Source organism: Alnus glutinosa, chromosome 4, assembly GCF_958979055.1.
Source record: "Alnus glutinosa chromosome 4, dhAlnGlut1.1, whole genome shotgun sequence".
In the NCBI taxonomy this organism is placed as follows: domain Eukaryota; kingdom Viridiplantae; phylum Streptophyta; class Magnoliopsida; order Fagales; family Betulaceae; genus Alnus; species Alnus glutinosa.
Genome location: NC_084889.1, coordinates 22,696,182 through 22,768,260, shown reverse-complemented (window position 1 = coordinate 22,768,260; position 72,079 = coordinate 22,696,182). Strand labels below are relative to the sequence as shown.

The following is a 72,079-nucleotide window of genomic DNA, read 5'->3' as shown; positions in this document are numbered from 1 at the left end:
ATACGAACAAAACATAAAAATACGAAATCTAATCAATGGCGAGGCTTCATCTTCAACTTTTGTTGAAGTTTTAGCCTCTCATAATAAAAAATAAAATGTTAAAGTTTATTAAAAACTAAAAATCTTACAAAGAAAAAAGAAAACATACAAAGAAGAAGACTCTCGGTTGGAGGCTGCAGGTTTGCGCCTCCCCACACCCACTCTCCATTTTTCACAAAAGAAAAGCTCCTTTTTACATGGTGCTGCTAAGGATAGAAAAAAAAAAACCAAAAATGACGCATCTACCCTCACTTCCCTCTTTTTTTTTTTCCCACTTTTCTTTTCTTCTTTTCTTTTATTTGGTCCCACGCATATTGGCTTTATTCAATTTTTTTTTTCTTTTTTCATTTCTTTTTGGGCTTCTACAAAATAGCTTCTTCCTTTTTATTTTTCTTTTCTTTTGGAATTCACACAAGCTGTAATGCCCCAGATTTTATTAGATTTGTTTTTAAAAAAAAAATGAAAAATATATAAAACTTCTTAAGTAAGTTAAGTAACTTAATCAACAAGTTAAAAAAATAAATAAATAAATTAACAACTTGTTGAACAAGTTGTCTCCTTCTTCTTTTATTATTTTTCTTTCTTCTTATTTCTTTGTCTTCTTTCTTCCTCTTCTCGCACGAACACAGTGAGACATGGAGAGAGAGATCATGAGATTGAGAGATGAGAGACAGAGAGATGAGAGACAGAGAGATGCGAGACAGAGAGAGAATGCGAGAGAGTGAGAGATGAGATACTGAGAGAGAGGGAGAGTCAGAGATCAAGAGAGAGACGAGACAGAGAGAGAACCTGACCTCCGGGAGGTCCGATTTTTCTGGCCAACCACGATGGGTCAGAGCAGAGGACGCCAGCAGAACTAAAGGACATAAATTCTGGCAAGGCAGCATGATTTTCAGCGGAACCCAGACCCAATTTTTGGCGAACCTGTGCGCTGAAACCCATCAAACCCACGAGACCTGTGACCCATGAGCTGAACCCGTGACTGTGAGACCTGAGAACCCGATCCTCCATTAACGAACTCCGGCGGTTCAACAAGGGTCGAGGCGGTGGGCGAAGTCCGGTGGCCGGAGGATGAGATTTTCGGCGAGACAGAGCTGGGTTTTTCCGTGGGTCGTCGGAGGAGGCGATTTTCGATGACTTGGAGTGCAATTCCAGCGAGCTTCAGTAGGATTTTCCAGCGAGTCTTAAGTCCAGAAACTATGGGTAATTTCTGGGTTATCCTCGTTAGTATGTGTGGTGTTTTTCGGTGTTAATCTTTGGTTTTAATCCGTATGGCTAAAGCTTGGAGTTTGATCTTGTGTTTTTCTATTTTTTTGGACATAGAATTGATTATGTGTGTGGTGTGTTCTCTGTTGGTGGAGGTTTTGGATGGCTGAGCCGTGTGTGTGTGTCTCAGCAGTGGGTATGTCAACTGATTTGGGGTTGAGATTGGATTAATTTTGAGATTAGGTCTTGCTGGTCAGTGATATGTGTGTTGATGGTCGATTGGTTTATGGTTGTTTTCTGTATATGGGTTCTTTTTGGATTTGGTAGAGGTTGGCTCACAGTGGATGGGTTTTAGTAGATTTATTAAGTTTTGACCATGTACTATATTTTTGATTTACTGATTTCGGATGAAAGTGAGAGGTTGTTTTTAAAATTAGTAAAATATGATTTTTGTTGTGAATTGGTAATTGGGAATGGTTGTGATGACAATGTTTTCTAGATGATCTTACTGAGAATTTTTATGAAAGACTTTTGGTTAGTGACTGATTGGGTTGAAATCTCGTTTATGGAAAATTCTGTTTGGGTTTCAATATGTTGAAAATTATTGATCCATTGCTTAATTTGAAAATAAATTCTGGGTTTGCCTGAGAAGGTTGGTTTTTCTAATTATGATTTATTGTTGGATGATTTTTAGGGTATTGAATTTCTGCTTAAGGTTTGAGGATTAATCATGTTTTGGACAAATTAATGAGAAATGAGTAGATGATTGGATGATGTTTATGTTTGGATAAGGTTCTATTTTGTTGCCATAAACTTTAATGAGTTCAATTCAATATTGGTTTGTTTTGATATGAAGTTTTAAACTAAGGATTAGTAAATTCAAGGGAGTTGTTGTTGGAGAGTTTCTGCGGGTTGGGCCAAATGAGTTCATATTAAAATTCTTAGAGTGTTGATAATTTAGTCACTAAGTAGTAATGTGGACTTATGAATATTGATGAATAATATAATTTGGAGACCTCTTGTTATGTGTTATGTTTACTTTAGTAAAGTTGTAGGCTTCAAATTTTGGAATATTCTTCTAAGCTCTTTCTTTCAATTTATTTAGGTAAAAGCTCGACCTCGATGCTAATAACAAGTTCAGGAAATGGGATACAACACCGAAAAACCCCCAACAAGATTTTATTACAAATCTTTTGAAAAAGTGTTGGGGAATTTTACAAGCATTTACTTATGTGATTTTTAATGCCAAGCTTTTATTACTTATATATTATTATTCAAGAATTTTGTGCATAAAGTACAGTTATGATTAATAGCATTTTAGAGTTATGATTTATGCATAATTACAGAGCTTTTCAAAGTTATGGACTATGCATACTTACAGTTATGAATAAGAGCATTTCAAAGTTATGATTATAGAGCATTCTAAAGTTTATGATTTATACAGTTTTGAATGAAAAGAGGATCTAAAGTTTTAAGTCTGCACATGACTATAGTTATGAAAGCGGCTCTTACAGTTTTAAAGTAAAGTATACAGTTATAGTAGAGCCTACAGTATTACAGAAAACGTTCATGTGCAGTAATTGTTTAACCCTGAGGCACTACTACAGTTATGATCGGTACCATATAGGGTAGCATGGCAAGATACCAAAAGATCGTATGTGCTACCGGCTGGGGTTGGCCTTCACCTAGGGAAGATCCCCAACCCGGCGACTCTTCTCTGTGATGACAGGCTGAGTCTATATGTCCTTTGGACAAAGCCAACGTGCTCTGCTCATGGGAAATAGTAGTGTAGAGTCTATAAAGGGATAAACCACAGTTACAGTTTTAAAGAGAATATAAACGAAAAGAATTTACTGGATCATTATAAATTTCTTATGCCATTACTCATATTCCTCATTCACTTACTCATAAATTCTATTTAATTGTTCATTTTGTTATTTTCCATAAACTGTCATTCTTATGCCATTACTCATTTTCCTCATTCACTTACTCATAAATTCTATTTAATTGTTCATTTTGTTATTTTGCATAAACTATTATTCTTATGCCATTACTCATATTCCTCATTCACTTACTCATAAATTCTGTTTAATTGTTCATTTTGTTATTTTGCATAAACTGTCATTATGCATGACTAAAGATTATGGCAAGAAGATTTTACAGCATGTTTTATTTTCTTGGTGTTGTAATTTCCTTACCGAGTTGTCGAACTCACCCCTTTTCCCTGAAATTTCAGATGACCCAGTTAGACGAAGTTATTTCGTTGTAATGGAGTAGACCTCGCTAAGAGCAATAGATCGCTGTGGACCGACCCAACATTTATAGTGTATAGTATGTGACTTTTTGGAGTTCATAGCTTTGTAAAGAACTATTAATAGACAAGAATAAGAAAATAGGAAGTTATAATCTATATGTTGTAAATGCAAGCTTCCATTTAAATGTTTTTAGCAATCAAGTTCGCGTTTCCTTTATATCCTAAAACGGGGGCGTGACACAAGCGTCTTGGGCAGAGATGTGCTCGAGCCAACAGATCAAAATATACTTGTTTTCCCATTTCTTTACAATTCCACATAAAAATTGTTATTTTCTCTCAATGACCTGCAAAACACTAAAACACCAAAACTAACAAAAAAAATCAGAAAATAACAAAACTAAAAGTTTAGGTTATACAAATTAAAGGGTATAAATATACAATATTTGGCACTCATCAAATACCCCTAAACTTTCATTTTGCTAGTCACTTAGCAAAACAAAATGAAAAACAAAATTAAAGCATGAAACATAAGACCGATGTCGTGGGAGAAACGATTGCATTTAGCATATGCTATAAGCCTTTTAAACCCTAGGATTCACTAGTGGACGAGTGAAGTCTCATGAGAGTTTGCACGAAATAATACCCACAAACATTTTAAAGCACTATGTTGTTGACAAACAAGGACTTCCACACACACACATGGTTCAGATATCATGAGTAGGTTTAATAAGGTGAACATCAGAATCACATCATCAAGACATAAAAAAATCAATCAACTCATAGCTGAAAAATTGAGACAATACATGCTCAAATAAGTGTAAGGTGAGATTAACATAGACTCATGAGGTTTTAATTTTTCTCAAAGCTTGTGTAACCCAAAATTCATAGGAATTCTATCAGATGAAAACAACCAAGGCTTAAATCAAAATGTGTATTTTTTTTTCCTCTTTTTTTTTTTAATTTTTTTTTTATTTTTTTAAATTTTTGGTGTAGGCTATGCAATGCTTGACTCTCTTAAGCTTTCTAATTGACCTATGTAATGAGTGTTGGGCTAGTGACTCCTAAACCAAATGGTTTTAGGGCACTAGATGTAGAAACATCTCTAAGGGCTTAATTACTCAAGTAAAAAAGGCTACGAAGCCAAACTAGCCATACAATCAACCAAATTAGATTTCTCATCTTTTTAAGCGAACGCTCAATGCTTAGTGAGGCAAGAGGCCCAGTTACTCAATGAGAACTCCAACTGATGATATTATTATTATTGAATTTAAGCTGAGGTTTCATCAACAAATCATCCTACAAATCTCAAGACACACACATTCCTCAATTTAAATCTCATACCTCATAGACCCTATGCAAATGTGCTTGTGATAAACAATTCAAACAAGTGAAGTTTCTCTAATTCAACAGATGAGTCAAAAGATTCAGATTTCTAATGAAATACAGTGTTTAGGATGTTAAACAAACCAATGATATGCAAACCACACTTGCGATGTAATCATGCTCAATCAACAACATAACAGAATTTTTTTTTTTTTTGAAAATTTTCAAGAACAAAAAAACAAATAAAAATAGAAAAACAAACAAATAGACAAAAATTTTTCCATACCCCCAAACTTGAATTACACATTGTCCTTAATGTGTAGTGTAGAAATACGTTACCAGAAGGGAAGGAAAATCCGAGTGTGAAAAAGGTCAAGGCATCCCCCAAACCTAAACACCAAAACACCTGTCAAAAACTAACATCAATATTGTCTTATAGGAACAAACATCAAAAGATTAATTGCTGTCAAAAATAAAATGACAAGAAATAAAATGAAAAAGGAAAGAAAGAAAATGTGCGGAAAGTAAAATGGAAAAAAAAATTTACAGTGCTTTCCCCGATCATTTGGATGTCCAAGCAATCCCTTTCACTCTCTTCTTTAGAATTTGATAGCCCTCTGGAAGAATGTTTCCCCATCTCAAGTAGCCTACTTGCTTGCTTCGAAGGATCTTCTTAGGAAGACGGTTCCTAGATTTGTGACTTTCTGTGCATAGATCCTTGACAAGTTTATTATAAGGTGGCTCTTCGAGGCATTGAAGAACTGAAGCTTGGGGCTCATGAAGTGTCTCAAGAGGGATTGTGATGAAGGAATGAGCTTCAGTACTCACTTCCTTGTGATGTGGTCTTTTGTTTACCAAAATATATCAATAATAAAATTTACCACTCGTAATAGAACGAATCCTTGTAGGATAAGGCTATAGAAAGGGTGTCGAACCTTAAGGACTGCGTAGGTATTATTATCAAGCTTATCGAGATTAAATATAACTTAATTTAAAAGATGTTTGATTTTTGTTTTCTAAAAATAAATGCATAAAAGTGAAAGACATAAATTTAAATAGAATATGGATGAGATAAAGAATAGGGGATTAATTTCACCACTCACCGTATAACAATGGTCAATCATAAATTAACAAGGAAAATTCATACTATGCATGATATAGGGCTCGTCTCACTCGTGTAGTCAAGAAATTACCTTTAAAGAATAAGTATAATCCATCTTCGGTTGGCATGGACCGTCCACCTAACCACTAAGATGTGGTACGACCCGTCTTCCCTAGGCATGGATTAGCTACGTCTTTAATAGGATACACACAATCAATGGAATAGTATAACCCATCTTCGGTTGGTACGAATTGTCTACCTAAATTACACTAAACTAGGGTGTAGTACAATCCGTCTTTCCTAGGCATGACCTATCTAATCCTCTTGATAATATATCAATTAAAACCGTTGTATAACAATCATTCACATAATCACAGAAAATATGAAGGATTGAGTTCAATCAATATAAAAGACTTTTTAAGACAAGATAAGAAATTCATAATGATTGAATATAAACATTAAAATCAATTCTCACAGTTATACAACCATCATGCATATAGAAAATCCCAAATTAAAATACAATTAAACCATTGTTACTTGGAAAGGGCTACATCAACACCCTATTAGGAATTTAGCTGCTCATCGTAGTGCTGGGATGGCCTCCTACCATGTTCTTCTCCTCTTCAACTTGTCAGGCCTTCAAGAAGAATTTTCTGTCTAAATCTAAGCACAAGCCCAAGCACAAGCACACTTCTCTTGAAGCTTAGGGGTCTATTTATAGGGACTAGGAAAGGCCTAGAAGCTCTTGGAATTCCATAAAAATCGTCTCTTGAGTCTTCTTGTCCAAGTAGGAGATTGAAACTTCAATCCAAGTAGGAAAATGATTCCAAATTCGTCCAGAATTATGGTCTTTTATTTCGGGGAAATTTTAGCATAGTAAACGTCTGAATTAGGGAAAAGGTATGTTTGACATATTTGTTTCATTTTTTATTAGCTTTCCAACGCCACCATTTTCATTGCAATCTAATAACTGACACAAAAGTTATGATCCAAACACTGAGACATATGCAGAATCCAAATTTGAATCCAATCCGATTTTGACTCTTAGTGGAGAAATTCCGATTTAATCCTTCTCTTGATTTGATTAAACTTAACCACATCATATAGGTCTTCTATTATGATTGGTTAAGCTTAAACATATCTTCTAGGTCTTCTCAAAGTGTGCTTTAAGCCCAAAATCAATGGAATTAATTACATCTTTATTTAAAACCTGAAAACATTAAAATAACACAAAATCAAACAAATAACAATGCTAAGGAATTAATATATATAAGTTAAGGGGCTTGAATGTGCAACATTCGACGCTTATCACCTTGTCATTGGATAAATTTGGAGTTGACGGGGGCTCAATTTGCTCTAGGTGCTCAACAGACTCTAAGTGCTCTTCTTTCTCTTCCTCCTCAGTTGCTGATGAAGATGTGTCAGGGAATGATATCTCAGTGGTTTCCCCATTCTCAGGTTGTATCTTAGGAGTGGAATCCAATAAGGCCTTAGCTTGCTCAGGTACCATGTCAAGGTCCGGATCAAATTCAAATTGAGCAAATATCTCTTCCAAAGGATCTTCCAGACTTGGCTCATTAACAATTTCCTCAACAACTTCTTCACTCCCAAGTGTGGTGGTGGCTTGGACATGCTCATGATGAGGATTGTTGGACTCATCCTTATTAATCATGTAGTGCCTTTCAGCCATCAACTGACTTTGAAGCTCTTCTTCCTCCATTCTGTTGAACTCATCAACCAGGCGATCAAGCTATCCTTCCAACCTTTCCATCGCTGAAGTGTTGGCCATAGTGGCATTTTTCACGTCACTAATAGATTGGCCTGTGAGATGCATGAAGGCCTTGAGAGTGTCTTCCAATGATGACTATAGTTGTGGCACTTGAATGGTGGATTGGCCAGTTCTCTCCATAAATTCCTTCAACATGTCTTCCCATGAAGATTTTTGAGGAAGATGATCATATGATGAAGGATGGAGGGCTTGGTTTTCGAACTGTGGATATTCAGGATAGTGCAGTTCATGAAATCGGGGAGCACAATTTTCCATGGCTTGAGCTTGCCACGAGAAATCAGGATGGTTGCTCTAGTCCGGATTGTAAAAATTTCAATTTGATTCAAACCCCAAGATGGAGACATTGATGTTCACTTGCTCATATGAAAAATTGCAGAATTGTCCCCAGGATGGACAATTACTATAACTATGATAAGGATTGGAGCAATATGAACATGGTTCAAATGGGTGACAATTCATGTTTCACCCTCACTGATTAACATGCAAATATCCCACCTAAAACATGAATCAATTTTTTTTTTTAAGAAGATAAAATAAATAAAGAATAAAAGAAAAGAAAAGAAGAAAAACAAACAAAAGATAAATGTAAAAACAAAATACAAAATACAAACAAAAACAAACCAAAAGGAAATTGTATTTTTTTTTTTTTTAAGACAATAAAGCAAAAACAAATAAAATACACGGAACCAATTTCTTTTTCTTTTTTTTTGGTTTTTTTTTTAAAGAAGATAAAATAAACAATAGTAAATAATATAAAATCAAAAATGAAAACTAACACAGAAGCATAAAACAAAACAAAAATACCAAAAATTAAAAACTAAAACTTAAAAACTCACAAAATGAACCAAATATAAGTTTGGCAAAATTTCAGGTACTGATCCGTTTTGATATAGTCTGCGGATGTGCACTTGAGCGTAGGATGGGTGGGTTCGAGCGCAGGTGCGCTGATGTGTTGATGAAGTTTCGCCAGAACTGCAAAACAATGATTAAAAAAAAAAAAAAAAGGGGGACAGAAAACTTTTTTTTTTTTCGTTAAATAGTGAAACAGAAACAAATAAAAATAAAACAAAAAAATTGCCAGAAGAAAAATAAAACAAAAGTATACCTAAACTAGTTGAAAAATAAAATCAATTCAAATAAAAAATCAATTTTCACAAATTATCAAATTCCCCGACAATAGCGCCAAAAACTTCTTGTGAGTTTTAAATTACTCACAAGTGTACGAATCATTTGCAATATATATTTGAATTTTCTTTTTCTATTTTATTTTCTTTTCTTTGGACGTTAAAAATATTCTCTTGCATTTATTTTTTAATGACACTAAATTAACTTTAATCAAATATTTACTCAAATTTTATACTTTAATTATTAAATAATGTCTCGGACATTACAAAGCAGGTATCGAGCGGCTTGTTGGAAAGACTGGTTCGTCTATAGCCCTATGCACCATCACCGAGCCACACCCAGGCTACCATTAGACTACCACCAAGCCACTCGAGGACCACCATAAAGCCACCGTAGACCATCATCGAGCCACCATCGAGCCACCATTGGCTATTACCGAGCTACCCTGGACCATCACTAAGCCCCCCTCGGACTACCACCAAGCCACCCTGAACCATCATCGAACCACCCTTGGACCATCACCGAGCTAACCCCGAACCACTGCCGAGCTACCTTGGACCATCGCCGAGCCACCCTCCAACCACCACCGAGTCACCCCTAGACCACTGTCAAGCTACCATGGACCATCCCCGAATCACCCTTGGACCATTACTACTAACCCACCCTCGGACCACCATCGAGCCATTCTAAGAGCACCGTTGAGCCACACTAGACTATCACCGAGCCACCCTTGGACCACCATTGTGCCATCATCGGACCACCACCGAGCCACCCTCGGACCACCATTGAGTCACCGTAAACCATCACTGAGCCAACCCTGGACCACCATCGAGCCATTCCCGGACCACCACCGAGCCACCCTAGACCACCGTCGAGCCATCCAAGACCATCACCGAGCCACCCTCAGACCACCATTAAGCCACCCTTGGACTACCACCAAGTCACCCCTGGACCACCACCAAGCCACCCTAGACCAAGTCAAGCCACCCTGGATCATAACTGAGCCACCTCCGAACCATCATTGAGCCACCCTCGTACAACTACTGACCACCCACATACCACCACCGAGCACCCCAAGACCACCGCCGAGCCACATTGGACCATCATTGAGCCACCCTCAAACTACCATCGAGCCACCCATGGACCACAGCCGAGCCTTCCCAAACTACCGCCGAACCACCACTGAGCTATCATTGGATGACCACCAAGACACTCTTGGACTACCCTCGAACCACCACCAAGCAATTATTTTATATTAATATTTTTATATTGTGAATAAAAATTAATTTTTATAAGTTAATATGATTAAATAAAATATAAAAAATATCTGTGACTTTCCTTACACGCCAAACGTCGTAAAATGTTTTTTATGAAAAATATTTTTCTAAAAATTAATTTCTCTAAAAATATTTTAGCCGAATCAAACTGCAGATAAAAATGAAAAAAGTTGTAGTTTACGTATAAATGTAATCCCAACGAACCGCCAAGATTAATGGGTTGACTAATAATTCCTACAGAACATGCTTGGCAATTTTCAGCAGGCTGACATTCTACAGCACATGCAGGCCATTTCCAACAGGCTAGCTAACGTGCATTTTGCAAATTAATTAGCAATTTCCCGGTTTTAGCTGGAGAGATCGATCTTCTTTGAAATTCAATCATTTGACTAATATATTAAAAAAAAAAATTGACTAATATAAAAATTAAAAATAAAAAATAAAAAAAATCCACATCCAAGCTAGTTGATACTTCTCTGTGAACATCACATTTGAGCTGCAATGGACTCAAAGTTACCCCATCGATCTTAAAATGTAACGTAGATGAAACAATGAAATTTATGAAGATAAATTTACGTCTTTCTAATAGCTTAAACTCTAATACCATGTTAAATTATCGCTTATTCTAAAAGTTTAAATTGATAGGAAAAAGAAAATTTGATCATTTAATCAATGCTTTAATACTTCGTATAGGCTTAAACTCATTTTTAATAGGTGAGACCCGACATATAAAATATTTAATTGAAATGTGAGATAAATGATCGAAGAAGACATTATCCGAATTCAAGACTTCTGCTTTGATACCAAGTTAAATCATATTTATCTATCACAAAAACTTAAACCGATAAAAAAGAGGTAAATTTAATGGTTTAATAAAGACTTTAATAATATTAATGTCCATGAATATTAACAAATTAAAACCAGAGAAGTTGTGCAACTGGATATTACAATAAAGTACAAGTTGATATTTTTAAAATCCTGGGAAGATTATTTTAGAGTAACGCAAAATGCGAAGAATTAACTAATAACGTAGTCAAATATATATTGAGAAAGCTAGTGGGTTATTTTTGTTGTAGCTAACGGGGTGACAGCTACATACGTACAAAGATTCTAGCAATTGATTCAAGAGCAGAAAGGAATTACATAAAAATAAATAAATAATTATGGGTGAAAATTCAAGTTATTCTTATATATATATATATATATATACATGTGAGGATATATATTCAACTAAAAAAGAAACGAGGTGAATCAAAGTGAAATTTTACCTTAATTAGCTCCTAAAGAGAGCTGTTTGAGGATGTAATTAGGCTGAGATTACCCTTGGACACACACGCAGATACGGAGAGAGAAAAATAATAATAATAATAATAATAATAATAATAATTAATAATTTATCCAGCCTTGCATTTTCGAGAAGTCCATTAACACTACTTTAATAATTAAAGAAACTTAAGTGATCGAGTAAACCACCTAAGAATTATTTACATCCCTAACCAGAACTGTTCAATGTGTTCATACACTAACCTCTGACAAAGTCAAGGTCAACCTATGGAGCTTTGCTGCTTAATAACTGAACCCATAATTAATTAATTAATTAAAGAATATACTGGATGGGTTGAGTACCCAAATTAATTGAGGATAAGACAAATGAATGTGCGGATTATTCTTGTATAATTTTTTTTTCTCTTGAGGAAATACATTATACGGAGTTTCAGTTAGTCATGAATGGTATACATTGCTTCCACTAATCGCTTTATAATTAGATTAATTAGAATTTCAAGGCTACTTTTGAAAAGCTGATTTGATAAATGCATCGATCGACCTTCAACAAGGTTGATCGATCTCAGCTTCTTTAGGCCCTCGAATAGGCTTATTATAATAAGTTGATTAATAGCTAGCCCTTGCAAAGACTTGAAATTTATTATAAACAATGACCAATAATGAAAGGAGGAAGCTGGGAAGCCAACAATCTACTCTTATTGAATTGCTCTAGGAGAATATAATTTGAGGTGAAAAAAAAATAAAATGGAAAAAATAAGACCAAGACCCGTACCCACCTGCCAGTATGACCTGGATTAATGGGATATATAATGGAGACCAAATAGGCCAGAACATAAATTTCATATAAATTAGTTCGTAAATTTTTTTTAAAAAGGCGCATATCATTTTTAGAGATTCATTCGAAAGAAATTTATGTCGGCATTGCGATATATATATATATATATATATATATATATATATATATATATAGGCTTGTAATGAGGACACCTTTTTGAGTAATCAGTTTGTTATTATGGCGAGTCCTTTTTAATGTTTAAGTCGCTATCATTTTCAAATTTTAAGAAATTTGTGCGCTGAGCAACCCCTTTGTGAACTCGACAACCTTACGTCAAACCAAACTCAAGCTTAGATTTTAAAGCTAGCTACATATTATGAATACGTAACGATTTAAGAAAAAATGTTAGTTATGTTTGTGCTATTATTTTAAAAGAATTAGTTAATATAATTAAGGCTTTGTTTGACAAAACATTGTGCAATGCAGAACAGGATAGTGGGTACGTTGTTGATTTTAGAATTAGTAAAAAATGATAGATATAATATAAAGTAAAAAAAAGTTTAAATAGAAAAGTGAAAAAATTTTGTATTCTAGTGGATTGTTTTTTTTATTTGAATAGTAAAAAAAGTTATTGATGTGACATAAAAAGTGAAAAAAGTTGGAATGTTTTGATGTTGATTGTTATTGGAAAATGTAAAAATAAAGTGAGAAATTTTTATGTTGTTTGCCAAACAAGGCCTAAAAGTATTTTTAGAATTTCTAATAAAGCATACTTTCACCTAATAACTAAGCAATATAAAATTTAACACTTATGGCTATTTTTATAAACCACATGGCCATGCTATGTGGGCCACTCCTCATCTTTCGAATTTGGGATTGTGGTATTACATAATATATGATAATTCGTGTTTGAATGTTGGGTACAAATTATATGGAGGTATGGACATAAAATTATATATATAGGGCAACCCTAATTCAATCTATTTAATTAAATAGGTTAAATTTCTTTATCCTAATTAACCCGTTAATTTTGTGTTTGTTTGTGTCCGATTCGCAATTTTTATAAAAAATTACGACCTCCAGTAATACATAAAATAAATTAAAAAAAAAACATTTATTAATTAATCCAACTCTTGCATTTTTGAAATATATTACTTTCATACAAAATCTGGGCAAGTGCATAAACCTCCTTCAGATGAACTACGAACTTACACCACGACTTAACCACTAAGCGTATACCACCCTCGATCTGAACAAAGTCAAGGTCAACCTATAAGGAGCTTTGCTATATATATATATATATATACTTAAGAACTGAATCCACCATACAGTGCTAAAACGTGCTCTCTATTACATACACATTTTCTTCCCACCTAACAATGTCAGCTCCTCAAGGACCACCTTCATACGCTTCTCAACCCACCGGAAAATGGTCCACCGGCCTCTTTGATTGCTTTGAAGATTTCTCCAATTGTAAGCCCTTCAATTCTAATATAATCCTACTTTTCTTCTTGTTTTAATTGTAGAAATTAAATAGTATGATCTTGTTTTTGGATTATTTCTATACTGGTGCAACATGCATAACCTGAAACTGATCCAACGGGTTAATTGGTTCGAGTACGTAGCCTTGGTGTACGTCTCATGAAGCATTCAGTCTGTGGTTCGACTCCATTGACTGTAAATAATTCATGGGGCCATGTCCGCGTATAAAAGTCCGAGCTTTGCACGGTGTCTCGACGATGCCCGGAATAGTCCAGTTATTAAAAATATAAAAATGCATAACCTGGAATTCGTCTCAATTGAAAAATATATGTGATCATCTTTTGTTATTGTGAAGGTTGTATTACCTGCTGTTGTCCCTGCGTCACCTTTGGTCGCACTGCTGAGATCGTGGACAGAGGTCAAACATGTGAGTAAATATATATATATATACATACTACGTACAAAGATGAAGGGATTATATATATGGGGTTTGAGTTAGAAGTTGATGAATGTGACTGAATAACTTGTGTTAATTTTTGCAGCTTGTCTTTGCGGAGGGGTAAGCTATTACGCCCTTTGCCATTTAGGTTGTGCATGTTTGTACACATGCACATACCGAACCAAACTGAGAGCCTTGTATTCGTTGCCCGAAGATCCGTGCGGGGATTGCTGTGTCCATTTTTGGTGCACTGCTTGCGCGCTTTGTCAAGAGTACCGCGAGCTCAACAACCGTGGATTGGATCCTAGAATAGGTCTATTTTTTTCTTCTCATTTTGTTTTTATTATATGAATATTAACGTACAGTAACACATGTTATAATCTGATTGTTATTTTTGCACAATTACATGTATTTAACAATAATTCTCCACTTTTTGTTCTAACTCTTTTTTCTTTTTTTTGACATTGGATGTGATACAGGTTGGATAGCCAATGCTCAGAAAATGAATGTTGGAACCACAACGCCTCCATTTGTTGCACCTGGCATGACTCGCTAAGGCTTCGATCTATATATTGCGGTTCTTCATTCATCGATGCTTGTTTTCAATCTGTCGCTAGTTGCTCTTCTTCTTTTTCTTTTCTTTTAGTGTACGTAAAACGGCGTGTGTTTGGTTTGTGGTTTTGTATGCTATTAATTAAAAGAATAAATGTTTATTATTGCCATTGAATGGGTAATGGTGTTAAACGGAGGATTTTTCTTTTTTGTTATTTTGACACTACCAGTAATAGTATGGTTAACTATCTTGTGGATCGAGTACAACTTATTTGGATTAATCTATGTTTATGTTTCTGTATTTTATTACGTAAATCTACACTTGTCATTCTTGGATGAACCAGCACACTAGATTTCTGCGTTAGCACCGGTTGTCAGATTAGGATCCCTTACAATTTTTAAAAAATTGTTGATTTTCAAATTATGCAATTTAGGCCGTTTTCAGGTATCAAAACGTTTAAAAAATACCATGCACATATTAAAAATGCGGCATGCTACATCTCAAAATTGAGTATATTTCATTAAGTTTTTGCTCTTTATGTTGTAAAAAAGTTTCGTGCAAAAAACTGTTGATTTTTCACTACAAAAAAACATGGGAATACTAACGTGTAAAATTCTACACGTGAGTGACTACAGTAATGATATAATTATTTGCCGCGTTACTGAAATCTATAGTAACGTGTAAAATTTATTTCGTAACTTCATTGTAACGTGAAACATTTTATGTGTTACTGAACAATAACGCAAATATATACGCATTACTATACACTAATGTGGCAAATTTACGCGTTACTCTAGAGTATCGTGAAAATTAACCCATTAGTTAATATATGACCTACTAACATCATATTGTGCACGCTACTCAATATATAGTAACGTGCATATATATCACGTTACAATTATAGTAACGTGTAGTTTTATCACGTTACTATCTTTGCCACGTGTTAAAATTGAATATTTATATGCATATAAACCCTAAACCTCCCTAATTATGCATATATACATATATACCCTACATAATCGTAATATTGTATATATATATATTATTCATATGTATTTAGTGTTCGAGTTGGTAAATTAAAAGTATATGTTTAAGCCTTTTTATAATTTTAACTATTTGTTATCTCATATTTATATTTTGCGATTAATATATTTCCATTGATTATCAACAAGCATAATCATTAAAAATGAAAACACTGATTACAATAACAAAATACAATCAACCTTTGTCATATATACAATCATTTAGTCTCCACTCAAAAAATAAAACTATTGTTTTTTTTTTTTTAAATATATATATAACTATTCTGGACTGGCGGTTTGGTCATGACTATCTACATCAGTAGCTGTCATCTGACTCGTACTAGCAGCACCATGGTCTGGAACCGTATCAAGCTAAACCGTAGCACCTACGAATGATAAAAGAAAAAAAAAAAAAAAAAAAAAAAAAAAAAAAAAAAGAAGTTAACAAACAATATGATATAATACCCACAGAAGATCTCACAAGCTGGTGAGGTGCATCACCTATGACAGGCGGGAGGGTATCCTGAGAAGATGCAGCCGTCAAGGTATTGTGTCTTAAATGAGACAGTAACTCAGCCTCGTGGTTCACCAACAAAACAGCGAGCCGTTCCTCTGCGGCCTTGCGCTCTGTCTCTAAAACTGACTGAATCTCAACTGTGTGCCTTTCCCGTTCAGCCTGAACAGCAACATGAATCTCAGCTGCACACACTCTCCGTTCAGCCTCAATTATTAAAGCGCAAGCTTAATTGATTTCTTCTTGCGATGGCTGGGTGGAGTTCCTAGGACTCTGAGATTGTCCTTGTGTGGGGGTATAGAATGTTTGCGTCATCCCCAAGACAGGCCTAACATTTTTCCCAACCTCTCTAACCCTGCTCGAGTACTCGAGCTTATTCCCAAAACTGATGGCATACGCATCGCGCAGAAGCCAGTGCATCGTCCCTTCAATGACAGTATCCGATGTGGCAGGGTCATTGGGGATTAGATGCTTCATTCTTTGCTGTATTAAATTCGTGACGTCATAAAAATGTCAATTGTAAATAAATAATTAATAAACAAAAGAACATTTTACATACACATCTCTCTCGCATTACTTCGTTTGGATAGGTTCCATCCTATTTTTTTTTTTGTGTGTGCTTTAACAAAAAACTTTGCACAGGTCGGAGGAGTGCCGCCGGACTTTTGTGACTGCCAAGAAAAAAATATACCATTAATTAGTTATTGATATATATACATAAATTAAATTTGGTTTACATACATCATTGTGTGACACTCTAGCAAAGCTCTTGGTGCCACAACAATGCGGTGTATCGTTTCGACGTCGCAAACCCTTGATATGAGCGGAGTACTTCTACACAATTAACATTTCCAATATGTTAGTTATATGATATGCACAACAACATGAAATTAGGAAAAGTACAGAAAATAGTAATAAAGTACTCGATTATAACCCACGCACTTGCCACGCCTCGTCACACGATCTGGCCAATAACTTTGTCACGTCTTGGGGGTCCCACCCCATGAAAGGCTCATCCCTTATTCTGGCCCGTACTATCTCGGGCATTTCGCCCAGTTGAATTTCAAGATTTTTCTTTTTTTGGCATCTCCAAGTCCGCATCTTTTGGCTAATGTTCTTGAAACTTCATTTTTTACTTTATCAGGATCAAATCAAGGTTGGATGTAGAACTCTGTCTGCACAATATAAAATTTGACATATTAAATTCTAGAAATATTAAAAAAAAAATATACAAAAACAAAAACAAAAGCAAAAAAAGGAAAAAAGAAACAAACAAATAAATATAGATTAATAATGTGTTACGGATACGACATACCATCAACGCCTCCCATAGATGTTGCCTCCTAATAGGGTCTACATTCCCCCATTCGTCCCGCATATGGACGAATGAGCCGGTCCTAATTAACTTGCCACAATTTCGTCTGAATTTTCCGGCGCTGTAACGCCCTGCCTTTTATATATTTAGAAAGCAAATAAAATAGTATTGTAGTAATATTTAGCTTCCGGTTATCTATATATATATATATATATATAGTGTACTGTTACTTTTTAGAATGTCACTTTTATGATTCTAGAAGGCCCAGTTCTTGACCAATGGAAAGAAAAAGAGTCTAAAAGCTTATTTGTCCTTTCTATACTAAAGTTTCTAGAGAGTACTCAGAACACATAAGTTGTCCCTCCTTTTTTATTCTTTTGTATTAGACCGAGTAATATATATATAAATGTACTCATTTGACCTTCCAGTTATGTCATTTTTTAATTCAAATGGAATGCTTTTTTTAAAAAAAAAACAAGGATGATAAAGTTCGATGAGCCTTACTTTTCCACAAAAGGCACCTTAAGGGAAGAGGTTTGCTCAAGGCTTATAAAGCCCACAACCCAAGTATACCTTGGCAATGTGAGACTTTTAACACGTCCCCTCACGTGTAGGGCTATTGTCTAAACACGTGTACAACGGGAGGAAAGGCCCAACATTGTCCAAGGCCTTAAAGCTCTGATACCATGATAGAAAACAAAGAGAAGACAAAAAACAAAGAAGAACACAAGTAAACTCAAGAGCTACATCTTTACTGATTCTCAATACACACTTCAGTTACAAGAGTGAATAATATATAGGGCTGTAAAGGGAAGCATATCCCATAAAACATGGAATGAAATATGCTGGAAACATGGAGTGCGTGAATCAAGGGAGTTGGGCTACTGTCAAGCATGGAGCTGTTGTCTTCTGTTAGCTTGGAACATGGGTTAGAGCTGCTCAGCTTGAGACGGTCTAGGCTGCGTGTAGAGTGGAATGAATCTTGGATTGAAGGGTTGCTGTAGGCTATGTTGTAGGCTTATTTCATGCCTGTCTTGAGAGTCCTTTGCAGATGATATTTTATCCTCTAACACTCTCCCGCAAACTGATGGGAGGAACTTCCAGGAGTTTGTCTTCTTCGGATTATAATCATCATTTTTTTTTTTAACTCGGGTCTGCAAATTACTGTACCTCAAAAGCCAAAGCTAGACCAATTATGGGCCAAGATGATAGCTAAATATGAGCTAAAAGAAAAGAGCCAACAAAAGGCTTAAAATGAGCTTGGGCTTTAGACATTACTTCAAGCGAGAAATTTGCGTAAAAAAAAAAAAACAATCAAAGAGCTTAAATGGGCTTGGATTTTAGACATTACCTAAAGCAAGAAATTGAGCCAACAATAGGCCAAAAGAGCCAACAAATTTCGTAAATGGGCTTGGGTTTTTAAACTGTACCTCAAAGTCATAATTATGGCCATCAATGGGCCAAGGAAATAGCCTCCAAATGGCTTAAAAGGGCTTGGGCCTTTGAACATTTGCCTCAAGCTATAAATTAGGCCAACAATGGGCCAAAAGGAAGATAGGCTTAGGTTTTGAACATTACCACAAAGCCAAAAATAGAAAAGAAAGGCCTGAGCATTTTAACGGTACCATAAGGCTAAAGATTGGGCCAACTATGGGCGAAAAGGGCTTAGGTTTTTTAACATTACCTTAAGCAAAAAATTTGGGCCAATTATGGGCCAAAGAAGGATTTTTCTCCTCAAACACTAGACGTGTTCATGTAGACACGTTATAATCGCATTTATCTCATCAGCAACAAGGATGAATCTAGAAAGAAGGCCTCAACCATGTAATTTACTGACAACATTATAGAAGGCACAAGACATGAAGAGTATCACGTGGAGACACTTTGTCCTAGCCTCCTAGGGGAACATCTCACTAGCTTCAAGAAGGCCACTTTTGAGAAGATTGGACTCCATATGTGAACCATCCTGAACCACTGGTTCTTTGAAGTCTTCTCTCACCCATGTGAAAATAAGAGAGAAGAGAAGAATGTTGAGAGGATATAAGAATAAAAATGAGAGATATGTGGGCAGAGCATTTTGGGAAGCACTGGGAAAGGTCTGTGTGTTGGTTTTCGGTGAGAAGCAGTGGCTAAAGAAGAATCAAAACACTAGAAGTGTAAAATGAAGACAAAGAAGAGGGATGAAAAGAGCTAGAGAAGCTGAATAGCATAGATGTATGATTTGAGTTTTCTCTGGAATTGGAGTTGGCTATTTTGTGTGTTGGGTGCAGAGGAAGAAGAGGCCGTTGAAGTTGGAATTGTGGTGTTTGAAGAAATGCTTCAAAGAGACGTGGAGTGGGATGAGAGGCAGGCCTTATTTTTTTCTTTTCTTTTTTTGTTGAGCATTGGTTGGGGCAGAATTGTCTTCGGAGTTGAGACGACTGTGGGACTAAGACTCGGAATGGCTATGGGTGGCTATGGGTGTTGATTAGAAGGGGACACATCAGGAGACATGCTTTGATACCAGTGAAAATAAAGACAAGGAGATGGAAGCTTGTAAAGGAATAAGAATAGAACACGAGCTTGCTGAGACGGACAGCGACAAGACTGGGGCAAAAAGAAGATGTGATGGGAGTGGCTTAAGACCAGCTTGGCACATGGTGCAATCTTCTGCAACAGCTAGTGACTTTTGAAGTGTGCAAGTATACTGTTGAAGAAGGCTTTTGAAGTCTTCCACTTGCAGCAGAGAGGAAGAGGGTGACTTGGCTGCGGGACATGTTGGGCTCAGGGGCTGTGGCTAAAGTATTTGACAGAAAGACGCAAAGAAGCTGCAGGAAGAGAAAGAAGACAACGTTGGTCGATTTTGAATGCTCTGATACCATGATAAAGTTCGATAAGCCTTACTCTTCCATAGAATGCACCTTAAGGGAAGAGGTTTGCTCAAGGCTTATAAAGCCCACAACCCAAGTATACCTTGGCAATGTGGGACTCTTAACAAAGGAAAGAGAAGGGGGACTTACAGAGGTGGGCATGAGAGAGAAAGGAGGTGTTCTAGATGTTTCCTTTTGTAACACAGCCTCCAATCTCGACGTATACTAACTGAAAGCTACTACAGAGAAGAAGGAAATGCTTGCATCTACAACTATGGAGAATAGGTATGGCAAAAAAAGACAGGTATAACTACTAAAGTTTGGTTCTTAACCATTTTGGGTTGTGTTTTCTTGATTCTGATTGGCGGGAAATGGAGATTATTTTACTGGTTTTTCTTGCACTATGAGGGATGATTTGCAGATAGCTTCTGCACTAGACTAGGAAAATTACTGAAAGACAAGTTTGGGGAAGTTTTGATTTCTAATGGTGCAAAACAACGGCGTGAGATCCACTATTTATAGAATCATGAACAGTCCGATCAAATCCAGGTGTTTTAGATCGAGGGTTGAAAATATCAGGTTTGTACGGACTATCGGCGGCTGCGGTAAAACATTCGGTCTGCAACTAAGTGTTATTCAGAACATCTAACTTCATCCTTTTCCTCATTCATAAGACCTGGGCCGGTTCTTGCTAAGATGGAGGTGGACTGTGATTTTTGTTTTAAACGTTGGGCTATAATTTTCTTTTTACGTGGGCTGTAATTTTTCTTTGTTTTAGGCGTGGGCTGTAATTAAAAAGGGAAGTGAATATAAGTTTTAGGAACCCACGTATGCTATTATATTTTTATAAAAACTAGTTCTTCCCCTTTTTTTTTAAGCCTTTTTATTTAGGAGCTAATTGTATCTCTACATAAATTAGAATCATCAATGGAGATGATGATTTGCTAAAAATCATTAATAATTAAATTACCCAATATATATATATGTTATTATTATTTTCTAGGCGTTATACTTGGTTAAATTAGAAGTCAATATTTATTTTCAGTATGAATTATTGAATTGCAGCACTATCTTCTTTCCTGGTGGGATCTCCCAATACAAAGCCGGGTTTGTAACTATTTTGTATTGATTGTCCCCATCGGAATTTGTGTCTAACACATGCAAATTATTTGTTAGCGATATAAATTTCAACTATATATACGTATAAAAATATTTAATATATTAAATATATGCATGCAGGCCCTGCAAACCCTCTGAACCACGCGGCGGCACCCCAACATCTAGATGCTGTGTCTCAGCACCACTAACGTCCGGCAGAACCACGTCCGGCAGAATTACATAGACAATTAATGACTTCCTTGCATATATAGATTTGTCCAGGTGGCCTAGCAGGGGTGTGAAGGCATACCCTGTCTATATACATTCAACAAGGTCTAGATGGTTGAAAAAAGGCAAGAAATTTTGTTATATATATAGGGCACAGGCGATACTTGCCAATGGATCATTCTTGGAGGTGCAACAAGAGAGCATTTGACGGCACTCAAGAACGAGAATGTGCGCCTGACGTGCAAAGTGGTGATGACATCCTGGGACAGTTGGAGGGGATGGTATTTGGAGATGAGAGCGCACAAGATAAAAGAAAAGAAGCTGAAGAAGGGACAATTAGCAGAAGCTGCAACTGACGATGTCGTGTGGAAAAAGAAAAGTGTTTTCTTCCGATTGTCATACTGGAAAGATAATTTATTGTAGCACAACCTTGATGTCATGCACATAGAGAAAAATGTGATGGACAACATACTTGGCACAATTCTCAACATCAAAGGGAAAACGAAGGATGACCTCGCAGCCCACCAAGACTTGCAAGAATAGGTTTGAGGCCTGAGTTGCATCCGTTCACCAGCGATGATGGTAAAACCAATATGCTCGTGGCTTGCCACACAATGTCTAATGAAGAGAAAACAAATTTTCTAAAAGTGATTCGAAATCTAAGGGTGCCCGACGGATATGAATCTAATGTTTCTCGATGTGTATGCCTTAAGGAACGTACGATATTAGGCTTGAAGAGCCATGATAGCCACGTAATAATGCAACAGCTTCTCCCTATTGCATTGCGCCGGTCACTGCCAGATAACGCGGTTAGATCTCTTGTTGAGATGTCTGCATTCTTCAGGGGCCTATGCTCAACAAATTTAACACAACATGGACCGACTAGAGGATGACATATGTGCCACTTTGTGCGAGATGGAACAAATATTCGCCCCCAATTTTTTTACCAGCATGGTTCATTTGGTCATTCACCATGTTTGTGAGGGCAGACTAGGGGGCCTCGTACAGTATAGGTGGATGTATTCGGTGGAGAGGTAAAATATTGATTCTGTATATTCATTATTTTAATTAGTATGTGTTTTTTATTTATCACAATGACAAATTGGCCGTGATTGACTGATTTTAAAATGTAGGAGCCTCGGGGTGTTCAAGTCTAGTGTGCGCAATAAAACGGCTCCTGAGGGCTGCATTGCAGAAGGCTACTTAGCAACCGAGTTGGTGACATTCTGCTCGAGGTATCTGGAAAACGCACCAACCTTCCACAACAGACCCCAACGAAATCCTGATGGTCTGAAGGGGGCAGGAACACGAGTCAGCCTCAACCGTACTTAGTTGAGCCCAATTCACCGATATATTACGTTCAACTCTGACTAGTTTCTTCAAGACGTAAGCTAAAAGAAGTTCTAGCATATGTTATATTCTATAATGTTGCAGCCTGGAATGACGAATAATAGATAATGAATTTAAATTATAAATTGTAGGATGTACATGGATATGCTTAGGCGATCATACGATAGAAGCCGAACTATGGACGATCAGTTGGAAGCCCAACATCATCAGCATTTCTTCAGTTGGTACTGTGACTACGTAAGAATAATGTGATGTTTAGCTATTACATGTTTAACGTTTGGCTTACCATTTTACGTAATATTGCTCGCAGGTCGATCAATTGGACAATCAACATCGGACGGAGATAAGTGACAAGCTAGTTATGCATTGTAGGGGCCCAAAGGAGACAACAGTTAGGTACAACAGATACGTGGTTAACGGCAAACTGTTTTGGACTGTTGCACATGGTGCGGGTAAGAGGACTTAGAATAGTGGCGTGTGTGTGCTGGCCGTTGATGGCTTAAAGTACTAAGGAAAGTTAACAGATATAATCGAGGTCGAGTACTAAAATCGGACTAAGTACGTCATGTTCAAGTGTGATTGGGCAGACACCACAAGGGACAGAGGGTACAAGGTGGACGAGTATGGCATGGTACTAGTACTTGTCAACTTCAATTGCCTTATCCATAAGGGAGACCGGGAGACTAATGTCCCGTATGTGCTAACTTCACAAGTTGATCAAGTATTTTACGTCAAAGATGAAAGGAACCCAGGCTGGGCTTGTGTTGTGCAAACTAAACCTAGGAACGTCTACGACGTTGGTCAGGGTGATGGATCTCTTGATGCATCTGACAACTACCATGAGTGTGAGCCGTTCCTAATAACCAGAATTAATGATAATGATCCTAGTGATGATTTTGACCACATCCGACCAAACTCAGATCCAATCTTAGTGTAAATGATTCGATAAAACTTGACTGGTTTTCTCTTATTTATTTCTACATTAATTGGCAATTGTTAACGAATTGGTGAATCATTAATAATACATGTGGTAATAATTAATGTGTGCATTAGGTAAGCGATAAAGTTATCGCATTGTCAATCAATTAAAATCAATTCATGTTTGTGTGCATTATGTATAAATATATAATATTAATTTGGGTGCATTGTGTATTTCGTAAGTTAACCTAGCACTTGACAGATATTCCATACCTCGTTTGAATGTTAGATCGTCTGCTTGTAGCAATTCAGGTAATAATTAATTACGTTGATGATGTCATTTGTTTGCCACATTGTAACTTACATATACACACACGGGCTGCCACTAATTCATGCATGACCATTGCACGTTCTCCAATTTAATCATAGTTTTGCATTGATTATTAATTAGCATTAATATATAGAGTTGATGATATATATGGTTGATCGCCGGCAGCCTCCATTCCCGCACTAAGTTGCCAACTAATGCCATTACTCTCACACCTGAAAACAAGAAATATTCATATTCCCCTGCCTCCTCATAATCCTCTCTCTCTCTCACTCTCTCTCTCTCTCTCTCTCTCTCTCAAAAATGGCGAGTCAGACACTCCATGGTTGGTGGTCTAAACATGATCTGGTCTACATAGATGACGACCCCTTCCTCCTCTTTCCAACCCAAATGCCTTCACTAGACTTAAGGTACGTTTTCTTCCTATTCTCTAGCTTCTTCTTTTCAAACAATTATCAAATTTAGATACTTTTAATTTCTCTGTTCTCATATAACTATTTAATTTATGTGGTACGTAGAGGTTATTCTTCGTTGGATTGGCAATATGACTTGCCCATACCAGAGAGCTTCCTTGATGCTGTTCCTCTGGCGGAGTGCTTCCGTACAGACCCTCTTTCTGCTCCCATTGATGTTCTGCAGCCAACCACAAGCGTAATCCAAGGTGACCGGCCAACACCATATATAATTCTAAATACATGTTCACCTTTTTCTTTTTCTTTTTTAATAGTCTATCCATTGTATTGTAGATGATATTTTGTGTGGTCATGGAGTTTGGAATGAGATAGATGGTGGGTTTGAGGCTGAGAACCGGGCTTTAGTGTTGTGCAACAATTGAAAGAAAGGCACGAAGGAAGTGAGGGCAGAGAGATGAAGAGGTTCCGGGAAGAGAGATGCAACAGTAGTTCTAGCTTGTTATCTAAGAAAGCCATTATTGTGATTGTTGACGATTGGTGAAATTGTATATTGTTGTGCTTGTTGTTGGAATTAAATGTAAAATGTTGTGACTGTTGAAGAATGGATGGATGGAAACGTACAAATTGTAGTGATTTTAGGAGGATGAACGTAAATATAATTCGTCTATCGGGTCAACTGCTAAAAAAAATATTTGGGAGAGCAAAAATCTGTTTTTTTTTTTTTCCTATTTAAACTATAGTAAAGTGTAAATACATATACACGTTACTAAATACAGTAACGTGATGTGTTTATCAAGTTACAACATCAGTAACGTGATAAATCTCACATTAGAAAATATAGTAATGTGAAAATGAGCTCTGCGTTACAAAATTTACTAACCTAACAATATTCACGTTACAAAATATAGTAACGTGAGAGTGATTTCTGCGATACAATATTCACTAACCTAACAATCTTCAAGTTACAAAATATAGTAACATGAGGATTAGTTCTGCGTTATAATATTTACTAATGTAACAATATTCACGTTGCAATAATTCAGTAACGTGGAAATGAATTCTGCGTTACAAAATTTCAGTAACCTGTTCTTTGCACATTACAACAACTCAATAACGTGCAATTTCACGTAACTAGAGATCACTAATGTGACACATTTGTCACATTACTGTCCAGTAACGTGATGTCATATTTCCACGTTACAATACATATTTTAGCAACCTAAGGGATAGTAACCTGAGCTTTGCATTACTGGGGCCACGTTACTAGGCTCCAATAACATGAAAAACTCATTTCCACGTTGCTGGACTTAGGTTACTATTCCAATCGATTCTTGTAGTGTTTTGATTTTATGAAGTAGAAACGTTTCTGCAAAAGTGAAGATGAAACCTTTTGGAAGAAAAATTCTTTCTACATGTCTCATAACATGCCACATTTTTAATAGGTGGCATTTTCTAAGCATTCTAATTCTTAGAAACGGCTTAAATTGTGTAATTGAAGTATCTACAATTTTTATTTATTTTTTCCAAAAAAATTAAGGGAGTTCCTGATCCCCGCTTGCGACGTTTGTTTCCCCAGTAAAATTGAATGCATTGCCCAATCCCCTGGGCCATGAGCTTAACTTTGTGTGCATGAAGTCACATTGAACAAAGAAAAAAGAAAAAGGCGTAGAATGAAAAGAAATATTAACAGAGACAATTAACCACGACCTCACACATCGGGTCAAACATAGCAATGAACTTGTTACCATCCACAACAATGTGCCTACAATATGAAATGAAAAAAATAGAGTAAGAGAAAATCAAGACACAGATTTACGTGGTTCAGCAATGTGCCTACATCCATAGAAGTGAAACTATATTCAATAATGATTTAGGGTTACAAGTTACAACATAACATATTTATAATAAAATCTTACTGTACGGACAGATATGGAAAATCCTCTGCCAACTGGCCACTATACTGGTACTCTCGTATTACTTTATATATATGCCCAAGAAAATATGAGCCACTTGTTCCAATAGAACTCATACAACAATTATATTTGATCACTTACACTTCTTGAAAAAAAAAATAATAAACATATACTTTCTGTCTTTTTAGATCACTTGGAATACTTAACCCAATCAGGCTCTTCCATCGGACGATTTCATAAAATTAACGTTGGCCATATAGTTATATTTATGTATTTGCATCTTTTCAATTGAAACGATGCTTCAACAGTAATTATGAGTTCCCTCTAAGCCCGTCTAAAGAACCTTCTTTACGAAATTCTTTTCTTATTTGTTATGACGGACATTTGGTTATTATTAATAGGACTGAAAAAGCGGGCGGTTATAACCGTTAACCACTAGACTGCCTAACTGCTTTTAAAGGCGGTTTTGAGTATATATATATATTTTAATATTTTCATGTATAAAACAACGTTGTTTTTAAACCATTAACAATTAAACAAACCCAACAGAAAACACCCCTTACTGTTACAAATAAAATTTAAAGCAACAAACATAAAACGCCACACCTAGCACCATGAAACGCAGCTCATCACATGACTTCTTGAATTCTGACAACGCCAGCTTAGACACTCCTGTAAGCTTCCGCATTTTCAAGCTTCCCAATACTTCACACTGCCAAATGCCCATAATTCACACTTTACCACTTCAACTTCTCACGTTAAGCTAGCTTTCACTTCTCACAAAAAATACCCAATATTTAAACGAGCACCCTGCCCCACATTGAAATCACACAGCAATGCAGCACAATACTAAATTCTCAATCTGTTGTCCACGACTTCGAAAACCTCATTTACACCCTTCATTCTTGACATAAATGGTGCAAGGAAAGAGTGAGGGAAAGGGGGTATTTATAAGAGAAAGAGTGTAAGACATAAGGATTAACTGATCTGTCAGCTGGTGAACGTTCGTGTACTATTTAGGTTTAGATGAACGTTCATGGTACAGTCTCGATCAACTGATGTACGATCTAACAAACATGCTAAAGGGGTGACATGTACCTACAGACACACAATACAACACATCATCAAATGTTCGCAATAGGAGCTTCAAACGTTCATTGTAGGAACTTTGAACGTTCACAACACTACAAAAAAAAACCCTCAGTTATTGATAGTTTTTTTCTAGAAGGTTTTAAAAATAGTCTAGAATTAAATTTTTACAGTCAGTTTTTTTGAAAATCTTACGTAAAAAATAAATTACATCAAACTGTCTGTAAATTTATAGACGGTTTAGATGAACTGTCTGAAAATGTAAAAAAAAAATGTCATAAACTAGTCAATAAATCTAAATATTGAAGAAATCTTCGATGCCCACATTTGCGCTTGGAGCCCCATCTCCAATGAAGCTGACTGTAGTCATCAACTTTCCTATCATGGATCGGTAGGACTCCCATCTCCTCTGCTCCTCCCTGAAGTGACAATGTGAGCATCCAATGCCGCATGTAGTGAGCGCACCTTGCTAAATAGCTGGGCTGCCCATAGGGGTATTTCCTGGTCCTAGGGTTGCTGCTGGGGTGTTGTCACTCCATCGGATGACTGCTCAACTACAGCTACTAGGTCATGCTTTAACGTACATAACATATCGGAAATTAAACACATTACATCGAAAACTAATATCATTAACTAACAGTATTAATTACAATATTAGAGCCATTTGACTATCTATGTAATTAAAGCTTAACAATAAATTAATTACATAACAAAAGTATGGCTATACAAAAAGGGTGTCACATGCGACACATGTCCATATATATAAAATGTTCTCAAAAAGGACAATCCACAATTCCGAGACAAGCTACCAATGTGATAAGCCTCAGTCGTAGTACCCAAAATACAAAGCCACTAGGTCATCGTCGACATCAGCAGTACCTGCAGCCATAACATCAACGTCTACACGATTGTGGTGGTCGCTAGGTTCACATAAGTGGAATAATGAGTCTAAGGTCTCTGTAGTATAAAACTCACTAAGTTTTGCAATGAGCCGACCTTTTGTTCTTCTACCATACGTTTACAATAACAACTACTCTTAGTAAAATACTTCTCTTCTTCAAACGTTTTGATACCTGATAAGGTAAACACTGGCATCTTATAAGCAAATAAAATCATTTATATATATATACATATCGTTACATATATATATATATATATATATATATATCATATATACATATATACATATCATATATACTCGAAGCCTAAAGGTCTTTCATTTCATAGTGCATAGGGGCACGCAGCTCATGGGTCTTGTTACTGTTTGGGATCATGTGCTAATCAAAATATGCGCAGCGGAATACCGATCCTAGAAAAATTTTGCTTCAAGATAAACAAGGCTAGATAAATTAAACTAACATGTTCAGAGTACTTACAATAGGATTTGGCCTCTCCTAGGCTTTTAGGGCTATTTGATATTGGTTGAGTTGCTCCTTGCATGTTGAATGATGAATGCATTCTTAATGTTCTTCGTGTTCTTGACTCAACCTCCAGATCTTCTTTCTGATGACTAAATATGACCGTGAGTGTGGACTCACAAACTTGAAGTAATAAATTTGTAAATAATACTTCACCTATGACCCTCTATTTATAGACTTGGATTTACACTCATGATAGGGTTAGGAGATAAGCTGAAGCTGTAGCTAAGATAGGACTTGAGTCATGGGAGAACTAAAACTCCAAGCCTTACTATCTAGGATTTATGGCCAATGGGAGAAATTACTCTCCTTGCCCCTACATCACATGGCTATAGGGAGAAAATATTCTCCCCATGTGTCTAGGGCTAGGGTTTTTAACCCTAGCCCATTGCTACCAACTATTCAGCCTAGGCTTAGGTTTTATCCTAAGGCCCAATGCTCCTTTGTTTCTACTTAAGCCTTTTAGAATTAATTTTAGGAACCCATAGCTCTTTAATTGCCTAAGCCCAGGAAATTAATTTCTAAGCCTAATCATCTCTAAGTAATGAGTCAATTAGGAATCATATTCATTTGTCTCATGTTTTATTAAATAAAATAATCCAAATAAATAAATGCATAACTGAGGCACATAGCATATGGCCAGTTTACATTTGCTTCTCAAAGAGTATCCTAAAGGAAAAAAATACAATTAGCTTTAAATAGGTCCGTAACAATATCACACAACCCTATTAAATCACAATTGATTCCACTAAACAATTGTGATTGCACTCTAATATGTATTTTCAAATTAATGAATGAATCCCCGCAATGTACTTATGTATCACATATTACCCATTGATGGACTCATTCCATAGTCGATCCAAAGTCAACACACTGTTAGTTCACTACCTCTTTTCTTTAATACTCCTAATTTAATTATATGATATCATTTTTATACCTTGTGAGATTTCATTACACCTTGTACAAAACAAAGTTTCAGTAAATACCACCAAAACTCTCAGGCCCAAGCTTTAGGATAATCATTCCCATTAAATCTACATCAATATTCCTTATCGCTTTGTTCCATGACAAATGATTTGAATTCATTCTTAAAGAAGGTGTTCCCACAATGCTACATACGATCATCCAACACATAGAAGTGTTGACCAGCAATTTGATCTCATTCTTGTACATCAAAGTGACCTACATTTTACATCTGAGTTCACAATCTTCTCTGGATTTAGAGTAACTATTATAAGTCGTCGTACACGTACGTCATTCTTAATCACAGTGTTGAAAAAATGATGACTCACAAGTCCGTTCGGTGCATGGCATTACCTTACAGTTATATTCAAACATATATGTACATGTAAAGCAACAATATATATATGTCCAATTTCAATAATATACAATTATAGAAAAGTAAAATTAATGCAATTGGAGTTTTGGACACCAGTCCTAATAGTTTCATGGTGCTTTCGTGACATATAATCATTGTGTCCATACTTTCACACACTTATGCATTAGTTAACATCATGCACTTTTCATGTCATTTTCAAGCATATCATGAAATCCATAAATCTTATCACAATTCTCAATTTCCATAATCATACTTTAAAACTTTAAAACCATTAAACAATCGTATCTCAACATAATTCAAGGTATTGAAAGCATACATAATTCATATATTATCACAAAATATCATCGGCCCAAATTTGATCATGTATAACATTTTCGTATTATCATAAAACCACAAAAATATAGTATCTTTTCTTAGTGAGTTAAATACTTACATTGGTTGCTTGACTAACGGCTTATGAAGAAGTTATCCACGCAAGCCTTGCAATATGCCACTGTATAATACATTGCAATGACACATTAAAACTGGCCCAGAACATTTCTAACTCTAAATCCTACTACGGTTCTTGATTCACCTCAAGAGCCATAACCCATGAAAACCCATAAGATTTCAAGGGTACAATTTGATAACCCAACAACTAAAAACACTAACCCATAAGAAAATCTTAGGGTTAAACACCAAAATCCCAATTTACAAAACTTGGGAAAAATCTATGGTTTTGGGTCTTATCTTGATTTCTCATCAAAATGAAACCCAACACTTGAAGATGGTTTAGGACACTTCTACACACAAAACACCTCGAGAAACTTGAGAGATTAAGCTCAAACTCCCAAAGATTAACCAAAGATATAAGAAAAGCTAGGGTTTTCGTATTTACCTTAAACTAATCGGTGAAAATGGTGATTTTACACCAAGGATCACGTCTTCAAAGTACCAAAATCTAGGGTTTAAACATAAACCCTAGGAGAGAGTTTGGAAGAGAGGAGAGAAATGTGAGAGAAATGAGCTAAAAATGCATTCAAACATTTTCTACCCAGGCCTGTTTTGACAAGTAATTAGGCCATCCAGAAATACCAGATGTGGAACGTGCCTCTCAAATCTCGGGTCTCACCATTCTTGGTTTATGTCTGGACGGGTCAGTCAATGGGGTCCTATTTGCTGTTACGTCCTGACACACTCGAATCCGGGACTTACTGACCAAGATATCGAGACATGATGAAGTCCTGTTTTGACACACTTGAATCCGAGACTCACTGACCTAGCTGTTCGTAAGCCTTCCAGAAACAGCAGCAAACAGGACCCTACCAATTGACCCGTCTAGACACAAACCCAGAATCTCATACTTAAATTATTTTTACCAAATGACTCACTTACCAAATTCCACATTTTACCAAATTACTCACTTAATTAGTCTAATTTGTGTTTTTATCACGTAATTAATATCTTGGATGTTACACCCCTTCCCCTTGCTATTGTGGCATTGCTTTGGTCAAGTGACCCATGCTCATACTGATGAAACACTTGTTGAAGGGTCCCAATGGCTTCTAGATATGTCCCCTTTGTAAGGCTTGTACACTGGCCTTCATTGCTATCTTAATGATCAGTCCTTCGAAAGGTAAGGTGGTGTTGGTCACTATCCTATGGACATTCCACATATTCCTGATGGAGTGGGTGGCGAAATAGCTTGGGCATAGGATGAGAAAATGTGGAAGGATGAGAAAACTCAAGAAAAAGAATTGGCACATGATTGATATTTGTGGGCATTTTGATTTTTGTTCTGATTGAAGATTCAAAAGGTTGAATGAACCAAAAAAAAAAAAAAAAAGGCACATGATCAAATGTTGGTGTTAGCCTATAGCTTTGATACCATGTAAGATCACATAATTTAGGAAAGAGATGAGAAAAAGAAAGAGAGAGACAAAGAATTAAGGTGGTTCTGCCTATGGCTTACATGCACATGTCAAAGCCTTTTGTTAGCTACATCTTTCCTTGATTTATTTAACTGAACACAAGACTAGATTTATAGAGAAATAATCTAAATGTTACAAGTCTCTTATACTTTTACATTAACAACAATAATTCTAATTTATCATTTTGTAATTTTTGTCTCTTGAGTGTTTTCAACTCTTGTCTCTTGAGTGTTTGCAACTCTTGTCTCTTAAGTTCTTATAAATTTTGTCTCAATACGCCCCTGGAAACCCAATAGTAGATCACGAACATTAAAGTTTGATCTTGAATATCAAAGGGCTAGAAAAAAAAAAATGGCTACTATGGCTTGAATTAGAATATTAGTTTCTATGACTGAAACTTAAACTCCGGTGACTCTGGTTGACATTGGCTACTATGGCCAATAGTTGGACAACGATGACTTTGGCCAGCATCGGCTATTATGGCAAAATTTGGATATCGACAACTTTGGCCGGAAGTGGCTATTATGGCCGGAAGTGGGCCAACTATGGGCATGACTTTGGGCATTTTGTTTTCTTTTTTCAACAAGAGAGAATTGGGTAGGTAGTATTTGCTGGTAAAGGAAACAATGGTAGTGTAGCATGCCATTTTGACAAAGAGAGACACTCGCGTGGGTGTGTGAAGAGAAGTAGCTCGGGTATAGGATGAGAAAACTCAAAAAAAAAAAAAATGGCATACGATAGATATTTGTGGGCATTTTGATTTTAGTTTTGATTGAAGATGCAAAAGGATGAATGAACCATTAAAAAAAAAAAAAAAAAAAATGGCACATGATCGAATGCTGGCATTAACTTATATCTCTGATACCATGTAAGATCACATAATTTAGGAAAGAGATGAGAAAAAGAAAGAGAGACAAAGAATTAAGGTGGTTCAGCCTATGACCTATATGCACATGTCAAAGCCTTTTGTTAGCTACATCTTTCCTTGATTATTTGATTGTATTCAAGACTATATTTATAGAGAAATAATATGAACATTACAAGTCTCTTATACTTTTATATTAATAACAATAAATCTAATTTATCATCTTGTAACTCTTGTTTCTTCAATACTTGCAACTCTTGTCTCTTGAATACTTGTAACTCTTGTCTCATGAGTTCTTGTAGCTCTTGTCTCAATAATTCTTATGTCGCCATAAAATATTTTTTAAAAAATGTTTTCCATATTTTTCGGTATTTGATGCGATCGAAAATATTTTCAATTTGACCAAAATCAAAATGCCCACAAATATCTATCGTGTGCCAATATTTTTCTTATTTTTAAATTTCTTAAATTATTTTATGAGTTTGAATTTTTCTTTCTAAAACCGCCTAACCACCACCAAGTTAGCTAGCACCGCGTCATCCTCGGATCACCACCGAACCCCCTTGAATTACCGCTGACCCACTCTCGAACCACTACAGCCATTATCAAGAAACATTTTCTTCAAAAATAATTTTTGAAGAAAAACATTTTATACCCAAACATAAGAAACCTTAAATTTCAAAGCTCCAGCACTTCGCATTTTTCAAACCACACCCAGTTGATATTACTTTAATGGAACCTAAAAGTTACAGGCATATACGTACGTTTAGGAATCATATCCCAATTCCCATCTCTCATAAAGTCTTGGTCACGTCGAACCGATCGAGGTGCTCAGATTTCGAAGGTGCAACTAAAAATAATAATAAAAATAATAAAGAAAAAACTTCCTATTCAATTTTTTTATTTTTATTTTTATTTTATTTTATTTTATTTTTTTCATATCCACGTAAGAGGAAAAGAAAAATTCGAATTACTTTAATAAAAAAATCTTGATAAGATAAGCCACCTAAAAATTATTTACACACTCACCACTCAGGGCGGCTCTATTATACTATTACCATGTGAATTCGGCGACTTCTGCCTCTCATTTATCAAAGACTCCTAAAAGAGTCTTTTTATTTTAAATTTCTGAAAAAAATTATTTAAAAAAAGAATGTAAAATGCTTCAAGAACAATAAAGTGAGAAGACTGTCATTTGAAATGCACGCTAGGAGGATTTAGAAAAAGGGAGAAAAAAAAAAAAAAAAAAAAAAACAAGGTGATGTAACAGGTTAAAAATCTTAAAAAGCATTTACATCCATTTTTCTTAAATTTTTTTTTTTTTTCTAAATTTAAGGAATAAAATTATTTTTTATTTTCCTATTCAAATACATTAATTTCACAATAACTTTCATTATCTTCATTTATATCAATTAAATATTATTTCTTTAATTACAAGTTTAAATTCCTACCTGCCATCACATTTTTTACTTAATTTCAACACAATCTCCAATAAAAGAAAAGAGATAAGATATGAAAGAGGAAAGATAAATATTTTTTATTAAAATAATGAATAAGAGAGCTCTTTTAGTTTCTTACCCATTGAGTAGAATTGTAGCAGTAACCGATAAGTATCTATGTGTAGATGGGTTTTTGTGATTTTTTTTTTTTTTTTTTTTCACATTTTTTCTATATATAGGAAAGAGAATGAACCTTTTTTTTTTTTTTTTTTTAAAAAAAAAAAAAAAAAACCTATTGAGAATACTCTTACAAAATTTATAACTAATTAAAGGCACAACTCACCATTTTTTTTTTAAAAAAAATTTCTTTTCAAGATAAAATCGAAATATTAAAAAATCTTAACGACCCCGTCGTCGCAAGACGCAAAGCAGAGACAAAATGGAAAGGGAAATGCTAGGGTACCACCAGCATCCGACCAAAGCCTAAGTTGCTTTGTTATATAAAAGGGATAATTGCACCGTTGGTCCCTGTGGTATGTCATAATTATTTTTCACTCCTTATGGTTTAAAAAGTTCATGAGAGGTCCCTGTGGTATGCAATAATTACGTTTTACTCCCTGGGTCGATTTTCTGTCCACCATTTTGACGGAATCTGTTAACCTTACACGTCAGCGCCACGTGTCGCCAATAAGATGGCGACACGTGTCCATCTGAATAAAAAAATATAAATTTATTAAAAAATAAATAAATAAACTTATTTAAAAAAAAAAAAAAAAAAAAAAAGAAGAAGAAAAAAGGGCAAGCTTGGGGTGGCCGCCAGGGGTAGCGCGCGGCCACCCCCGACCACCTCTGGGGGTGGTCGCGGCCTCCCCAGTGGCTGGGGGTGGCCATCGGGCCACCCCCTGGCCATTGGGAGTGTCCGCGCGCCACCCCTGGCGGCCACCCCAAGTCTGCCCTTTTTTCTTCTTTTTTCTTTTTTTTTTTTTTTTTTTTTATATAAAAAAATAAGTTTATTTATTTTTTAATAAATTTATATTTTTTTATTAAGATGGGCACGTGTCGCCAATAAGGTGGCGACACGTGTCATTGACGTGTTGGGTTAACAGATTCCGTTAAAATTGTAGACGGAAAATCGACTCAGGGAGTAAAACGTAATTATTACATACCACAGGGACCTCTCATTAACTTTTTAAACCATAGGGAGTGAAAAATAATTATGGCATATCACAGAGACCAACGGTACAATTATCCTTATATAAAATGTAGATGACGCGCGCACTGTTATTAGAGGCCTACCCTATACGGACGTACGTAATACGTTAATTAACTCGTCGCAAGACGCCAAGCAAAGACGTTAAAATGGAAATATAATATGCATGTTGTTGGTTCATTGTTTATTCTGAAATTTCGAGGAAACCATTACACAACGTCAACGGAAACATACAATTACATCTCTATTTTTATCAGATAAATAAGACAGCTCATTATCTCTTAGACTTTCAAAAACCTAATGTCAACCACACATAAGATTAACGATCTGATAGTGAAGCGATGAAAATCAATATTTTAGTAATCAGGACGAAACTTTCAATTTTGCGAGGGTCAGACTATATGAATAAATATTCTAAAGACAAATTTAAAGATTAAAAACATTTTTTAATAAATTTATTTGAAAGTAAGAATTATGGACCCCACCAGCCTCTTGGTTCCGTTTCCGCCGCTAATGGTAGCCCCACCCTCTGATAAAGTCTTGGTCGTCGCCGGAGTTCGCTATTTAAATAAGTGAACCCCACCGTAATTAGCTACTAATTTCCTTTTCATCTTCTCTGTGCTAGCTATTATGCATCCTACTAAGAATACCGATCCTAAATCAGCTTCTCAACTACACCTGAGCAAATGGTCCAGTGGACCGTGTGGTTGCTTCGAAGATTGCTCCAGTTGTAAGGCCCTTTTCTTTCTTTTCTTTTTATTTTATTTTATTTTTTTTTTAAAAACCTTATAATGTTTTTTTTTTTGTTAATTACTTCTTAAGGCTGCCTTACCTGCTTTGCTCCCTTCATCACATTTGGCCGCATTGCTGAGATCCTGGACGAGGGTCGAACGTGTCAGTAAATTCTACTCATCTTATTCATCGAAAAAAAAAAAATTCTACTCATCTTCTTTTAATTAAATAGAAAGAATAATTAGAAGTTGGCCGGATGTCGTAGAATAACTTTGATATTATACTTTTTGGAGCATGTGGTTCCGCCACCCTACACTTCTTCGCCCTTGCCCATTTGGGTGTTGTATGTTTTTACACGTGCTCATACCGAACCAAACTGAGAGCCAGGTTTTCGTTGCCGAAAAAACCGTGTGGGGATTTCTGTGTCCATTTTTTCTGCATTTGTTGTGCTATTTGTCAAGAATACCGCGAACTCAAGCACCGTGGATTGGACCCTTCGAAAGGTAAAACTCTAGCTATGCATGCTCTAATTTATTTATTTATTTATTTTTTTTTTTCTAAATATAAAAAGTATTATTTCTTCATCAATTATGATCATATTATCATTTCACATGCACAACCGCATGTATTTTACAATAATTCTCCATTTTTCTTTTCCATTTAGCAAGAATTGAATACAAAGCGGAAGAACAAAGAGAAAACACAAAGAACTTAATTAGAGAGAATTTAAGAGAATCAATCTTAGAACGAAGAAAATGATTATTGTTATTCACTTTCTCTTTTAAACAAGTATATATTGTACTTATAGGAATAATTGTACCATTGGTCCTTATGATTGGCCTAAATTACAAATTACTCCATGTGGTATCAACATGAATTCAAGATCCTTGTGGTTGACTTAATTTACAAATCGATCCCTAGAATCAAATTCCGTTAAAAATTTTGACAGATTCCTTTAAATGCCATGTAAGCACCACATTAGCCAATAAGATGGTGTCCATCTTCATAAAAAAAATATAAATATATTCAAAATAAATAAATAAAACTTATTTTTTTTTAAAAAAATTATTAAATTTAAATTTAAATTTTTTTTCTTTTTAAAAAAAGAAGAAGCAAAGGGGTGGCTGCCAACCGGTAGCCAACCCCAAGGGGGTCGGGGGTAGCCGCGCGGCCACCCCCACTGGTCGGGCGTGGCTAGGCCACCCCTTTGCCTTTTTTTTATTTTTATTTTTATTTTTTTTATTATTATTTAAAAAAAAGTTTTATCTATTTATATTTTAATATTTTTTTATTTAAGATGGACAAGTGTCGCCATCTTATTGGCGCTGACATAACGTTTAATGGAATCTGTCAAAATTTTTAATGGAATTTGACTCTTGGGATCGACTTGTAAATTAAGTCAACCACAGGGATCTCTAAATTCATGTTGATACCATAGGGAGTGATTTGTAATTTAGGCCAACCACAGGAACCAATTGTGCAATTATCTCATAGTTATACTTTGTTATCTCATAATTATCTCATGCAATCATTTACAAAGACTGATAACCAATTTAACTAAGCTAACATAATTCTAACTATTCTAACTGATTTACACGGAATTCACGCTACCTAAATAATAATGTACAGCTGTATGTCCAGTTGTCATCCAGCTGGCAATCTAGTTTGCAATCGCTAATACGTACTCTCCCTCAAGAAGAATATATTTTCAATATATTCATCTTGGAAAATAGATATTCAAAAGCAACTTTGCCAAGAGGTTTTGTGAATATATCTGCAATCTGATGTTGGGAAGTAATATGCATGGTTGGAATGAGCCATTGATGGATTTTATCACGAATAATATGACAATCGATGTCAATATGTTTAGTTCTCTCATGAAAAACTGTATTTGTAGCGATGAATAATGCAACTTTACTATCACAGAATAAAAATGCAAGCTGAGTGTGAAATATACGAAAATCTTTCGGTAAGGAAAACAGCCAAACTAATTCACAAGTTGTAGAAGCCATGGATCTGTATTCTGCTTTGGCAGAAGAACCAGTGACCGTGTGCTGCTTTTTAGACTTCCAAGAGATTAAAGATTCATCAAGAAAGATACAAAAACTAGTAATAGAATGACAAGAATCAGGACATCCAGCCTAGTCATTATCACAAAATGCCTTGACTTTAAGATCATATTTTGAAGAAAATAAAAGACCTTGACTAGGACTATTCTTAAGATAGCAAAGGACACGATGAGCTGCATCCAAATGTGGTTGATGTGGACAAGCCATAAATTGGCTTAGAATCTGAATTGAATAAGCAATATCTGGTCTAGTGATTGTGAAGTAGACCAATCGATTAATAAGTCTTCTATACTGAGTAGCATCAATAAGTAAAACACCTTCATCTTTGGATAGTTTCAAATAGGGGTGGGTATCAAGTAAGTTAGTGTCGGAAGTGGCATTTCTGACTCCCGACCATACTTGTCGGTAAAGTCAGGTAATTACTCGACTTTATTCCGCCTTGAAATATTTTTGAAAAAGTCAGAAAAGTCGATGATTTTTAGTCGGGTAAATCGGTAATATATGGGCTTTTCCAATTGGGCTTTTTAAATTGGGCTTTTTATATTAAATTTTTTAAATTGCCAAATTGGCCCAATTCTACTTGGACGTTGGGTCCAACTTTGAATAATTGAATCTTTGATGGGTTTAGAATGAATGTAACGAAATATTCAAATAACCAATAAAAACATATATATATATATATATATATATATATATATATATATATATATATATATATATATATATATATATATATATATATGGGCTTTTGCTCAAATTGAGAAAACATTGAGAGTTCCAAACTTAAGATAGCTAACAGACCACATTCTAAACTACGTCTTTCTAATATAGTAATATTCACAATAAACCCAACATACTAGTGATACCACTTTGCAAACTACTTTCTAATGTAACCATTTCCAAACCTAACATACCACCTTCAAAGTTCTTATACATATAATAAACTCTTTTAAAAAAAATAAAATAAAATACATATAATAAACAACCTAGCATACATAAACTGATAAACCTTAGAAGTTCGACAGTTCAACACACAAATTTAAAGGTCAAGCACACAAAAAACTTATAAGCAAGCAAACAAAACAAAAACAAAATTCAAAAGGAAAGCAAAGCAAAACAATTTAACCCATTCTCAAACAAAATCAAAAGCAAAGCAAAACAAATTAAACCGTTTGATTACAACCATTTCAAATTTCCAAATCAACCATTCCAATCCATGAGCCACCTCGAACAGAGATACATAAACCTTCAATTTGCATCCTTCAATAATCAAACAAACCAAAACATAAACATAGTTAGTGATCAAATAAAAATAATAAAAGACCATATAAAGAAGTAAATATCAAGTAAGAAAACAATAAGATGCAAAAAACTTACCAAATACTTTCAACAAACATTTCTTGACAAAGTACATCCCTTGAGCCTTAATCGTTGTCAATTGTGATGGAATTAGACAAAATTAGACTTCATTGGGAATAGAACAGGCTTAGTAGCAAGTAACCCACTATCCCCAAGATTCTTAAGAGTATATTTTCGTTGACAAACACAAATACCAGTAGCTGTGCGAGCAATCTCAAAACCCAAAAAATACTTCACTGGTCCTAAGTCCTTAAGACAAAATTGAGTGTTCAAATATGAAGATAGTTGAACAATAGCGTCAACATCATTACTAGAGATGATAATATCATCGACATACACAAGTAATGCAATATAAGAAGTCGCTTGAAGACGAGTAAATAGAGAATAATCTGATTTGGATTGTTCAAAACTATGATCCAATAGAGTATTGGAGAACTTTGAAAACAATTGACGTGATGCCTGTTTTAAACCATAAAGAGACTTAGTCAACTTACAGACTTTCTTCTCCCTTTTAGTGTCAAAACCAGGAGGAATAGACATATACGCCTCTTCATCTAAGGAACCATGAAGGAATGCATTATTGACATCTAGCTGTTGTAAGTGACATCCCTTAGCAGCTGCAATAGCAAGAAAAATCCTGATAGTGGTCAATTTAGCCATTGGAGAGAATGTCTTGTGATAATCCAACCTTTCACACTGTGTAAAGCCCTTTGCTACTAAACGAGCTTTATAACATTCAATCTGTCCATCAGATTTGTACTTGATTTTGTAAACCCACTTACATCCTATAAGTTTCTTGTTAGGTGGAGGATCAACAAGAACCCAAGTTTGATTTTGTTCAAGTGCCTCAATCTCAGTATCCATAGCTGCTCTCAAATGAGGATATTTGACAGCTTGGCGATAAACTTGTGGCTCAAAATTGGTAGGCACAAATAAACTAAAATGTTTATGAGAAGTGGAAAGTTTATCATAAGAAAGTACAGAGGGAAAAGGATACTGATTACCTAAAGATACAACAGTGATGGACGAATGGAATGATGAATGTGGAAGGGAAGAAGTAGAAATGTTACAATGAAAATCTTGCAAGTAACCAGGTGGACATTTGACTCTAGAAGATTTTCGAATAGGAAGTGAAGATAAAGGAGTAATTTATGCATAATGATGTCTGAAATCATTAGAAAGATGAGAATTTGAAGTATCTCGTTCTATATCAGTAGATCAATCAACAGGGAATGAAGTTGAATGAAACTCAAAATCCGAAGGTGGATTAGGAAGAAGAAAACAACTATCAGAGGTAAATGTAATAAATTCAAAGCTTATGGAAATATACATACATGAAAAATTACATCTCTAGAAATGAAAACTGATTTAGTATATAAATCGAAAAGAGTATATCCTTTAACACCTTAAGGATATCCTAAGAATAAGCATGGTTTAGCTCGAACATCAAATTTTGTTCAAGAACGAGTGATTGTTGATGCATAACAAAGACAACCAAACACACATAAGTGAGATTATATTGGATGCTTGAAAAATAGAACTTCAAAAAGCGATTTATTTGACATATGAGGTGTAGGAGTTCTATTGATTAAGTGAGTGGCAGTAAGGACACATTCTCCCCAAAACACAAGTGGAGGATGTGCCTAGAAACGTAAGGATCAAGCTATGTTTAATCGATGCTAGTGTTTACGTTACACAATGGCATTTTGTTGAGGTGTCTCAACACAACTACATTGGTGAATTGTTCCTTTAGAGGCATAAAATTCATCCATTAAAAATTCAACACCATTGTCATTTTGTAAATATTTGATTTTACATTGAAACTGAGTTTCAACATAAGCACAAAAAAAAAAAAAAAAAATAGTGAGAAAATATTAGGAACCATTAGTTTGATTGAATAGAAAATGGACCCTAAATATCACAATGAACTAGATCAAAAGGTAAACGTGAAATAGAATTGTTAGTAGCAAAAGGCAATTGTTATTGCTTTGCAAGGGGACACATAGTACAAACATGATTTGAATTGAAAGAAATTTCAGGAAATGAAGAATGTAACAAACGAAGTCTAACTAATGAAAAGTGACCTAAACTATAATGCCAAATGTCATTAAAGATAGCTTTTATTGAAACATTAGAAGAAACAGAGTTAACTTGTGGATGTGAAACTAATTGCTGCAAGTAGAAAAGACCATGCCTTTCTTTACCTAATCCGATCATCATCCATGGGTCTAGATTCTATAAAAATATAGAAACCAGTAATGGAAGTAAGGCAACAATGAATGGTTTTGAGAATTTTACTAGCTAAAATAAGGTTGCAAGAGAATGAAGGAACACATAATACATCAGTGAGGATTAATGTGTTTGAGATTTTAACGTTACCAATATGTATAACCAAAGCTAATTTACCATTTAGTAGTTTGACATGTGTAGAAATCACAGCAGTGATAGAAGTGAAAAGTGTGATAGAACTAACCATGTGGTCAGTAGCACCGGTATCAATGATCCAAGATTTGATATCATTGATTCTAGATGCTACACTAAAGGATTGAGATGGATGAAAGATAGAATACTTAGGATTCAAATCAGGAAAAAATGAAGAACAAAACTGACCTGTCATCTTTGAGAAAAGATGATCTTGGTGATCATTTGAAACACCTACTTGATGAGCAGAGGCTTGTGTGATTTCAGACGCAGCAGGTTTGATTAAGGCAATGAGTTGATGATACTGATCACGTGTGAATGGTAGCTGAGGAATGTGACATGGATCATCAGAAGACTCCACTTGATTTTTTGAGTGAGAAGACACCTTAGACTTGGTGAACTTGTAGCTAGGTGGAAAACCATGTAATTTGTAACACTTTTCAATTGTATGTCTAGTCAAACCGCAGTGACTACAAACTGGCTCATTCTTGCCTAGATTCGATTGCTTATGAAATCGTTTATGACTTACTTGCACAGACGGAACAATTTTACTCATTAATGTTGCAGAATTATGAGTAAAATAACCAATAAAAGAGGATACCTCTCTCTGGCGCTCTTCTTGAAGAATCAAGGAAAATACTTTGTTAATGGGAGGTAGAGGATCAATAGGATTGGACCTCTGATATGAGAGTATCTATCATTCAATCTCACCAAAAATTGAAACACATATTCATGTTGAAAATATTCTTGAATAGTTTTGAGTGAACCACATGAACACAAAGGAATATGTGTATAATTGCTTAACTCATCCCTTAAAGCCTTGATTTTAGTAAAATATGCACCTATCGAAAGATTTTCTTGAGATAAAGCAAATATAGACTTTTGAATCTAGTAGATATGAGGACCATTCTTCAGTGAGAAACGTTCCTTTAGATCAATCCAAATAGCTTCAGCAGAATCAATATAGATAACGCTAGAAGTGATATCTTTTATAATTGAATTCAGAATCCATGAAAGTACCATCGTATTACACTTGATCCATGCACAATAGGCAGAACCAGCTCCATCAGCTGGCTTCTTTATTAATCCATCAATGACACCAAGTTTGTTCTTGGCAGTGAAAGCCATGACCATTGATCTGCTCTAGGTTTGATAATTCTCTTCGTCCAAGCATAATACCTGGACTATTTCCATGATGGAGATAGTAAGGATTTGATGATTCTTCATTCAAGGAAGATGAAGAAGAAGGTGCTAATGGAGATGAAGGAATAGAATCCAGAGGAACTAAAAAAGAGAACTCAGAGGTAGCCATGAGAATTGATTTGGCTAAAAAATGCTCCAACACCAAAACAAGAATTGAATACAAAGCTGAAGAGAAAAGAGAAAACACAAAGACCTTAGAGAGAGTTAAAGAGAATAAATCTTAGAATGAATAAAATGATTTGTGTTATTCACTTTCTCTTTGAAACAAGTATATATAGTTACGCTCATTTACTTACAAATTGTTTACAAAGACTGATAACCAATTTAACTAGGCTAACAAATTTCTAACTATTCTAACTGATTTACAGGGAATTCACGCTAACTAAATAACAGTTTGTACAGTTGTATGTCCAGTTGTCATCCAACTGCTAATCTAGTTTGCAATTGCTAATACCAATTATTTGTTCTAATCTATTTTTTTTTCTTTTTTTTTTGGGTTGCATTCGATGGGATACAGGTTAGGTATTCAATTCTCGAAGAATGGAGGGTGGAGCCACAACACCTCCATCTATCACACTAGGCATGACTCGTTGAGGCTTCCATGGGTTTCTCCTTGGGTATTCAATGCTCGGAGAAGTAAAGAGAATAATAAAATATTGTTGGATGACTGCATCTTAGTAGTGTGAATGTAGGCTACGAAGTGTAAGAAATATTAGATTTCTAATATGTATATTAAAGTGTGGTTAGAGACGCAAGTAAGTGGCCTGGTACCTCTAAAAAAAATATATTAAAAAGGTATTTTAATTTTTAAATTTGTTAGAAAAAAAATTAGTCCAAGTCTCTTATTTCTTATTTTGGCTCTTAGAATTTTTTTATTTTTTATTTTTTTATGTTTTTTATACGGTCTAACCCCCTCAAAATTGAATTTCTAGTTTCGTCCCAAAGTGTGGTTGATATGCCACATATATTTAGTGTGATTTAAATTCAAAATAATTACATATTTTCGATAATTTATTAAAAATAATTAATTATTCGTGGAAACATAATTGAATTACTCCTTGATAGGAAGAATAAATAAGATAAAATTCTATTGAGAGTCCTTGAACTATCCTATAAATAAAAAGTTTGTGTATTTCATCCGTGAGCCATTATCAGGTATAGGTTAAACGATACATCTGTAATATCCCAAGTATTAATGAATTAGGGTTAAGAGTGCCTTAATAAAAATAAAATAAATAAATAAATAAAACTTTGAGATATTAGGGTCAGACCTAAGAGAAATGATGGGGAAGTTTAGAATTTTGAGCATGTTCTATGAAGGTTGAACATTCGAATAGGATATTGAACGGTTGATACCAAACATTCGAATTAGATCTCAAATGCTCGATCGCGGGATGCTGAACATTCGATGAGAGTCTAAGAACTTTTATTTTTGTCACCTTAACCCTTTTTGAAAACGCATGAAAACTAAAGGGAAATGATTAGGATGATGATTATAGGATCGATTATAGTGCAAAGGTTAGGGTAGGATTCCTAAAGGACGGAAAATCATTGGAAACACTTTCTTAAGAGGGAAACATTGGATTTTTTAAATCCCAAGAAGACATTCACAAATCTTATAATGATAACCATGACATGTGCCTTGAAAAGAGCTTTCTTTAATGGGGTCACACGCGAAATTTTGAGACCCCTAGAAAATGTTATGTCCATTTTACTGAACATTGCGTGAAGTGGTCAACCTTCAGAAAAGTCAATCTCGAATGTTTGATGCAACCTGGGACATGAAAAATAGAATTTTTCAGCTCTTTAAAGTTGACTGGGACTAGGTTTCATTTGGTGCGCCCCAACCTTTCATACACGACCTTAGAGCCTCTAGAGAGAGAAAGAGAGAAATCAAAGGGAAGATGAGAGCTTTTTAGAGGAGATTAAGAGAAGGAAGTGTGCTTGGAGCATGAGGATTTAGAGCATGCTTCAAAGGTAAGATTCTAACACTCTCCTCTTTAAGTTTCTACTGATTATTGGTATTTATGTTTACTATTTTGAGATTTATGAGATATGGGTATGTGTTTGGTTAATGGGTTTATGTTTTGGGTTACTATGGAAGAGTAGATGGTCACCTCCATGAAAGGACCCAAGCTTTTTCGTTGAAAAGCTTGAAGACCTTGGAGTTTATGGTGAATGATGGGTTGTAGGATGACGGAAAATGACATTAGAGAAGTGTGTTTGTGATTAGTTTTTGTTTAAAATGTATTTTCATAGTTTAATGTATGGGTTTGTTGTTTAAGATTTCTATGATGAATATTGAGGGGGGTTGATGTTGATTATTAAGTGGGTAGGTTATAGTTTTGTTAAATATGCAATATTTCATTATTTTATCATGGTTAACCCATTGTTTAGAGAGATTATATTTAGACCCATATGTTTTAGAGATGTATTGTGGTAGATTTGTTGTTCGGTTGGATGTGGATGAGAAAGGTTAGAACTTTGATGTATGGACAATGTAGTAAGGGCTAATTTATGCTTAGAACAGTGCAATGAGTTAGATTAGAACCTTAGATCAAGTTAGAATGGGTAAAGCTACATCCTTTTTTAGAAATGAGAATTCTGCCAAACTAATCAAATGTCAGATTGAAGTACCGAAAGATCGATGCCAATCGTTCGACAAAAATGCCGAACATTCGATGGTCATACATATTGACCATTTTACCATCATGCGTATTATTACTCACTAAGTCGTGGACTTACACTTGCATCTTTTCACCTATGAAACATTTTTTGTTTTATAGATACTTTATTTGATGACAATTCCGAAGCGGGATATCGAATGCTTGATGCCGAATGTTTGAATTGGATCTCAAATGCTTGAGTACGATGCTGAACTTTCGATGAGAGTCTAAGTTTTATTTCTGCCAGCTCAACCCCTTTTGGAAACACATGGTAACTAAAGGAAAATGATTAAGATAACGACTATGGGATCGATGTAATGACATTTTTTATTTTCTTTTGTAAAAAAAATAGATCATCAAAGTTGCATGACAATTAGTCATAAGCCAACATCAACACTACACATCTCCTAACATGTGCACAACATATCAAAGATAATACATAGCAACAGAATATCTAGACATTAAATAATAAGAACTATATACAACACACATCCAAATAATACATCTATATGATTAAAGGTTGATCATTGTATTCTTTACATAACAAAAGTATGGCTTATACAAAAGTGTCACATATGATACGTGGCCAAATACAAAATAAAACTACATAAAAGATGGACTATCCACAAGTCCAACACATACGACTGTCGCGATATGCCTCAATCGTAATATCCCAAATCCAAAGCCACATGGTCCTTGTCAACATCTATGGCAGCTGCATCCAAGACGTCAACATTTATATGATCATGGTGGTTGCCACATCCGTATAGGTAGAATAATGAGCCCACAGTCATAGTATTATAAAACTCACTAAGTTTTCATAATGAGCAGACATTTCTTCCGTTATTCCATATGTTTATAATAATAGCTACTTTTGACATGATACTTCCTTTTTAAAACATTTCACAATTGATAAAGTAATGTCCAAGATGTTAATTAGTTGTTAAAAACTGAAAATTGAAATTTGACATCAAAAAGTAAAGTGTGTGCAACAAGTGTCAACAAAAATTAAGCACAGCGGAAAATAAAAGACACAGAGATTTTTGTTGACGAAGTGGAAACTCAATCAAGAGGAAAACCACTCCGGGGCAGCCAAACCTAGGAATTTTACTATTCAGAAGACAAAGCTAGATACAAGATAGTAACACTCACATGTACCGATGCAGTGGTCGTACCTTGATCTCAGACGTGTAACCCAACACGAACGCTTCCCAACCAGGTTCTCCTACTTGAAGGGGTCTTCAATGGATTCCTTTATCTTAGAGCCGACCTCTAAGATAGACTTCAGTTTACAGCACGGCAACAGCACACTTTGAATAAGGCTTCAGAGGAATTTTTGACTTCTCTGAGCTCTAATGGAATTCACTTCGAATTCTTACAGTTCTCAATGCCCAGGGGCCTCTATTTATAGGCTGGGGGCTCAAATGAGCGTCAGGCAAAATATACCTGGGCGCCGTCCGGACGGTGGACATGGGCCGTTCGGACAAACAACAGTGCGACAAGATTTTCCGAAAATTTCGCCAATAAATCTTTCCTGTTTAAGAGCCTCATCCGGACGGTCGCACGTCTGCTGCAGGTAATTTCCTTATAAGGCTTCTCGCGTCTGGACCATGGGGGATGAGCGTCCGGACGGCTATTCTTCAACACGTAATTTCCATATCTGCAATGCGCGCGTCCGGACCATGATAGGCAGTCGTTCGGACAGTTGAAGTCGAATCGGCAATTTCTTTCTTTGATGAACGCGCGTCCGGACCACAGCTGTTAGACGTCTGGACGGTGATATTTGAACTGCGATTCATGCCTTAAGGAGACGCGCGTCCGGACGGGATACCACATCGTCCGGACGGTTGATCGATCTTCCCTTTATTGGAACTTGGAAAGAAATTTGAAACTGATCGAGTACTGAGAGGCGACCGGATGTGCTGGTGAAACGTCCGAACGGGTGCAAGCTGGGTAGAACCTTCTCGACACAGTGGAGGGTCCAGACAGAGAGACACGTCGTCCGGACAGATGATGCTTGGTCTGTTTGGAGTTTGGAAGTTATGGCACATCGTCCGGACGGATGGAACAGTGACAGATGGTCGTCCGGACGGGATGGCTCGATCGTCCGGACGGCTGACAGGGAACTGAAAATTTTCTAACTCTGAAGCATTTCTGAATAGTAGAATCCCTGTGGAGCATCGTTACATACAAGTGATTCTATCCAAACACAGAATGAGGCCAAAATACTAACAAAGACATAAATTAGACTAATTAAGTGATTAATTATGTGAGAAAATGGAAAAGAATACCTAGAAGTTGTCAAAATTAGAATTTTTGAGTTGGGCATCCAGAAGAACCATTTCTATGTCCAGATGGGTCAGGCAGTAAGGTCTTGTCTGCTATTGTGTCCGGACCGCTAGTGAACAAATCTTCTCAAAAGTCCTAGTTTCATGCGTGTTCGGACAAGACAATTTCGTGTCTAGAAAACTTTGATCGAGAGTCCATCTCTTCATATGAGTCCAAACGGGACATTTGGGTGTCTAGATGGGTTAACCTGAGAGTTGCTATACATGACTTCACACACGTGTCCGGATGGGCCACTTATGCCTCTGAACTGGCCTGGGTAGAAATTTGTTGGACGCCTTTTCAACTCATTTATTTCCTCATATTTCTCCTCTCAAATGATTTCTCTCCTCTCTCTCTCTCTGTCCCTCATAGGGTTTGCTATAAACCCATGATTCTTGAATTTTGAAGCTTCTAAACTTAAATTCGACTAGGGAAACAAGTTTCTAAGCACAAAGTTATTGTTTTCTATAATGTCTAAGAAATTAATTAGGTGTTAAAAACCTGAATTAGACTAATTAAGTGAGAAATTAGGAAAAATATGGGAAAAAACACTTAGAAAATGTTCAGAGTAGTGCGTCTAGACGGACCAAAATATGTGTCCGGACAGACTTGCAGAAAGTCTGTGTTTGTTGCCATGTCCTAATGGCCAGTAGGCAGAACTCCTAATGAGTTCTAATTCATGCACGAGTCTGGACGGACGATTTATGCGTCTGGACAACTTCACCTAAGAGCTGCACCATGCACACGCGTGCCCGAATAGCCCACTTGCTTGTCTGGATATACTTCTATTGAAGTTGCTAGAGCAAGTTTCTCCAGCTCATTTCTTGTTTTCTCTCCCTTTTGTGAACACAAGTTCTCTCTCTCTCTCTCTCTCTCTTAGGTTTTTTATACAAAACCCTAGATCTTGGTAGATTGAAGCCTCCAAACTCAAATTCGACACCAGAAATGTGATTATTGCTACAAGACCTACGTTTTCACTGATTGGTTTGATGTAAATCCAAAAATCCTAGTTCCTATAAATTTGGTGTACAGTTTTTAGAGTTTTGAGTTTAATCTCTTGATTTTCTTTAAGCATTGTGCATTTTGAAGTGTTATAGACAACTTCCAAGCATTGGGTTTCACTTTTGGTAAGAAATCAGGTAAGACCAAAAACCCTAGATTTTTAACAAGTGTCTAAATTGTGATTTTTGGTGTCTAACCCTAAGATAATCTTATGGGTTATTGTCTTTAGTTAATGGGTTGTCAAATGGAAACCTAGAAATTTATGAGTTTTCCATGAGTTTTAGTTTTTGAACAATTCAATAGTTAAATGGGAATTTTTAGTTTGTGATTGGTTGCATTTTGTTGGACAAAATCACTTCTATGTAACGATGCTTATTATACAGGGATGCTATTTTATTCAGAATCTACACTTCAGTTATAAGCTTCAAGAAGACTCTGTGTAGAATTCAAAACTATTAGTTCAGTTCCCTTGCATTAGTCCGGACAATGTGGTATTCCGTTCGGGCGCTCATCTATCAAGCATCATTCGTCCGGACGATGAGAACTTTCTGTCTGGACCTTCCATCAGTGTCCAGAAGCTTCGAACTATTCTCGGTTGCACCCCTCCAGATGTCTCAACAACACATCCAGACGTCTTTTAGTGTTCGACAAGTAAACAGATTTCTTTTCAAAACACAGATATGGGAAGACAACTACAACCGTCCAGACGATTTCCTTGATAAGACAAGTCGTGCAGAAGACGTTCAACCGTTTGAACGTTAGACTCCACTGTCTGGACGCTCATGCCTTAATATGGAAATTGCGTGCAGCTGAAGTGCAACCGTCCGGACGCTAGGGCAACATTGTCCGTACGCGGCCCTATTCAGGAAAGAATATCAGTGAATATGGAAAGCCGGTTGCATAGTTGTCCGTCCGAACGCTTTCAGCTACAGTCTGGACGCCACCTAGGAAAATCATTTTGGACTCGGTTTTGGGTTTCTGTAGCCTATAAATAGAGAGCCCTAGGTATGTAAATTGTAAGAATTCGGTAGTGAATTTGGTAGTGCTTAGTGTAACGCCCCCAAACCGCTAAGGGTTAGGTTCGTCACTTTTCTCTTTAAACTGCAAAGATTCGTAAGGTCTGCCAAATATCTTAACTAGTATGCTGATTTAAATAAATAAAATAATAATGGTTTCAAAATATCAGAGTTTTTAATAAATGCGGAAACGGTCATTTAATTGTAAAAATACAATAACTGAAAATTATGGGGTAACATAAATGAAATGTCCTAATGCATTCCTAGATCCCATCCCGGCCACCTACGTCTCTCTGTTCATAACCTGAAAACAAAAAACAAAATAAGGGGTGAGCACAAAAAAACATGCTCAGTAAGGAATCCTCAACCATAAAACAGTTGAGTTAAATTCTTTTGAAAATCTTCAAACAATTGTCAAAAAACTTCTTTTAAATATCTCCAAAACATTTGTCAAAAACTCCCTTTTATAAATCTCCAAAACATTTGTCAAAACTCCCTTTTTATACACAAGATAATATATATATATATTTGAAATAATCATTAGTCATAATATATGCCAATACACTATTACGCCCTGTGTAAGTAGGGTTGCGCGGTCGATGCGTTGACCTTGGGTGAGTAACGCGGTTTACCTGTGGCCACAGGCCCCACCCCCATCAGCTAATTAATTGAAGTGCACTTAGACTGACATAGAGACAGATACCGCTGTCACTAAGCGAACCAGCGGGTGCGCTTCCATCTCGAGCTACGGTACCGAGCTAAATCTTGAAGGGTCTCAAATCTCTGCGCGTCTAGGCCTCAAAATATAATCTCCTCCACACACGTGCCCTTTTCAAAAATATTTCTCCTTTATATATAACTCAAAGAGTTTTTCTCCCAAAACTTTCTCAATCTTTTCTTGTATATCTCTTCACAAAACTTTCTCATTCTTTACTAGTATATATAGGGCAACGTGTTGGAGGGTTTTTACTTAAAATCACGATTTCAAGAATATTATTTATACTTAATAATTTTCACATCAAAATCAACAAATCCTTTATATAAAAATAATTTAATAATTTGAAATACCGAATCAAAATAATCAATTCGAAATTTTGCAAATAAAGGAATATAATTAAAATAATATAATAATTTGAGAAGGGGCAAAGGGTTCCCTTACCGAATTTCTCATTAATATCGGGATCGAGCTTTACTCCTCTTTGTATTGTTTTCTTAGTATATCTTATTAAGAATTTTCACTAGAAAATCTAGTGAAAATAGTAAGTTCGGTCACGGAAATTCGCCGGAAAAATTCACCGGAAAGTCGCCGGAAAGTCACCGGAAAGTCGCCGGAGATGGGTCACCGGCGGGTCGGGTTTCTGGTTCGGGTCACGGGTATGGGTCCGGGTCAGTTGGTCTCGGGTTATGGGCTGTCCGGGTTGGGCTTGCTGTGATGGATCACAACTGGGCCGGGTCATAACTGGGTTTGATGGTTATGGGTCTGACCGGTTCTGGGTTAAAATTCAGATTGGGTTGGGCCAGAAATCAAGGCTGTCCGAGCAAAACCAAATCTGCTGGATTTAATGGGTTTCGGATCTGGGTTAGAGTCAGGTCCGGGTTGCTGGATTGGGCTGAACTGCGGTTTGGGCTGTGCCGTGGGTCACGGGCTTTATGGTTCTGGGCTACGGGTTTTTGGGTTGAATGGCTCATGGTGTTAATAGATGGAGACTCGGCGTGGATAGTTCGGGTAGTTCTAGGTTTACTGGTTTCACGCCCTTCGGGTTCACGGGGTTTGGTCTGCCGAAAGAGGTTTCTGCTTCACGGATTGGCTGGGTCACGGTTTGATGGGATCACAGTGGATCGTCCGGGTTCGTTGGGTTTGCTTCAGGCCTGCTAGTCTGCTACGGGTATAGGTTTGCCGAGAGTCACGGTAGATCAGTCGAGGTTCGTTGAGTCTCGGTTTATGGAGGACCGGTCACCGAAGATGGGTTCGGCCAGGCGGGGTTGCGGGTTCAAGGCCCTGGTTCACTGGGTTCAGTCACTGCTACAGGTTCTGGGTTCACTGGCTCGTTCATGGTTGCACGGGTCAACTGGGTTCTGGGTTCATGCCGGATTGCTGGGTCTGGGTTTCTTCTGGTTCGGTGGGTTATGTTGCTGGGTTGCTGGAATCCACGGATTCTGGGTTGCACGGCTGGTTCTGGTTCACTGGGTTTGGTCACAGTGGATCCGAGCTGGGTTTGGCAGAATTGTTCTCTCCTTTCTCATCTCTCACTCTCTCTTCTTCCCTCTGACTCTAAAATCCTTCTCTCGGGTCTCTCAGTTTTTGAATAGAAGAATGAAGAACATAAAGAAGCCGAATAGAAAAGAAGAAGAAAGAAGAAATTTAAGGAAGAAGGGAACCGGTTCTCTGTTCCTTCACTGACCTCAAAATTTCTCTTCAATTCTTCTATCTCACTGTCTCATACTTCCTCACTCAGTCTCCTGTAACTCTCAGAATACAGAGAGAAGGAAAGGAATGAGAAAGAAGGAGAAAGGAGAAGAAAGAACGAAAGAGAAGTGTGCAATTGTATGAGAAATTGTCCAGTTTTTATAGAAGAATCAGTCGAGTGCTGTGGTTTATTGGAGAGGGCACTGAGAATAAATCTACGCAGAGTGGAGAAGTGGTGTCGTCGGTGGAGAATTGTTTGAACTCAAATGGAGGAGGTGGGAGATCAAATGTTTGCAGTGGAGAAGATAATGGATTTAATAAACGGTAGTGGTTTGATTATGAAAGATGATTGCTGTAGACTCGCAGTGGAGAAATAACAAATGAAAGTGGAGAAAATTTGGTGCAGTGCGATTTATATATTACTAATTAATAAATTTGAATAATTAAATCATAAATATATTTGTATAATAATATATTACGAATTTATAAAAATAGGTAAATAAATATTTACGGTTAATTATTCCTCAATTTTATTAACTCAGTAATAAATATTCAGTGGTAAAATAATTTATCAGTTTAAATAAACACTGGTTCATTCAAAATCATTTTGAAAATATTTATAAAATAGTTTAGAAAACGAATGATAAATAATCATTTATATCAAAAATATTAAAAATATGTTTTTAAAAACTGGGGTATTACACTTAGAGAGTATATTTTAGGAGTTGTTGTGATGATCCGCTCACTCTCAAGCTGTTGCCATTGTGTGTTGTTGATGTGCTGAAATTAAAGTCTATCTTACGGGTTGGCCCTAAGGTAAAGGATTCCATTGAAGACCCCTTCATGTAGGTGACTTGGTTGGGAGGCGTTTGTGTAAGGTTACACGTCACAGTTCAAGGTATGACTACTACATAAGGTTCTGTGAGTGCTACTGCTTTGTAACTAGCTTTGTCTTCTGAATAGTGGATATCCTAGGTTTGGCTGCCCCGGAGTTTTTTTTCTCTTAATTGAGTTTCCACTTCGTCAACAAAACATTTGTGTCATTTAAATTCTGCAATTTAAATATTTTGTTGCATACTATCACACACTTGGTAAATTATAAGTCTCTTTATATTTCAATTGGTATTAGAGCTTGGTAGACTCTGTTTAGATTTAATTCTTGAGTGTTATCTTTCCTGTTGATTTCTATTTTTATTTCAATGTCTCAAAATCTTACATCTATTCTTACCTTTGATGGCACGAACTATGGCTATTGGAAAGCTCGTATGCGTTTCTTTTTAAAATCCATTGATTGTTGGAAAACTATTGAAATTGGTTAGACTAAGCCAGCGGATGCAAATTTGAGCTTGCAAATGAAAGAAACGAACGACTATCCAACGATAAAGCCCTCCATGCTCTATGTCAAGCACTTTCACCATTTGAATTTACTAAAATTTCAAACTGTAGAACTGCTCAAGAAGCATGGAAAATCTTAGAAACAACAGATGAAGGCACAAAACTTGTTTATTTACCAAACTTAAAATGTTGATTTCTAGTTTTGAAGAAATTAAGATGATGGATGATGAAACATTCGGAGAGTTTTACTCCAAGATGAGTGACCTAAGAAACTCAATGGTGAGTCTTGGGAAGACCGTCTCGGATGTAAAACTCTCTGTAAAATTCTAAGATCTTTGCTTGAGCGTTTCAAAATCAATGTAACTAGCATTGAAGAAAGCAAAGACTTAGAAGAGATGAAGATTGAAGAGTTGGTGGGATCTCTTCAAACCTATGAGCTGTCCCTGCCCCCAGTCAAAAAGGTGAAGACTATTGCCCTCAAGGCTTCCAAGAAGAATGTCAAAGTCTCATCTGAAGACGACTCTAAGAATGAAGAAGAAGTAGTGGCAATGCTGGCAAAAATTTTCGGAAGATTGATGAGGAACAATAAATTCAAAAAGAAATTCTTCGAAAGATTGAAAAAGGCCCCCAGAGAGTTTGAACCTGAGGAAGCTGAGAAGAAAGATCTAAGAGGCCCCAGATGTTTTGAATGCTCAGGCTTTGGACATATACGGGCTGATTGTAGAATTCTCAAGTAGGGAAAAAATAAGGCTTGTAATGCGACTCTCATTGATGAGTCTGACGAAGAAGAATCTCCTAATCAAGACAAATTTCTAGCCTTTGTAGCTCCACATGTAGAAGAGGAGGATTCTTACTACTCAGAGCACAGTGATGAAGACGAGGAAGAACTCAAGGAGGCATATAAAATCCTCTATGTGGAGTTCGAGAAGTTGATGGAGACTCGCAAGTAGCATATCCATGAGTTGAATAGTTTACAGATTGAGAAGAGTTCACTGTTGCTTAAGATACAAGACCTAGAGGAGAAGCTATTGGAGACACAGCTTCAGTTGGAGAGGGTCACCGATGAGAAGCTGACTCATATGCTGTCAATCCAGAAGAGCCCAACAGAGAAGACTGGACTCGGGTATGTAGCTCCTCCCTCTGACATTCCCTCTACTTCTAGGACTGTCTTTGTAAAGCCCACAGTCCCTGAGCCTCCACCCACATTCATGGACAAAGGAAATGATATGATCAATGGAGATATTTCGGTCACTCAGAAGCTCCCTACCATTAGACTATCTCCCATATGCCATCACTGTGGCTTAAGCGGGCATGTCCATCCTCAGTGTTCCCTTCTCAAGGCTCAAAGATCTAAGGTCGAGAAAGAGGTGCTCAAACATGAAAATTTCAGCATAAGACCTCTGGCCCAACATAAATCTCCAATGGCATCAAGCTCCAAGGCATCAGGCCCCATGGCGCCAAGCTCCCCAGCATCAGCGGCCTCAGTAGAGATTTGTTCCCGCCAATCAGAATGGCAAACCCAAGACTAACAAATTAAGGCACTTCATGAAGAAGCCGCAGAAGATGGAGGATGATCAGTTCTATAGGGAGCTGCCTATTTGGATGCAGAGCATGATACAGTGGATGGACTATCAGATGAAATCCTACCAACCACCACCAAAAGGAAGGCAGACATGGGTCAAGAAGGAGAAAGACATTCACCCCTTGAGGGGGAATGGACTCACCTAGTTGGTGAGGATACACATGCCTAAGATTTGGTTCGTAATCTGAGAGCATTAGGTTTGATTGCATTGCATTATTCTCTACATATTATATATATATATATATATATATATATATATATATATATATATATATATATATATATATATATATATATGCAATTTAGGAACCACTGTTATTTGCCCCTTATTTCTCTTGTTACTCTTGAGAGAACTTTGTAGGTACTATTTGGGGAAGACAGACAAAGCATGTCAAGCGACTATTTTTCTGTATTGGTATTTTTGATCCATCACAGGTTTGATCTTGGCTTACATGCTAGTCTTATGGTTTTTTACCTTTATAGCATGTTGTTATTGTTTTTCATTAAAATATATATATATATATATATATATATATATATATATATATATATATATATATATATATATATATCTTTGGGGAGAAGTTGCGGGAATTTTCTTTTCTTTTCTTAGTATGTCAAATATTGTATGTATTTTTGCCTGATATCTCAGTTCATTGCGCATTACTTGACTATGCTTATACATGATTGAGAGTTTATGTCTAATATTTGCAAAGTTTTTTCTGTGCATATAAATGCTAGATAGTTACTTTTCTCATGCGATGATTTTGTGCACTATCCAAGGCTCCCCTAATGTACATTTTTTTTTCTTTCTCTGACTTTTGCTTTTGAAGATTCTTATAAGAGAGATTTTTTTGTAAGATGGTCAAATTGATCAACTCGCTAATTGAACCTAGAACCTAAAAACTCTAGCATTCTCTCTAGGTTGCAGCACCAAATGATAAAAAGCATTCAAAAAATCAGTAAATATGGATAATCAAAAAGATCCATTACTTTTGTTCTATAAATATGTTCTTGAACTTGTCCATAAAGAAACAGTCAGTGACCAAATCACTGCGGAAATAAACGGTCACTAAAGGAGTAAGTAAAAGAAATAGTGCTGCATCTTAGGTCTCGTGTATTAGATGAGGGTTGCTAGGCCCTAATAAAATAAGGTTTGACTTTTGACTGATCTTCATCGGTTTTCTCTCTTGTTTAGAAAATTCGGTTACTTTAAGTCATATCAATGAACTTCATACCTTATTGAGAAAGTCTTCACACACACACGCATTGCATGAGTAGAGTAATCTATTTAAAATTTCTATTTATAGGGAATTTTTGTGCTGATTGAACTCTTAACTCTCCTTTATATCTCTACATATTTTTGAGATGCTATCTGACTGCTATATCAGTTGATTATACATGTGTTCTGAAGCTGACTTTAGGGAAAATAATTTTTCTGCAAATTTTCCTTCAGTTTTTGTTTTTCAGTGTGAAGGGTCCGGATGGTCTTCTCTTGCGACTGGACGGTGCGGCTCAGATGGCCAGACTGTCAGGTGACACATCCGGACGCGCGTGGCCTTGTCGCATGCTTATGTGGCATTGTGCGTCCGGACGAGTTAGGGATGCATCTGGAAGGGGTTCCCACAGGGTTAAGTATCATTTTCTCCCCTAGCCACCGCACCCCATTTCGATTTTTCCCTCATTTTTGTCGTTTTGTTGCAGTTTTCTCGTGGTTTCTCGCATATTCTCGACTTATTTTGTCCTTTCGTGCTCTTTTATCTCATTTCCAGGCATATTGCTTTATCCTTTACCTGCTTTTTAGTTCTTTTAACAGTTAGGATATTTTTGTGGAATATTCTTGAGGTATAGGCTGCATATTGATATTTGTAATATCTGCTACTGAGTTGGGATTATCTGTTATAACATTAATTTGGACTGTATTGGATTATATTGTTGTTTGTAATTTTTGGAAAAGTCCATTTTACTGCTGTTATAATGCCAAAATATTTTTTTTTGGGACTAACAGGAACTGATTTCATTGGTGCTATTTTTGGCAAAATGGTTGCTTTTTCTTTACAGAATCATGTCTGCTGGCAGGTCACAGTGCAAAGTATGTCAAATGATAAAGGAAGATGTGGCAGCTTCTAGAGCCAAGATGCTCAACAGGCTAGTCATTCTAGAGAGGAATGTAGTCAGAGCTAATATCTTGGTAGCTCCCTTGGATGTTATCAATGGGATTATCTAGACCTATCGATGAGGCTATCTCCACAATTGCGCCTACATCGTGCTCACCAGGCTGGTCAGAGAATTTTATGCACATCTAGAGGAGTGGTGCAAAATGAGAACAGTGGCGTTATTCTTTAGTCTACTATTGTGGGGCATGTTATTATGGTTGATCCTTAGGTCATCAGCTAGATCATTTGGGTGCTAGTGCTTCAGATTTCCGCCAGCCCCTTCAAGGAAGTTGTGTTGGCTCCTTCTTTGGATGAGCTCAAGGAGTTCTTTCATGCTGTCCCATAGGGTGAGGAGAGAGCTTTTACTATCAGGATTGGTGCTTTGTCTCCCCCGCACCACATGCTTGAGAAGATTATCCAGTATAACCTCTGGCCTATTATTAAGAGGAGTGGTCTGATTTTGAAGAGTGCTCAATTCTTATATGCCATCTGCCTGAGATTGCCGTTTTGCATATGCAAGCATATCCTTGGTGTTATGCTGGAGGCCTGAGATGAGAGTAGTACCAATCTCCTGTTCGGCTGCTTGATTACTCAGATTATCCTACAGGCTGGCATTGATGTTGCTGCAGAGCTCAAGATGAAAATTCAAGATCCCCTTTACAAATAGACCTTGATGAAGTCCAATGCACAACTGAGGCATGAAGATCATGGTGAAGCTCCTTAGCCTCCTCCTATTCATGTTGAGATGCCGGACATAGTATCATCATCTCAGAGTACTCCGCCGCCTCCACAGTAGGATGCCGGTTATGCTCAGATTTTAAAGGCTTTGGCATCTCTACAGGGGGCATGAGTACTACGCAGCAGGTAGTTTCCTCTATGCAGCAGGAGTTTCACTCTATTAACCTCCAGGCGGAGCAGTGCCAGCTGGACATCCAAGAGTGTCTCCAGCACCATCATCTATCTAGCAGTAATGACGAGGATAATGCACCCATGGCTGAGGATGTTTGAGTTTATTTGGTGCTTTGTTTTGTTTTATTTTTGAGACATTTTATTATTCTGTTATGGATATTTTGTAAACACTTCATAACTCTTGGATGATTTTTACTCTATTTACCCTTGTTCTGCTAAGACATTGAGGGGGAGTAATTATTTTGTGGTTTTTCTCATACTCTGTTTTACCCTTTCTCCTTTTGAGACAAAAAGGGGGAGTATATTTTGATTTGGACTGAGAGTGTATTACCGGTAAAGTGATTTTTGTCCCATAATGGCCAAATGAGAAGTTTGTTAGTTTGTGATTGGTTACATTCTGTTGGACAAAATCACTTCTATGTAATGATGCTTATTATACAGGGATGCTGTTTTATTTAGAGTCTACACTTTAGTTATGAGCTTCAAGAAGACTCTGTACAGAATTCAAAACAGTTAGTTCAGTTCCCTTGCATCCGTCTGGATGACATGGTATTCCGTCTGGACACTTATTTGTCAAGCATCATCCGTCCGGACGATGAGAACCTTATGTTTGGACCTACAATCTGTGTCTAGAAGCTTTGAACTGTTCTCGGTTGCATCCATCAGGATGTCTCAGCAACACGTCCAGACGCCTTTTAGTGTTCGACAAGTAAACATATTTCTTTCCAAAACACAGATATGGGAAGACTGCTGCAACTGTCCGGATGATGTAGTGTTCTCGTCTGGACAATATCCTTGATAAGGCAAGTCGTGCAGAAGAATTCAACCATCCGAACGTCAAACTCCACTGTCCGGACGCTTAGGCCTTAATATGGAAATTATGTGCAACAAAAGTGCAACCGTCTGGACACTAGGGCAACATTGTCCGGACGCGGCCCTATTCAGGAAAGAATATCAATGAATTTGGAAAGCTGGTTACACAGTTGTCCGTCAGGAAGCTCTCAGGTACCGTCTGAACGCTGCCTTGGAAAATCGTTTCGGTCTCAGTTTTGGGTTTCTGTAGCCTATAAATAGAGGCCCTTAGGCATGTAAATTGTAAGAGTTCGATAGTGAATTTCATAGTGCTTAGAGAGTATATTTTAGGAGTTGTTGTGCTGATTTGCTCACTCTCAAGCTGTTGCCATTGTGTGTTGTTGCTGTGCTGAAATTGAAGTCTATCTTAGGGGTTGGCCCTAAGGTAAAGGATTCCATTGAAGAACCGTTCAAGTAGGTGACTTGGTTGGGAGGCGTTCGTGCTGGGTTACATGTCAGAGTTCAAGGTACGACCACTACATAAGATTATGTGAGTGCTACTACTTTGTAACTAGCTTTGTCTTCTGTTGTAATACCCGAGAAAGACAACCCACTTAAGTTATCAAAATATGTGCATAAATATAAGACTTAAGAATTGCTCTTAGTCTAATTGAGTTATATAGTTATGCATGTAGAGAGTTGGATCAGTAAAGTGAAGTCGATCGAGCGACTTTCTGGTCGATCGAGCGATTATAGGTCGAAGTCGATCGAGCGACTTCGCCCAGTGCAGTGTAGTTTCAGCCAATTGCGAAAATTGATTTTTCCACCTAATGATTTGGGACCCACACGTGGTACTTGATGCCATACGATCATGCCCATATTTAGTTAGCCTAGTTAGCCCATTTTGGTTGAAGCCCAACTAGATTTCCTTAGATATCATGCAATCATGGACTAAGATATGGAATAGTCACCTATGAGATTTGAGCTATGGATTTGAGGTGTTGGGTGGCTCAAATCCGGCCATTGAGATGATGATTTGTTGGTTAAATCTCAGCCCTTCAAGAGTGCTATATATAGGTTGCATGGGGAATTGATTTTCATGAAGAAGAAACAAAACTCTAGCCAAAACTCTCTCTCACTCTAGTGCTGTAGAAGTAGAACGAAAATCCTCCATTTTCACCTCACTTTCCAGCACCTAGCAAGCCCAATTAAGCTCCAAAACCACCCTCATTCTCCCACAAAATCAGTGGTAGAGTGTGAGTGGAAACCTCCTTTGTTTTGAGACCAAGAAACCAAGCTTTGAAAGTGGAACTCTCTTGGACAGCAACTCTCCTTCACTCTTTAAGTTATTGGGGAACTTTGGGTGAGTATTTTCTCCCTTAAACTTCTCATAGATCAAGTAGTTCTATTGTTATTTGAAATCATGACTTGCTCTTGCTTTTAATTATGCATGTTGTATGAAAAGTTGGCTAACTTACATGTGAGTATATGTGTAAGCATGTGGATGAGTATTCACTACATGAGATTAGTAATTTAGAATGGATAAATTGTGTTTTAAAAATGGATCAAGAAATGTAAGTGTGAGAGTATATATGTTGATGTTTGGATATATATATATATTAAGAAAAAAGAGGTGAGCAATATTTAGGTGTGTGTTATAAGGATGTGTGAATTAAAGAAGAGTAAAATCATATGTGTGCTTGATTATATGACAATGTATCCTTATTTTTAAGGTGTGTTATGTGATGGATAATTCTAGTAGTGCTAATACAAGAGTTGGCGAGTAAGCATTAAAATAGATAAATAAGAGATCATGTTTAAATCTGTAGCCGTTGCAATTTCTAGGAAGAGATATGGTAATAATAATGATTTCATAAGAATGCTTTATTAATTCGTTATCATCATATGATGGTTGTTATGCAGTTGTAAATGAAAATATTTGGAGTAGAAACTAGTAAGTATCTCTATACTTACTGAGGACGAAGCTGGTTGACTTTTCCTATAATATTATGCTTACTACTTTATTTACTTGTTTGCGCATGTGGCTTTGCATGTTTTATTATTTTTAATAATCTGTCTAATAACAAGCTGCTGGATCTAGATCCACAGTGGGTACGCGAGGCTTCACATGAGTTCCTAGGTTCTCAGTGAATGAGGAGGTACCTGAAAAGAGAATAATAAATACAAAAACTGGTGTACCTAGGTCACCAAGGATTCCGAGGTTTCCAGGAGCCTAGGCTCCCAAAGATTATAATTAAAAGTTAAAGGGAGGAAGCCCAGGCTTCAAATAACACGCTAACCGTGCCTAGGCCAACAGAGGAGTGGAAAAAGGGAAATACCTAAAACTATACCCTTAAAACTGTCATTGCTTTATGATTACGTTTATGTTCATTTTATGTCTATGACTCGCGATCATGGATTATATTTTGTATATACATGTGATTATATGGCCATTGCATTGTGTTGCATTAATTAAATAAATCAGTACTCATATTATTATTGGAAACAGCGGACTCACTTTAGTGTTTATGTTGTTTTCTTCTCTTTGTATGGTATTTGTAATGGTTCAGGCTATGAAGAAGAAGAGGATTATCAGGACTATCCCGACACATAAATGGTTCCTGGTTCAGTTTTTGTAAGGCTGGATAGCCTATATTTTGGGACTACCCTGTTATAGTTCATTAGCCTAACTTAAGACAATACTTATAATTCTCCGGTTATATGTAGATATTTGGCTTGTATGATTATCTAGCCCTGTGTGGCATGACTGGTATTACTGTCTGTATAATTATGCTGACTGGCTCATTATATATATATATATTGAGGTATTTCAGTAGTAGCTCTGAGGTGTCAACCTATTCCCAATTTATATTACATTTATTCCGTTGCCAATAATTACCTCTGATAAGTTAGTAATGTCTTGTGGAAATTCGAAAAATTTTCACTTACGCTTTTTGAAAAAGCGGGGCATTACATCTGTAGATATCCTGGGTTTGGCTGCCCCGGAGTGGTTTTTCTCTTAATTGAATTTCCACTTCATCAACAAAAATTTGTGTCATTTAAATTTTGCCATTTAAATATTTTGTTGCACACTATCGCACACTTGGTAAATTAGAAGTCTCTTTGTTTTTCAAGAATTTAGAGTTAGAAAATATTATGTGTTAGTTTTGATGTGTCATGCAATGTGAGAATGCAATGGGGCATTGTAAGGCTTTCGTTGGGGATGCTTCTATAAGCCACCTACCGAGCAGTCAAAGTGAGTATTTTACTCACTGAGAACATTGTTGTGTCTTATGCCAAGAAAACGTTATGATTTGATAAACTCGAGCCAATAGTATTTTCATATAGTATCTGCATGTGAATTGTTTTCAATGCTTTCAATATGTTAAAGTGATGATTTGATGAGATTTATGAGTTTCAAGTTATGATTGAGAACTCGTGGATTGAGCAATGTTTTTATGTGATTTATGAGAAGTTAAGAAATGCATGTCTTGATGAAATTTTATGAAAAGCATGAGATGAGATGAATTGCATAACTGTGATAGCATGAACGTAGAGCATAGATAGTGTTGGAGCACAAGCATAACAAAGTCATGAATGCTGAAAGATCACCATGGCAAAACAAGTCTAAGCATAGTGATTATATAGTTTCATGGGATTAGAAACAAGTCCTGGGGTTGTAGCCTTGCAGGCAGTGAAACCAAGAGAATAGAACGAGAGCATACATAGCACGATGATTTGTGGCATGTTTTAGAAAAGGATTTCATGCTAGATGCATTAGTATGCATATGTTTTTGGTATGGGTTGGAAACGTATGTATAGATTGCATATGTTTTTGGCCATGGTGAAGCACTTTTTCTGGGACGATCCTTATCTTTACAACTATTGTCCCAATCAGATCATTAGGAAGTGTATCCCTAAGCATGGCCAATCCATTGTTATCTCCTTTTGTCATGATCATGTGTGTGGAGACCACTTTAGTGTGAAGAAGACCGCTGCAAAGATTTTATAGTGTGAATTTTATTGGCTTGCCTTATTCTGAGATGTTCACACCTACTGTACCTCGTGTGAGCGTTGCCAAAAGCTAGGGAGTATTTCAAGAAGAAATATGATGTCCCTCAACCCTATTCTGAATGTTGAGATTTTTTATGTGTGCGGCATTGATTTCATGGTACCTTTCCCAAACTCCTTTGGCTGTTTATACATCCTCGTTGCTGTGGACTACATGTCCAAATGGGTGGAAGCTGTTGCATGTAAGACCAATGACCACAAAGTTGTGGTCCAATTTTTGAAGGACACTATCTTTGCTCGTTTTGGTTCTCCGCGAGCAATCATAAGTGATGGAGGTAAGCATTTCTACAATAGGATTTTTGAGCAGTTGATGAAGAAATATTTCATCACACATAAGGTTTCCACTCCATATCACCCACAGATAAATGGACAAGTGGAGATTTCAAATCGAGAATCAATAGGGTTTCGGAAAAGACTGTGAACCCTTCAAGGAAAGATTGGTCTTTGCGATTGAATGATGCACTGTGGGCTTACCGTACAGCTTTCAAGACCAATATTGGCATGTACCCATATCGTCTTGTGTACGGCAAAGCATGTCATCTTCCGGTGGAGAGGGAGCATAGAACATATTGGGCCATCAAGCAACTGAACTTCGATCTTACGAATGTTGGCTCCCAAAGGAAGCTCCAACTCAATGAATTGGAGGAGCCGAGGAATAATGCATATGATTGTACGAAGTTATACAAGGAAAGGATGAAGAAGGCTCATGACCAAAGCATTTTGAGACGATCTTTTGAACTTGGTCAGAAAGTCCTCCTTTACAATTCACATCTGCATCTTTTCCCAGGCAAGCTCAAATCTTGATGGACAAGCCCATTTATTATTCAATTTATTTTTCCTCATGGGGACATTGAGATGGAGGATCCAAAGAATGGTACCACTTTCAAGGTTAATGGGCAAAGGCTGAAACCATTCTTGGAGTTGATGAGTCCGGAGATTGAGACGACACTGTTGGAGGACCACAGTTATTCAGAGTGATGGTCGTCGATTGTGGAAAGTCTGGCTGAAGAAAGAAAACTTAGCATTGGTGGGAGGCAACCTTCATTATTTTCCTTGTCACTTGATTTTGTTTGTTTGTTTGTTTTGTTTTTGTTGTGATTTTCAGGAAAAATGTCTGTCATTCAAGTTTGGGGGAGCGTTCTTCTACGGTACACTTGACTTGCATTGCTCATTCGGTATTATATTTCTTGTCACATTGGGGACAATGTGTTATTTTAGTTTGGGTGTGGGGTAGACAATTCTGTCTATTATTTTTGTTGTTATTTTTATTGCTTTTGTGTAAAAAAAAAAAAAAAAAAAAAAAAAAAAAAAAAAAAAAAAAACTATGTTGTTGATTGAGCATGATTACATTGTGAAAATATTTATTGACTTATAATTTAAACCAAGTGTATGTGTTTGTGTGTAAACAAATATCTTAAATGTGGAATTTAAATAAGACAAAATATTTGTTATGAAGTGGAAACTCTATGAAGAGAAAAAACCCTTCGAAGCAGCCAAACCCAGGAAATCCACTATCCATAAACAAAGCTAGTTACAAGACACTCGTACTCACATACCCTCATGCAGTAGTTGAAAATCGAAATTGACTTCTAAAATTAAATTGTGTGCAACAAGTGTCAAAAAAAATTAATCACAGCAGAAAGTAAAAGACACACATATTTTTGTTGACGAAGTGGAAACTCAATCAAGAGAAAAACCACTCCGGGGCAGCCAAACCCAGGAATTCCACTATTCAGAAGACGAAGCTAGATACAAGATAGTAACACTCACATGTACTGATGCAGTGGTCGTACCTTGCTCTCTAACGTGTAACCCAACACGAACGCTTCCCAACCAGGTCTCCTACCTGAAGGGGTCTTCAATGGAATTCCTTACCTTAGAGCCGACCTCTAAGATAGACTTCAGTTGTAGCACAGCACACTTGAAATGGCTTCAGAGGGATCTTGAACTTCTCTGAGCTCTTGTGGAATTCAATACCGAATTCTTGCAGTTCTCAATGCCCAGGGGCCTCTATTTATAGGCTGAGGTGCAGAATGGGCGACTGCTGTAATATGTACGGACGCCGTCCGGACTGTGAACTTGGGCCGTCCGGACGGACAACTGTGTGATAGGATTTTTCGAAAAGTTTGCTTAAAATCTTTCCTGTTTAAGAGCCGCGTCCGGACGGTCGCACGTCCGCTGCAAGTAATTTACATATAAGGCTTAGCGTGTCCGGACCAAGGGGGATGAACGTCCGGACGGCAATTCTTCAACACGCAATTTCCATATCTGCTATGCGTGCGCCCGGACCAAGAGAGGCAGACGTCCGGACGGTTGAAGTCAAATCGGCAATTTCCTTAACTGATGAGCGCATGTCCAGACCAAGGCTGACTGACGTCCGGACGGTGATATTGGAATTGCGATTCTTGCCTTAAGGAGACACGCGTCCGGACGGGATACCACATCGTTCGGACGGTTGATCGATCTTCCCTTTATTGGAACTTGGAAAGAATCTAAGACTGTTCGAGTGCTGATAGGCGTTCGGACGGGCTGCTGAGATGTCCGGACGAATGCAAGCTGGAACAGAAGCTTCTCGATACAGTGTAGGGTCCGGACGAAAAAGATACGTCGTTCGGACGGATGATGTTGGTCTGTCTGGCATCCAGTCGTGATGAACATGTCGTCCGGACGGATGGAACAGTGGACAAATGGGCGTCCGGAGGGGATGACACGTCGTCCAGACGGTTGACAGGGAATCTGAAATCTTCTATCTTCTTCGCAGTGCAGAGTCTTCTGAAAATGCTCTGTCAAGTGGAATCCCTGTTTACAGTATCTTTACAAATAAGTGATTTTGTCCAAACACAGAATGAGGCCAAAATACTAACAGTAGTCATACCTCTAACTCTGATGTGTAACCCAATACGAACGCTTGCCAACCAGATCTTCCACCTTAAGGGGTTTTTGGTGGATTCCATTACCCTAGGGTCGACCCCTAGGATAGACTTCACACGAACAACTGAGGACACACCAGCAACGGCTTGAGAGCTAGCAGATCTTCGATTCTCCCTAAACACCCTCTCAAAGCACTATGGAATTCACCACCAAATTCTATACAAAACACTAGCCTAGAGCCCCCTATTTATAGGCTTCAAGAGACCTCAAACTCCTTGTTGAATACTGATTGACCTAGTGTCCGGACACTGCGGAGCATCCGGACGCCTTCAAAGGCCCGTCCGGACAGTTGCACAGGAACCGGTTGTTTTTGTCTTGGATTTTGCATGGACTCTTCATGGACATCTTTAACAAGCTTATGATCAGCTATTGCCTTTGATTTGATCATTGTCTGAATACATGAAGATTCTGAATTGAAAACCGACCATCCTGTTAAAACGCAACCATTACATAAAGTTTTTTTGATTTATCCAAATGTAGCCAATATAAAATACTAACACATCGCAAATGTGGTTTGTATGTCATTTAATTGTTTAACATCTTGAACACTGCATGTCATTAGAAACTCAAAATCTTTTGACTCATATATTGGATTAGAGAAACTTCACTTGTTTGAAATGTTTATCACAAGGACATTAGCATAGGGTATGTGAGGTATGAGATTTCAATTGGGGAATGTGTATCTTGAGATTTGTAGGATGACTTGTTGATGAAGCCTTGGCTTAAATTCAAAAAAAAATATAATAAAAAAAAAAATAATAATATCATCAGTTTGAGTTCTCATTTAGTAACCAGACCTCTTGCCTTACTAAGTATTGAGCGCTCGCGTCAAAAGATGAGAAATTCAATTTGGTTGATTGTACGGCTAGTTTGACTTCGTAGCCTTTTTGACTTAAGTAATTAAGCCCTTAGGGATGTTTCTACATCTAGTGCCCTAAAACTATCTTGTTTGGGAGTCACTGGCCCAATACTCGCAACATAGGTCTATTAGAAAGCTTAAGGGAGTCAGGCATTGCACAGCCTACCAGAAAACCACAAAAAAAAAAAAAAATGCACGTTTTGATTTAAGCCTTGGTTGTTTTCATTTGATAAAATTTCTATAAATTTTGAGGTACACAAACTTTGAGAAAAATTGAAACCTCATAAGTCTATGTTAATCTCACTTTACACTTATTTGAGCATATGTTGTCTCAATTTTCCAGCTATGAGTTGATTGATTTTGGATGTCTTGATGATGATGTAATATTCATTTTGTTAAACCTACTCATGATGTATGAACCATGTATTTGTGTGAAAATCATTGTTTGTCAACAACAGAGTGCTTTAAAATGTTTATGGGTATCATTTCTGGCAAACCCTCACAAGACTTCACTCGTCCACTAGGGAGTCCTAGGGGTTTAAAAGGCTTGTTGCATACGCTAAATGCAATCGTCTCTCCCACGACAGCAGACTTATGTTTCATGTTTTGATTTTGTTTTGCTAAGGGACTAGCAAAATGTAAGTTTGGTGGTATTTGATGACTGCCAAATATTGTGTATTTGGACCTCTTAATTTGCATTTGCTAAACCTTTAGTTTTTCATTTTGATTTTGTTTTTCATTTTGTTTTGCTAAGGGACTAACAAAATGTAAGTTTGGTGGTATTTAATGAGTGCCAAATATTGTATATTTGGACCTCTTAATTTTCATTTGCTAAACCTTTAGTTTTGTTATTTTCTGATGTTTTTGGTTAATTTTGGTGTTTTAGTATTTTACAGATCATTTAGAGAAAATGGAGGTATTTCTGTGAAATTTCAAAGAAGCAGGAAAAGAAATTTTTAGAGCCCATGCAAGTACAACACTTGGGTTGACCTAGCAGTATTTCCCTTTGCCCGCCCTTGCTCGTGCAAACCATGAGGCAGCTTGGATTAAAAACATGTGGAAGCAGAATTTAAATTAAGAAAACGTATGGCGCCATTTAATTTAAGGGAAGATTTTGTCTTTATTTAAAGCAAATTGTGGTGCGCCATATTTTGATTTAGGGACACGCACTTCTTTTCAAAAGGATTGAGAGAGCATCTTAACCCATGCACGAAGGGCAGCATGGAATTAACGTGAACACAGGAAAGGGAAGCACCGAGAGATGTGGGTCTTCTTTAGGAAGGCTTGCCAGCAAAAACACACACTTTGCTTTCCAATGTTGGCAACAACGACCAAGACAAGTTTTCTCTCAAAAGGAAAGTGCAGCATGAAGCTTTCTTTCCAAAGGAGTAGCACCAAAAGAATAAAAGAGACAAAGACATTATTGTAACAACCCACTCCCATTGACACAATATTGTCCGCTTTTGGCTCTCCCGAACCAGACTTCCCATGAGGTCACCCATTCTGGTACTACTCTAACAGAAGCACGCTTAACTACGGAATTCTGAAGGGTGCGTTTATACATATAAGCACATCCCCATTCCCAGGTGATGTGGGACGTCATAATTATTCTTTCCAAATAAAAGTCCAGCAGGTCGTGAAAGTGTGAAGGTGAAAGTCATTTTTTATTTCTAGCTTTTGAGAGAGGCGTTAACACTAGGGCTTGTGTAATATATTTCATTTTTCTCTCTTGAGTTTGTGAGACGTGGCGGTGCCATATTGCATCTTTTTTTTAGACCGATCCGACACACATTCTGTTTGGTCGGCATCCCTAACACTTGTATATATATAGTTGTGCTTGGCTCTTGAAAAAGAGAGAGGGGGTGGGGGGATGTGTGGAGGCGCTACATAAGAGCTTGTATTTTTTTCTCCACACCGAAAGTTGTACTGCACGTTTTTATTGTATGTTTTTCTTTTACTTTCTTATATTTTTTTTTTCTTTCATTAAATCATTCTTAGTTTTTATGTTTTCAATTCAATTTAGTATGTTGAATTTAGTCATGAGAGGCTAAATCTTCAACTAAGGTTGAAGATGAAACCTCATCATTGATAATGAGCGTTTTTGTTATTTTATTTATATAACTTTGATATTTAATCAAAATATTGTTCAAGTTCAATTCAGTTAATTGGTTTATGTCTTTTGATTGTCACAAGTTGGATATTCAATGTGTTTCAACCAACATCGAATAATTTAATTGAAAAATGATATCAATTGTGATTTGTTTATCAAAGGGATACAATGGATGATTTGATTTCAATTAGACATTCGTTGTGATTTGTTATTGAGTTGGATCCATTGAATGATTCAATATGCATTTTTAAGGAACTTTGAACAATGAATAAGGCTTAGTTGTTTATCAAGTTTGTAAATAAAATACAAGAACATGTTGCTTGATTTGGCGAGATGGATTCTAAAACCTTGGTGTTTTTTTTTTTTTTATCAATTATTCTTTATTAATTTTAATTTAGTTTATTTTTTTGCATGAAAATCCCAAAAATTTGGAACTATGTTAAAACAGAATTAGTTTAAATAGAAATTAATTTTTTCAATGCAATTCCCCGTGGAATCAACCTCGCACTTGCACATATACTATATTGCAAATGATTCGTGCGCTTCCGAGTATTTTAAAACTCACAACATATAGCATGAGTTTCCTGAAGGTTCGGAATGTCATGTATGGATGTATGACCGAGTTATGACGTTGATTTGACTTGTTGAGAAGTCATGTATTTGAAGTTCATTTATAACATGAGTTCCCCAAAGGTTCGGAATGGCATGTGTGCTTGTGTGACCGAGTTATGACGTTGATTTGACTTGTTGAGATGTAAAGTTTTGGAGTGTACATATGGACGTATTCCTCAAAGGTTCAAAAGAAATGTAGGTGTATATAGTCGAGATATTACATCGAATGATTTCCTTGTGATTTAATGTTGGGTGTGCACGTATACTTGTATTCCCCAAAAGTTCAAAAGAACTGTATGTGTGTAATGTCGTAATGTTATATCCATTGTTTTCCTATGATGCCATGTTTGGAAGTATGTGGGTATTGAAATTCCCTAAACGTTCGGAAGACTTGTATGCGCATAAGGCCGAGACATAGTGTCAACTATTTCCTTATGCTCCATTTGTTTTGGCATAAAATGATTTCTGAAAAATGATTTCGGCATTTTCTGGTGTTTGATAGGGGCGAAAATAATAGTCAACCGAAAAATGATTTCCGTTTGACCAAAAATGCGTAGTTAATTTCAGAAAATGATTTATACTTTTTAAAAGCATAAATCATTTTCCCTAGAAGGCAGATGCAATCGACCCTCTTTTAAACAGTGCAGTCAACCTTCACGCTCAAGCAGTCGACCATCACCAGAATTCGGCAACCGTTCGGTGCCGAAATCTAGAAATTTATGCCAGAATTCGGCAATATCTGGCTACGGTCGCCGAATTCGGGTTGGATCTAGCCTAAATCTGGCCAAACCTGCTAGATTTGGCAAGATTCTGACCATACAGTTAGAGTCCGGTCGTATTAGGCCAGATTCAAGCCGAATCTGGCCGAACTCCAGATCTAGCCACAATCTGGCCAATCTGGCAGGATTTCGGCCAGATTTGGCTAGATTCCGGGCATACAGTTGGAGTTCGGCCATATTAGGCCATATTCCAGTCGGATTTGGTCGGGATCTTGCTAGAATCTGGCTAATTTGGTTGGATTCCGGCCAGTATAGCTGAAGACAGATCGGATCTGGCCAGATTCCAGCCATACAGCCGTCCCACTGCATTAGGCCATATTCTGACTGGATCTGGCAAGAGTGTGGCCAATTTGGCCGGATTCCGGCCGTATTAGGCCAAATGTCGGCAAATTTGGCCGAAATCCATCGAAGGCGACGAGATGTTGCCAAATTTCCTATTTTCCCATTGGTGATTTTTTTCATGCAAGTCAAACGCCAGAAAATATTTTTGGAAAAATCATTTTTCCTGAAAACTGATTTCATCGAAAATATTTTACGAAGGAAATTATTTTACGTAAAAACAAATGGAGCATTAGATATCCTTGTATGCTTGTATTTCCCTAAAGGTTTGGAAAGCTTATATACGAACATATCAGAGTCACATGATATATATGTACTGGTGTGTATATTGTAGATTATTAATTTATGAACCAAATGCCATGGTTTACCTTATCGGCTAAGAATTCTTTTGTGTAAAATTATCAATCCAGAAGTAGTCGTTATTGTAAACATATGACAGAATTGTAATGGTTGGCTCATTGTGAAAACCCAGAATGTTTAATACTATTGAGTTGGTGAACTCATACTTTCACCTACGCGAACATAGTTACCACCA

At 36.6% G+C, this 72,079-nt stretch overlaps 1 protein-coding gene and 3 long non-coding RNA genes across 4 annotated transcripts; 3 read left to right on the top strand and 1 right to left on the bottom strand.

Moving 5' to 3' along the window:
- The first annotated feature begins 618 nt into the window (after positions 1 to 618).
- LOC133866812 (uncharacterized) lies at positions 619 to 3,696 on the top strand. Its single transcript, XR_009899926.1, has 2 exons — positions 619 to 1,242; positions 3,482 to 3,696. It is a non-coding gene; the product is annotated as an uncharacterized LOC133866812 (long non-coding RNA).
- A 9,791-nt stretch (positions 3,697 to 13,487) lies between these two features.
- LOC133867005 (protein PLANT CADMIUM RESISTANCE 7) lies at positions 13,488 to 14,908 on the top strand. The gene is made up of 4 exons (XM_062303679.1): positions 13,488 to 13,647; positions 14,012 to 14,083; positions 14,199 to 14,408; positions 14,575 to 14,908. The coding sequence occupies exons 1-4, from the start codon at positions 13,554 to 13,556 to the stop codon at positions 14,649 to 14,651; spliced, it is 453 nt and encodes a 150-aa protein (XP_062159663.1). The 5' UTR covers positions 13,488 to 13,553; the 3' UTR covers positions 14,652 to 14,908.
- Positions 14,909 to 36,452: 21,544 nt separating this feature from the next.
- On the top strand, positions 36,453 to 44,462 carry LOC133865576 (uncharacterized). The gene is made up of 3 exons (XR_009899777.1): positions 36,453 to 36,596; positions 36,689 to 37,101; positions 44,168 to 44,462. It is a non-coding gene; the product is annotated as an uncharacterized LOC133865576 (long non-coding RNA).
- Positions 44,463 to 50,774: 6,312 nt separating this feature from the next.
- Positions 50,775 to 53,183, bottom strand: LOC133866850 (uncharacterized). The gene is made up of 2 exons (XR_009899932.1): positions 51,822 to 53,183; positions 50,775 to 50,966 (listed from the first exon to the last, which is right to left on the bottom strand). It is a non-coding gene; the product is annotated as an uncharacterized LOC133866850 (long non-coding RNA).
- Positions 53,184 to 72,079: the final 18,896 nt, after the last annotated feature.

What these genes read in the sequence shown, in the direction of transcription:
- LOC133867005 (XM_062303679.1), top strand. Translation starts at nt 13,554, where the DNA reads ATGTCAGCTCCTCAAGGACCACCTTCATACGCTTCTCAACCCACCGGA. An exon ending in CTTTGAAGATTTCTCCAATT is followed by an intron (nt 13,648 to 14,011) that starts GTAAGCCCTTCA and finishes GTTATTGTGAAG; the next exon opens with GTTGTATTACCTGCTGTTGT. An exon ending in TGGATTGGATCCTAGAATAG is followed by an intron (nt 14,409 to 14,574) that starts GTCTATTTTTTT and finishes GATGTGATACAG; the next exon opens with GTTGGATAGCCAATGCTCAG.